Source organism: Ornithodoros turicata, chromosome 1, assembly GCF_037126465.1.
Source record: "Ornithodoros turicata isolate Travis chromosome 1, ASM3712646v1, whole genome shotgun sequence".
NCBI lineage: Eukaryota > Metazoa > Arthropoda > Arachnida > Ixodida > Argasidae > Ornithodoros > Ornithodoros turicata.
The window spans coordinates 108,971,628-109,043,191 of record NC_088201.1 but is presented as its reverse complement, the minus strand read 5'-3'; the positions used below and the strand labels follow the sequence as shown (position 1 = coordinate 109,043,191).

Below are 71,564 nucleotides of genomic sequence, written 5' to 3'. Positions count from 1 at the left end.
GACGTCTGCTTCCAACCTAAAAGTTGTCGGGCCCAGCTTGCAAAAAAAGCTTGGGCCAAGGTTGGGGATTGACAATGGCCTCACTCGGGCCAACTTAGCCGGCACAAACCAGCGGCATGGCCGAGTGGGCTAAGGCGTCCGCTCGTTGGTGGTAACCAAGGTCGTGCTCTAGACTGGGAGGTGGTGGGTTCGAATCCTACCGCCGGCTGTGCTGTCTGAGGTTTTCCCTGGGTTTTCCGAAGACTTTCCAGACGAATGTCGGCACAGTTCCCCCTGAAGTCGGCCCAGGACGCATACTAACCCCCCTTTCCCCCACTCCTTCCTGCTATCCTCTCTCCGTCTGTCCACATCTGTACGTCGCTCATAGCCACAGTTGCTTCGCGGCGCTAACACGCAATAAAAAAAAAAAAAAAATTAGCCGGCACAAGCTCGGACCAATGTAGAGGGCCGACCTGGCAGATGTAGGGCTGATGCCTGGCCAATAAGGAACCAAGCTTGGGTACTGATGGGTAAACGTGGGCCCTAGAATGGCCCATGGAACAACACCTGTTCATGGGCCAACCACGGCCCGTTGCAAAAAAATGCATGACCCAACTATTAAACAGCGCGCTGCAACATGCTTTGGGAACCCACCAAGGAGAAAAACAACGTCGGCAAAATGTCGGGCCGACGTGTGCTTCCCACCTAAAAGTCGTTGGGCCGTCCTTGCAAAAAAGGTTGGGCAAAGCTTGGCATTAGCAAGGCTGGCCTACTCGGCCTTGGTTGGTGCATGATCGGCCAACAAGCTTGTTTCTTGATACGGATCTATACCCTGGCCAATAACTTGCTAAGCATTGGCCAGCCTGCATTGTGCCAAGTTAGGCCACAACAGTCCTCTGGCGTCGCTCGTATTCATACTCAATTGTCTTGCGGCGTAGGGTAACGGCATAGGGGGAGAATCATAAAAGCTCGCAATATGCCCGAGATCACTAGAATCAAACAGCTCACAATAAAGAAAAGAAATTGCATTTCTTTCCTGAGGAAGAACAGCAGATACTATACATAGGTTTGTCACGCGAGCTTCCACAAATTCGAGAGTCCGCGTGTGAGTCAAAATGAAGGGTGAGGTGTCTAAGTCTAATTTGACGCGTACACAAACAACACTGAAATGAGGAATTGCTTGTCATATCAGCTCACCATGAAGATAATGTCTGTGTTTCTTACTGCTTTTGGTGTGAGACAATCACTTGGCCAATCGAAAGTTGAACTTATGCAGTGCTACACCATTCCGGGTTTTCCCTCCCTCCGAGGCAACATACCGATATTGAACCAAGCTTGGCAAGAGCTTGGCTGGCCAACCGAGCCGTGCTTTTTCAAGTGCCTGGCCAACAGCTCGTTTCTTGGTACAGATCTGCCCCCTGGCCGACGGCTTGCCAAACCACGCTCTGTCTATCACTATGCAACATTGCGCCAACGTTGCTGGCCGAAAGAGTCGTTGGCCAACTGTCATCCGACTTTTTGCCAACCGTCAAATCGTCTTTTCTTTCTCTTTGTTTCGAGTAGGAGCTGCATTGTTTTCGGGTTTCTTTGCAGCGTAGGGCCGACATTGGCCTGTCTTTATTACGCCGAACTCTCAATAGCATGCCCGCAACACGTCGCACAACGTTCTCGGCCTAACGTCGTTCACGGACCACCACAGTGAGCGACATCAGACCGACGTTGGTCCAAGCTGCAGTGGCCGACTTAGTTGCTTGCCGACCAAAAACCGACCAGTGGCCGATGGTTGGCAGTCGGCAATTTCCACTTGGGAGGCTTCACTATCAGCTGTGAGGCGGAGTGGTCCGGGGTGCGGAGTGGAACTACATTTTGCGCCTCGTGGTTCCGAAATTCAGCGTCATGACATTTCCAACCTCTCCGGCTGGACTAAGCAATACTGAACGACTAATTCTGATGCGAACGTCAGCAATTGTGCTGCTATCACATGGCGCGATTCGAACCTGGGTACCTCCCAATCATCCCGTGACATGGGCAGCACGCTATCCACTGAGCCACGCAAGCTGGTGACACAAGTTGCGCTTACATGAAGGTTGTAGAAGGCGACTTAGCCACAGAAGGCGACATACTGCTTGCATGTAAGGTTGCAAGACGGCTTAAATAAGCAGTCGATTGAACGCCGCTCAATCGACAACGTAGCGTAGTTTAGGCGACAGCTGTCGACTGCCATTTGCCATGTAAACCGGCAAAGACTACTTTGCAAGTCGTATCCGCTACCTCACTTCCTCTCCGCCAGTCATGTCCCCTCTCGCAAGAAGCAACATGGCGGAAACGGGAGCTCCTCGCAACCAGCAAAGACGCATTTGGAATGAAGAAAGCACGAACTTCATGCTGTGTATCATCCTGGAAATGAATATTGCATCACAGCTTGACTCCAAACGCCAGAGAAACAAAGAAGTATTCCAAAATGTCGAACAACGAATAAAAGAAATAGGGCACGATTCGTTCACCTGGACGCAGATCAGAGCCCACCGAAAGAACCTTAAGCAGCAATATAACGAGGTAAGCGTTGTCATGTTGGGACAATATTATCGTGATGGTTTAGCATGTGACAGGACAAAAAACTTGTACGGTACCGTGTAATGAATGTGTCGAGTTCCTTTGTGAACATAGTGTATTCGTATTGCTTACCATGTCCAGATTCCTGGCATCGATATGTTGATCGTAGGTTTTAAGTGCGTATATGTTTGCTTGTTATCAAAAGAAGTAACATGTAATGTGATTTCAAAATTCAGAATGGGTTGTGTTCTGATGCAGTCCATTCCTGTTTTCTAAAAACTCACTGGAGCTTGCTGCAAATCACTTCCAAAAATGACACGGCCTGCGGATTGATAATCCCGGCCTGCATCTGTGTGACATGGTGGGTAAGTTTAGTTCGTGGTGTCGATTAGTACGAACCGTATCATGCTAACGTTTCGATCATGTTAAACGCTCCAGAAGAATTCAACCATGCACGAAAAAAAAAAGCACGCTATTTTGTGTGTAGATGTGCTTGTTTTTTGGCATGTACGCACTCATGCATGTATTTTATATTATCGTCTGCCCTTCTTACTGACATTTGTGGTTATTGCGTGGTCAACAGCACACTGTATACGTTGTAACAGTCCTTAATTCCTCCTGAAGAAAAACTGAAATAGAGCAGAAGTGGGCAGGCTCCTTCAACATAGAAGTGGTTTCCGAATATGGATGCAATTCTGCATGGGAGACCAAGTTCCACGGCATTCGAGTGCGGTGTTGACAGTGCCATGATTTCTACAAGTGATGATGAAAATGGAGGTGTGTGCATTCAGTTCGGAGGTACTTGATCTCCACCTATATCAAATGCTTCATAAGCTGTGTTCCATTGACTGCAGTATTTGACACAGTACATAGAGTTTTCGAGATGGTTTTTATCCAAACACGTTACAGCTCTGCAGGTTTAGTGAAACAAAATACACAAAAGAAAAAAATATGCCTGCCTATTTACACAGCTGGAAAGGAAAAAGCGAGGCGAATATAATCCGTGAACATAGATCTCGCTCGCATTGGCAATCCAGCTATCGAGAACAATAATAATGGCGTTACAGAACAAATAGTACGAGTATAAAAGCAAGTACGAAATAGTGCATAGGTTGTTATATTTTAAACATTTTCAAACAATCAGTTTTGTCCAACATGAAACATGTTCTTAGTAAGGAAGTGAGTTCCTTGTTCGTAGCTTACACAGGCTTTTGCTGAAGCTGATGATTCAAAATTTCCTTGTATCTCCCGCTGCCAGTGAGGTTGAACTTGACAGCCAAAGCAATAGCCGCGAAGATGGCCTCCCTTCGCGTGATCCTGAGGGTAAGGCGCCTGTTTAGCAAGAAATAATGGGAGAACGGTGAAGCGGAATTGTCGTTCTAATTTTTCACAGAACATGAGCCAATGCACCACCGAAGGAAGCGAAAGAGACGAGATGCTCGCCTTGAGGGCCTGGAGAAACTACTAGAGCAATCAGTAGAAAGGGGAGAGAAAGCAGCTGCACAAAGGGCTGAAATGGCTCACGAACGACAAGTCGTACTCCTCCAAGAGGAACGTGATCACTTTAGGCAGGTCATGGCATACCTCAGTGGAGAGTTTATTCAAAACTGCCAGTAGATGATGATGCAGCTTTGATGCTGATGAACAGCATTTCATCATCAACAGTTATCGTTACTACAAATGTATATGAACTCGTCACAAGACATACAGCAAGGTCCAAGTGTTGCTGCACTATTACCACGATCACCTCTATTCGCACTGCTCCCACCAAATGCACAGTTCGCACCACCATAATCATATGCTCCACAAGCAGAGCGGCAGCCAAGAGGATTCCCATGACTGGGCTTCTGTTTTTAGAATTGTGTTACTAAAGTGATTGTGCTGGTTGTGATTGTGCTGGCAGCCTTGCTCACCTTGGGTTAATTCTTCCGTTGTTTTCCTCACAGAAGTTGTGCAACATGCACGGCTGTAGCAACAAGAGTTGGGACAAACTTGTACTACACATCAGTGCGTTTGAGGGGGATGCGCCAGCGGCTCTTTAGCCGACTAAATGCATGTTCGACGACAACCCTCCCGGGGCTGAGGCATTCACTGAAGTAAACCTGTCCAGATAAGGACAAAAATTAGTGCCCAACAAACAGAGGAAATACTCCAAAATGGGCAAATTTCAATCGGTGTACATACTCGTACCTGCTCTTGTGTAATTCTACTGTTATGTATGAATGGTTTTATAAGCCATGGCAGTAGAGGATACGCAGGGTCTCCAAGTATTAGAAAAGGTACCGGCGTCCCATTAATCACAATATTGCCCTATGAAATGAAGGGGTACGGCTTCAGTGATTATAGATTTGTAGAGGAGATGGTGTTCCTCTACATGAGTCCTGACCGGCGACGATGGAATGTCCCAGCGGGCAGATGTGCGTGGCCTCACGCTAGGACGATGCCGGTAGAAGTGGCTGCCAGGCTCAATGGCGCGCAGCAGCAGAGACACGTCGTCGTCGTCGTCCACGGGCCGCCACATCACTCCCCTCTCAGACGCGAAATGGTGTTCCTCTGCAGATTTATGCATAACTGGCTGAGTACCTGAGGTATCAGTTCATGGGCACTGTTGTATAACTTTGAAGCCTTAAGTGCTGAAGCGTCATGAGAGGAACCAGACAGGATGCAGCTGATGTTGCGAAATCTGGTGACAGGACAATTACATTTTTGTTAATATAACATCCCGTAACAACAATACTATTTGATGGCTATGAATGAGGTTCCACATCAGCTTCACATTTTCTAGCAAGGAATATAAAATGAGTACGGAATACCTTAAAATTATGACCATACACACCGCATTGCGTCATCTACAACAGTTTGTAGTACTATCGATGCCCATCCCTTTCGATTCACATAATCCCTGTATCCGGCAGATGGTGGGAGAATAGGAATATATGCTAATATATGCCAGCAGTGCTGCCTATAACCTGAGGTATTCCACACTTTTCCAAGAAACGTTGCGCTATGAGTTTTGCTTCATCACATTTTGGTATAGTGACCAACTGGCTTACAAATGCTGTGCCATCGTGTTACAGAACCGATAGAGGCAGTTGTAGACTGTTGATTTGTGCACTCCAAAGAGAGAAGCAGGGCACCGTTTTTCCCCACAACTTGCGATCATGTATACAGCAATTGCTACTCGTTTGTCTACAGGTACTGGGGTTCGGACACAGTTATCTGCTGGGGACATGTGTGGACTAGTTTTGCAACTGTCCGGCGTGACATCCTGAAGTTCTCTGTCCAGTCCGAAGGGTCGCTATTCAATACCATGTTCTCTCACCAGGAGTCGGACCTTTCAAGCATCCATATCCGACACTCTGCGTGACCTGTAACCTGCAAGCCTGTGAAAGAGGCAGACAGTTAGTAAACGCGTAAGAGCGACTCTAAGCATTTAGTTAATGTAGTGTAAGTTAGTAATTTTTCTACATTCACATATTCGGATCCACTGAGCTAGCGTGCTTACTAAGCCGTGCGTTCATGTGTCCCTCCTTGCTGCATGTACAATACAATTGGATCTTCCACTACATCAGGAACGGAACGCAACACATGTATGCAAAAGAGCTACCTTTGTACACTACATTTCTTACAGTTTTCTCAAAAGGAAATATGCTCCACGATCCCGTTCCGTTCATGTCCGATTTTTTTTCAAGTTCCCTACACTCGAATATGCCTCTGAAAATAGATTACAAACGCGCACAAAAGTTGTCAGATGCATTCAAGTGAGAAAGGTTTACATTCGTACCGTGCATTAGCGCCCACTCCGTAAGTGTCCACCCAGATGTTGCCAATAGCAGCTCCTCTTCACATACCATGATACGAAGCTGAGCTTCAGTGTGATGCTGAAGCGCGACCATCACCGTGGCAGCATACCTTGTGAGCAGTAGAAGCATAAGCGCAAAAAAAAAACCTCTCTTGGTTCATCAGGAGCATGACAAAAACGCACCACTCCATGGTGAACACGTGAACGCCGGCGCGGTGGTTTCAGTTTACGATTCTCTAGTTCCTTGTTGCCAGACTCTCCAGAGTTATCAACGCAACGCGCTTCGGTTGTGCGTAATAATACAACACATGTTATGAGTGGGGAATTCGAAAGTCGAAAATAATTTGCACAGAAGTAGCACATGATGAAAGCACATATTTCACTGTTCTATAACTTTTTAACATTTAACCGTCGAATGTTTTGTTGTCGGACTTGAAGAGGGCGCTTCGATCGGATAAGTCGCTCGTAAGACGCTTGGCGTGTGGGATTTTTCCAGTCGCCCTAGCTTCCCACATGTAAACGAGTACAGGTCGACTGCGCGAGAAAAGCCTACTAACACGTTTAGTCGACCTATGTGTCCATGTAAACGCGGCTACAATGCCGCGTTACTCAAACCAAAGTACGGCAGCCTCGCACTCCATTCGAAGATGACGAAGAACGCGCACCTGAGATTCCAGAACTGTAGCGCCGGATATTCATTCGCGCTCTTTTTATTTATTTATTTTCTTGACCGCAAGTGAAATAACCAGATCATTAGGGAAAATAATACATAATTCGCATTTCAGCGTGATTCTGCTTAGAGCAGGTGGACATCACTCATTCACGCAAGAACCACACAAGAGTCCCACCGTTCTATGAGAGGTGTCTCCGTATAGTATTCGCTTGTCGCATGAGCATCTGTGAACCCATGTCAGGGACACCAAGCACTTATTCCGAGCTTGAGGAACGTGACGTACGGCATTCCTGTACGTTCGGACCTCAGAAGTGCATAACAGACCAGGAAAGACCATTCCTCAATTTTTTTTACCTTCAGGAAGACGAACAGTTCATTACACCATAAAGATCATGACTCTAGGTGAAAACTATCACCAGCATATGCAATTACCATTATGACCTGTATTTTCGCAAGTACCCTCATTCTGTGGCGTCAAGAAATTGTGCTGACCACTTTTCTTCCCGCCTGACGAACGTAAAGGGAACAAAGTACGTCTCTGTCACCTTGGCCCGAAGACTGGCGTCGCGGGGCACTGTGCCTGGTGACAGGGGTGAATTTAAGGGTCTGTCATGGGGGGGGGGGGGTGCAGTCTGGCGCAGCATCATCCAGGCGATAGGGTTTTTACGTAGGAAAGACGGACGTATGGGGGGGGCGGTCGCCCCCCCCCCCACTCAAATCCGCTCCTGCCTGGTGATCGCTTGTATCCAACGTGCTACAAGAAGTGCTTGCACTTGAAAGATGAGGGGTCTACTGCGAATGTCCAAATCGAAAGTTCTTTGACTACGGGTCTTCGGCCAGCCCTGATGATGGTGGGAGTCTTTCCAATTTAAACGCTTCACTTGAGGTACTGGGCGAGACACCAGTTAAAAATAAGAGGTCAATGGCGCAACGCAAAACATAAAAAAAAAGAAACGGAAATCGGCAACATGCTCATTTTCGTATGAGAGGGTTAGTGCTCCGCAGCTTTGGATGGGGTTAGCCGCCAAAGCCCCCGTTATGAGGGCCGCAAATGGGTGTTGGGGAAACCTTGCGTGCTTTATTATTTGCAAGAAGCATACGTAGCAAGAAGCATTCACAGAAATAGTTCTTTAACAAAAATCTATAGTAGAGAGAGACCTTATGAAATAACACACAAAGTGTACATACAGTAAGCACATTTATTCTTTAAAGAAATCAGATGTGGAAACAGACAGTTGATGTCATCCAGAAGAACAAAACAGTCCATTACACCAGAGTACTGCTATACAGATTATATGACAAAAGTCAGTTCCTTGGATATGCCCACTGGTGTCTAATGACACGCCAGTGAAAGGCAGTCCGTTACAATCATTAAGAAGTTCGCTTGCCTGTCACCGAATGGGCTCGTCGTCGCTTGCCTGCAGTACGCTGGAATCCATGTGTGAGATGGCAAAACACATCCAGATCTACAGATTTCCCCACCACAAAGCTTGATGAGATCTACACGCCTACACCACATACACCATTGAAATCAGACACATCTTTGACCAACGCCGCCGTAATCGCGAGCCGTCGACCGTCGATGTAAAGAATGCATCTGATTGGCTGGAAAGACGAGCGCCAGAGCAACCAAATTTTTGGATACGGGAGCGCCAGAGAATTTCTGCCGCTCTGCGGCTGCCGCCAAAAGCTATGGGACCTCTCCTGCAGCTGGCGCTGTGGCGCTGCAGCTCAAACTGGAGCTACGGGACCCATCCCTAAGTTTGCTTTTAATGCTGGCGGATATTTTAGAACAAAATCTAGGATTCAGATGGCTGGTTATCCACATGGCACGAGGAAGTTACAATGCGCGCCCAAGAAAAACAGCCGGTGACCCACACAGGACTATCGGTGACGTCACGCAGGGTACAGGAGGTGGGAGAGGGCTTCCCAGCTCCTTTCGCAAATGACGAGTCCCCGGACTTCCAAACAAACTTTATTGCACATTTCGGAAGAATGCACCGAACACACACAGCCATTATAGCAGGTTCGTATTGTCCAGGAGGGAATTCTGGTTTTCCCCTGCCATACGGAGGAACCCCAGAGCTTTATTTTTCCTTTTCCTTTTTTTTCTGCCAATAACCCCCATTAAACCCATAGAGAGCTCCGAAGAATGAAGACAAAAAAGTAGCAGAGAAGGCAAACTCAACCCGCGCTCTGAATCGCGTGCCATACGTTGCGCTGTTCGGCAGATAGTTGACCAGCTGGCCTTGCGATCTTCTGACCTCCATTGGAAGCTCCCATACATTTTTTTTTTATGAAGGCGGGTAAGTCTATCGTTGCTTCTTGCCTACCGTAGTGTGTGACAAACACGTATGAATGATTCTAGATGAAAACCCCACCCTTAGGGTCAGCCTCCTGAACTGAAGGGTCCAGTAGAACAATAGAGGCGTCTCCGGACCTGCAGCTGTCGCTTTCATCTGTCGTCACCGTATATAGCTGGGTTTTACGTTTTCAGATGAAAATTGCGCCTCGTTCAATGCTACCAGTTGAAATTCCCTAGTAGCGTCGATAGTGCTCCGCGAACGCGCTACCGTCCTCAACGCTGCTCGTGCATAGAGTACCGCAGGGATTCCCTCCGGTCCGCGCAAGACAGAGCAGAAAATGCCCAGTTTTCTTCCTGATCCAGTACACAATAGTAAATTTAGCTGCATTCGTTTGAAGTGGCGGACGTTCTCTTAGTGATCTTTGATGTGACAGCTTCCTAAATCTTGTGAGAGATAGTAAGCCCTCCTTGTAAAGGATACGGTAAAGAAAGCTGTTTAATCAAGTAATCGAATAAATACCGAACCATTAATATGAACAACTTCCGACCCACGACAACCAGTGACAAGAGGGTGGCATCGCAATCCCGGACTGCACACGATCATTCGTACTTGCCACAAGGTCGTAGCAGACACAAAGGACGATGATACATGGGTCCCGAGCTGTTGCTTTATCTTTCGTTGGCCTGATGTACTTGCATTAGGTATTATATTTGTCAGGCTTCGTATAGATCCTCAGGTCGGGTATGAACCAATGGTTCAGCTATGTACATAGGCGGGGCAACACGGCGAGTCGAAGGATTGTGACTAAAATTGTGCTTTATTTACTAGTTGGCGATTTTGAACTTGAACATCAGTGTCATTCACTAGAACCGAACCGAGCGTCGGAACCACCGCACTTTACCCCTCGCGACCAGCACTTCACGCGTCAACCTTCCTTTGACGGTTGGCCGAGCCATCGTTTCCATTGTAGAGAACGTTACGCTGAATCCGGGAGATACGTATAAATGGGCCGGAGTCCCCGCGCGACGGGCAATAGTGGAAACAATAACCGAAATGCTGCTGAATAATATCCGAAAGACAGCTGTCCGACGAGACCCCCGAATCAAACACAACGAGTGGATGATTGTGTTGTGGATGACTGTGAAAGTGCATGTTGTGTGTCCGATATTCCAAATTCCTTTCTTTCTTTCAGCGTCGGAAATGTCTTTTGCGTCAGACATGTCGTCCATGTCAGGTGAGCACCATACTACCCACAGTTTCTGGATTTTACTGGTTTCTTCCGTCTTTCAGGAGTAGGCTCCGAGGTGGGAACCCAGCCGACAAACCCGGACAGTAAGTGTTTGCTTTGTCTGACGCCCGTTCTTGTAAGACCTTAAGGCCTACCTGTTGTCGCACTTCGCGTTATAAACGCTATTGCGTTCACTGACTTCACAGTGAATGCATACCCTTCAAATTCTTCACTGTAAATTCAAAAGGACCCTTATGAGTGTAAATGGCTTGTCCTATAACTCGCACCACTTTTTACACCCTATGGTCCGGAACAGTCTTTTTAGAGTGTGTATTCTGTGTAAAACACACTTTGAAAGGGTGCTTTTCGTAGAAAAATGTCACCCTTTTAGGAGGGTGTTTAACAAACTTACACGCTTTCCAACGGTTGTAATAAAAGGCAGGAAGCATTCCCGTGCTCAGCAGTCCGTGGGTTGTATGCGCTGGCAGCTGGCATGCAACCCACGGACTGCTGGGTGCGGGAATGCTTTCAAGGGTGTAAGTTTGTTAAACACCCTCCTAAACTGGTGTTTAAAGGGTTGAAAAAAAGACATTTTCAAGGACACGCACCCTTTCAGAGGGTGCCTGCCCTTACGAGTTGCCAGTTGCCAGTTTTACACAGAATACACCCTCTAAAAATAGTGTTCCGTACCATACGGTCTAAAAAGTGGTGTGAGTTATAGGACAAGCCATTTACACCCATAAGGGTGCTTTTCAGTTTACAATGTTGTCCCTATCCATCTGAAAGTGTGGCAACATGGCATGCACAACATGGCCCGTGCAAGGTCACGTGAGTTTCACGAACATGATACCCAGAACCTAGTGGTTTTAGTGTCTTGGACCATACTAGTGGCATCGCGAACTCTCGTGTTCCGGTTCCGTTGTCGCCTAGCCCATGCTAGCTTCGTGTGCGGTCACGCGCAGCGCGGATGTGGAGAAACAGGACAGTTGGGCATCCAGCTTCCAGGCTGTATCGGGGTTCCCTGCGAAAAAAAGTTCGAGGACAGGTGCGATGGTTTTGATGAAGAGGACGAAATTGGTAAGAATATGGTAAAAAAAGGCAGGATTCATCAATAGACGAGGCGGTGTTGCTAGGCCAACACCACAGAGTTAATACCTGATCGCTTGAGAGACTTGACGTAACAATGAAGGCCCGTCAATCACGAGCGTGCTTTCTGCGGCCGTAGCTACGGAGGGGCCGCCATGAGCCGCATGGGCCGTAGACTACCACAGTCGTCGTTTCAAAGTCGTCTACAGCGATTGGTTCACATCTTGGCTGGCTGCGGCGATGGGCACTTGCAATGTCTACGTGCGAAAGAGAGAGGAGGCGTTAAACAGGCTGCCTGTATCGGGATGGCGTTGGCTGGGCCCACGGCTACTTCGGCCAGCCATCCGATTGGTCAAGAGGGACACGCGTCCCTTCCTTCATTTGGAGCGGTGATCTTCTAACCGTAAACCTCGACGAGATCAGTCTGGGTGTGTTATCATTTTTCATGTGGAGGACCCTGGCCATTTTTCCACCCGTCGAGCGAACGTGGTATGGGGTTACCGAATTATGCAACAACGCGGATTCTGAAACTTGAACTCACGCAGAGTAGTCGCCAAGACCCCATAGATGCTAATCTCCGAATTATATGCCCTAGTGTTACAGTGCGTACTGTCTCCTGCTTTCGGGCCTTCATGTGTGCATGATTTGTGCATTTCAGGCTCACGGTAAGGACCTGTGGTATCATGCATCGCGGCTAAGGTAAGGTAGGATCGCAAGCCACACATGAATCCGTAGCTTGAATCCGTGGCTTCCAAGACAGGAAGGAAGGGTCCTTCAACTGGGGAAACAAGGGCGTGCGGTTCTACAGGTTGTGCTACAAAAGAAGTAACACTAAGGCTGATTTCGTTTCTCTTCCTGCAATGACGTTTACCCAAACGTACGAAGTTCATGAATAGGTTACCAGGAGTGTGAAATTTCTGTGGATATCGGTCTTGCATTTGGAACTGCGCGGAGGATTTCGTGTGTCCCCCCCCCCCCCGCTCTTATACTCGCTTATAGCAAGTGTTCGCCTTCTGTTTTAGGGATAACAAGAAGTTCCTTCTTGTCCTCGTTCCGTGCGTAAAGTTCCTTCTAATCGGAGACTCATTTGGAGCCATCTGTAAGTATCCAAGCTTTCTGTGTATGTGCTATATCAGGGCTGGGCATGTACTACAATAATTTGTATTATAATAGTACTACTGTAATACATTTTCTATTTCTCTTCCGAATTATAATACAAGTTTCGTCTGTATTACGTATCATAATACGCAAAAACGGCTATTACAAGTATTATAATACTCCAGTAATACTTCTCGGATTTTGACGTGTTCGTTCACTCTGTATGCGCTACCAGTACGGTGATAATCCGGTCAGGCGGGTCAGCGCACCCCACGTTTTAGCTCATCCGCTCTTTGAACGCCTTCTCCTCGTGGGTTAGTGAGTGTACCCTCTCGGGTCATAAAATTCCCAGGAAGAAAGCAACAATCAAAAGTATTACGAGCTCTGTGCCCAAGAGTAATGTACGCACCAGTGATGGCCACTAACTACTTCTACAGTAGTTTAACTATAACTACTTTGCGATTGAGTAGTTTCACTACTAGTTCAACTAGTTTTCAGGGGAGCAGTTAAAACTACTTATTAACTACTGGAATGTAGTTTAAGTACATCTATAACTACTTAACGTTGACCATCAACACAAATCCCTTGTAGTGTTCTTGGACACCTAAATATGAATCGCAAGCAATGATAAACTTTGGCGCAAGCCATTGCTACGATCGTCAAATACAAAGCTTGCGGAGGGATTCTTTCTGTGCCTACGCGATAAACTGAGTTGCAGAATTATTTCGCAGCAAATGAGGCTTCACTAGACAAGCATTAAAAGTGAAGATTTAATACACATGCACGACACAATTGCTCTGCACCTCCGTTTTCATCAAACAAGTAACTCAAGGTAAAAGTCGGAAGCACAATCGTGTCATAGACCTTGCGGCAAAATCGGAAGTAGTTGGCGCCTTCAGTAACCTAACTACTGTAGTTAACTACTTAAAATAGTAGTTTAACTAGTAGTTGCCACTACATGCCTGTAAGTAGTTAACTACTTTTTAACTACAATCAGGTAGTTTACTTAGTAGTTAACTACTGGCCATCACTGGTACGCACTAGGGCCGGCTTCACTTCTGGTACGCGGGAAATTTTCGCCCTCAACCACGCTGGCAGGAGGTGTCAGCCCAGGCTCAGGAGGGACAGTTGCCCTCAACCCTGGCTAGCCTTAAAAGGGACAGGTCTTAGATGTCTTGTATTCAATATGCCACAAGACGTCCTTTGCTTGTACCATACAGAAGAGCATTCGAAGCTCGGGCAGATCCAGACCCTCGGTTTGGGGGTAGTGGGGGAGCGGAGGTGAGGGAAATCAAATCTATAAACTGCGGCGGCGATCGCAAAATAATCGGTAATGCATCTGTTTCACACAAGACACTAAATTGTGAGACAAATGCTGTGTACGCCCTGGGCTTTTCAAAAATTTATGGATTCCTTTATTACCATGCTGTATTATAATACAGTATTATGTATTATAATACACATTTTCAAAAAGTATTTGTATTAGTATTATAGTACAAAAAATAGTATTACTGCCCACCCCTGTGCTATGTACAGGTGTTTCACCTAGAGTCATAAAAAATTCTAACTGGCGTCGTACTCGCCGGAGGGATGTGGGACTTTCGGACCTTCTGGGGGCTTTTGCCAGCATTGGGTAATTTTTAGTTGAGGGACATTAATTTAACTTTGAAAATTGCCAAGCGAATCAAATCGCTTCGTATTTACACAAATACGAAGTCCTCCGCAGATAACCACAGGCCCAACAAAAACAGTATGCGCAGTATCGCAACGGAAATTGTCTAAACAATAGTAAAACTCTCCTTTGCAAAAATCAGGCAGGCGGGGCTAAAGCGTAATTTTTACTATTTTCCTCGACTATTTCTGTTGCGATACTGTGCATAGTTCTTGTTTGGGTCTGTGGTTATCCGTGTAGGACTGCATATTTCTGTAAAAAAAAGTGAGGTTCGCTTGGCAATTTCCAAAGTTCGATTGAATAAATAAATTACCCTCAATTAAACATTATCCAAAGACTTCTTCAATCGTGGCAAAGGTTTCCAAAAGGTAATTGCCGAAAGTCTCACAATCCTCCGGCGAGTACGTCGCCAGGTGCAACACCCTGTACTAGCTATGTTCGCACGTGCGTTTATATCCACTTATGTGCAGGGATATTTGCGCGATATCCCCTTTGCGGATAGAAATAAAACGTTGCGAAATTCAGCAGGTGAAACGATCAGCTGTGCGCGCATTTCATCCGCGAATAAGTATCGCCACGGTTCGTGGTGTCGCATAGGGGGAGCCACAAATGACAACACGTAGTCAAATGGTGTGTCGTCCCTCGCATTTGTGTGCCTCTGACCGACAATGTGCAGCATACTGTGCTGCTTCTAGGCAGAAAAGTTCAGAACGTTTTCCCAGAAATGTTTTCCAACCGATGATCGAGATTTGAGGACACAGACCGGATTTGACCATTTACAACCGGGCCGGACCATGACAAACCGGATTTACTTACCATTTCTTTTTGTCGCGCAGTACACACTAAAGCAGATGTCTTTCGTGTTCCGCCTCTGTTTCATCGCGCAAATAGGCATTGCGTGTAAGAATCCGAGCTTCGAAAACCATTCCGCGGAAGTTCTGCAGTCTTAGTTCCATTTCCGGATTTATGATCATCTGGAAAATCCGGATTGAAAATGAGAACCTATTTGGCGTGATGAAATAAATGAACGCTCGAATAAATGATTTAATTATAATAATGGGGGTTTGATTTAGCGTATTCAGAATGCATATTTCATGGAAATCTCGTCCTCAAATCCCCAACATCTGAAAAGTGTCGTCGAGAGATCGCCCTGGCCAATTGACCTCAATTTGGAAATGTGCACACTAAATTGCGCAACAGGATTGCGGGGGAAATTGCGGGCGAAAACGTCGGAAAGACCTTAGCGAGGAAAATGTTTTCCCGCTGCGACTGGTAGCCACTCAATGACATGGTGCCTCTAGTGGGGCTGACTGCGAGATTCTTCTTCGTTCTGCAGGATTTTTGCAATCTTGCTGCATCTTTCCCCAATGAGTGAGAGTGCAGTGTTTAAGCACAGCTGTTGCTCTTTGCACCTACAGCCATGCTCAGTGGCGGCGGCGGAGACGAAGGAGGAGGCTCAGAGTCTGGTACAGACGAGGGGTATAACAGTGTGGTTTACGACCAATCTGGGACCACAAACTCTATTTCATCACTCCGAGTACGACTACTACCACGTCTACTACGGGTACCACCACGTCGACTACGACTACCACCACAACGACCCTTAAACCAAGTAAGTATTACGTACCTCTTCATATGTCAGAAAGAATAAGGATGGCTACATGTGATCTAAAGATATGTACATGAATGTAATCTGCAGTTTCGAGTATTACCCCCTGAAGGATTCGATAGCGAAAGTGGGGCTGTTTTATAGGCCCCTTGTGGCGACCTTGCAGTATTAAAAGGATTGTCTAACTATACAAGGAAGACAGGCAAAACAACGCAAAAATGTGACCATATGTGGTGATTTTAAGCTTGATGGTGTGGACTGGAATAGTACGACTTACATTCATACCAAGAAAGCACTAGCACTGAAGTCCTTAGTGATATGAAGGCACCCAAGCAGCACCCCGATGTCGGGCCGACATCGGCCCTATGTGCTCCTGCCGACACCCTCGATATCGGCCCAACATACACTTTGCAACACCGCCCAGAGTTGAGCCGATGCCTGGTCAGGATACCGGCCCGATATCATTTGGACATGCTGCCGATGTAATTGACATGCTACCGATTTGTGACCGATGTTGCGTCAACATAATTGTATGTTTGTATTCGTGTGTTGGCAATAGTAGCTACAAAAACAACGTTAGACTGGTTATTTGCTAGGAAACAACGTTTTAATTCTGCCATTGTTTCTTACTCGTTTCATTTTCTGATGGTTTCTTTTGTTCCTCGTATTTCCCATGACGGGCAATGAACGCGGCGTTACAAAACGTAAGACGAAAAAAGTTTAGAAGCTCCTAGGACCACGAAGTGCAAGAAGCTTTCAAAAAGGTACCGGCATTCCTTTCGAAGCGAAAACAGATACTACATATTTAATCACTTAGGAGCTTCCGCAAATTCGAGAGCCCTGCTCGTCTCGGAATCAAAATGGTGGAGGTAACGTGTCTCAGTTTAATTTGCTCAAGCATACAAACAAGGCTGAAGCGAGGAATTGCTCCGAATATTAACTCGACATCAACGTAACGAATGTGTTTCCTACTTGCTTTTGGCGCGGGACATCAAGTAAGTCGATGTAAAGCCAGTGTCAGCGTCATGTCGTTGGCTTCGGTCAACACTTCCATAACTGCAACGCTTTTATAGCTGGTGTTCGTGAGCCAGACTCCTCGTAGTAACATCGTTCATCACCCTTTTTAGGCACTGGTACAATTTTAGCTATTCTCGAGGCATTAGGCAGCACCCAAGCAGCACACTGTACTGAATGTCGACTGCAATAGGGGTGGACGGGTAGGTGGAAGGCCTTGAGCAGGCTCGCGAAACTAAAGAACATTGATAAGACACATACCGTCCACTCCCATTGCACTCGGCGTTCAGTACATTCTGCTGCTTGGGTGGTGCCTGAGGCCTGGAGAATGTACCAGTGCCTAAAAAGGGTGATCGCTTTTATCCAAAACCAGACCTATTTTGAGCACATTCATCGACGTCATACGTCTGTCTTTTAGGGGAACGCCACATACTCAACAATTGTCAATATGGTTTCAGGAGAGGTCATTTCACTACTTACCAGCTAATTGAGTTTGTCCAACAAACGTCAGCCGACTTATGTCGTTTTTCTGGATTTAGAAAAAGGCATTCGACAAGGTGTCACATACAAAACTGTTACATGAATCGCACTTCATATTTAAAAATGTAAAGCTCTTAAGTTGGCTAGAGTCAAGGAACCGTCTTGAGTTCGCTGAATTTAACAAGACATCTTCGAATCAGTTACCAGTACATTCTGGAATCCCTCAAGGATCAGTTTTAGGACCGCTGTTGTTCTTACTATACATAAATGATATTGTTGATGGCATAAATGTTAATATACAGCTATATGTATGTGTATCTTATAGAAGGAAGTAAGCTCAACGGAATATCAAGATAATTTGCAGAATTCCCTACATATGGTGAAAAATGGCAAATCAACGCAGTCAATGAGCAAATGAGTGTTACCATGACTTTCACCTGTAAAAAGGAAAAAAGTACTCACATGCAATTACATGATGGATGACGTAAGTCCTGTCCAGGTTAAGCAGTTCGAGTACTTCGGCTTGATGTTGTGGGATTTGCTCCTGCAAGCAGCCTTCCCCACTGGGGTTCGTCTAAGTAACCGTGGTACGTTCCCTCTCGCCAACCAAGAATGACTCTAAAACAGGTTTGGAAATTGGAATAACTCCCTTGCCGCCCTTATTCTTGCAACGGCCCAGCACGAGTGACCTCTTCCTCCCCAGGGTCCCCTCCAGTGACACATTCCATTGACCTACTTCGATGCGCCAAATCGGCCCGCGCGGCAAAACTGGCCCTATGTCGAGAGATTGCCTGGGGTGGGGATGGGTGGGTAGGGGGTTTGAGATCACGGGACAATTCGCCATGTGTCCCCGAAACTGGCTCACCACAATGTTCTGCGAATACCTCAGTTGGAACAAATATCAATGACGCACTCACCAAAGCTAATACGAAGCTGTATTTTACGCTCCGTGTTCGACTATGGTTCTGTCGTTTAGTTTCCGGCATCAAACACAAATTTTCGCGCTAGGATTCACCATCACAACTGCTGCGATCAGCAGAAGTTCCTACTATCTCATGCGTGCTGGTTCAACTAAACTCACTAAAAACTCTAAGTATGAATAATCAAAATGCATGACTCCATCGTTATATATAAATTTGGCAAATAGAGGTAGCTCTCCAAATAGCACACGAAACATGGACGAGTATTGTTTCCACTCTGCTTAAGGGATTCTCTTTCCGACGGCAATCGAACAACAAGCTGCTGTATGCGACACGCTGTCTGCATTGTGCTTGCCCCTCGTTCTACGGCGTCGTAAGAGGTATTCTACGGATACGAGTGAAGCGGCATCTCCGGTTCGGCATGCCGTAATCCGTACTCTTGTTTCGAGTAACTCCGCGGGATCGTGTCGTCCATATGCTCGGGTGACCCTTTCGACTGCGAACTCCGTGTATTATTTTTCGTCCGCCCGCGTTTATTTGTTGAGCTCGCTATACGAACGTGTATAGCCAAAGGGATAAATCTATGGCGCCACCGCGCTAGAAATAAAATAAATCGAGTTGACATCGGTTTACTGATTTGCAAGGGATCTTTTTCTTTTTTGCTCAGGATTACGGTGAGCCCAGTGCGAATCCTGTGTAATAGACCTCTCCCTGTTTGTAGACAAATGACGTCATAGTGCTCGGCAGCGCCACCAATTTGGTAGACTTTGAGAACGCTCGGAGCCAGGGGCGAGCAATGTCGCTCCCGAACGCCACGGTCATGAGGGGATTACGATGATTTCTGAAAGGGACGCGACCTTCAGTCATACTTTTCTTTCAATAGGGGACTGCAAACAAATGCCCATTCGTGGAACCTAGCCCTCCCTTTCCGATTTGTTTCGGTTTCGATCTGTCTGCCAACGTTATGATCACGTTTCTCGGGTAGAGATCTATTGCGGTGTACTGACAGTGGTGGGTATAAGGGTGCGGGCGAGCTAACACGTTGCTAAACGACAGTAAAACTCTGTACAGGGAGCAAGGAACACAACACGCCCTGTGCGTGTTTCGATAATATCAAATAATCGAAAACATGCAGCGGCGCATGTCAATCCACTCTTGATGTTTAGTTCTCATTCCATTACGGTGCTGGAGCTACTGTTGACCCCCGTCGCTTGCGTGGTTATAATCGAGATAAGACAGTAGACTGTGATTGTAAATGGAATGTTACGTATGTGACAGACAACTACAGATCGCAATCAATAGACTAGCAGAATGGTCATCCCACAACGGATTCAAATTTTCACCCGAGAAAACAGTCTGTGTCCCTTTTTCAACGATTAGGAGTTTTTCCAATGCCTACACTCACAATGAATGGGCAAAACATACCTGTAAAAGCTGATCACAAATTTCTGGGTGTGATCTTTGAAAAGCTCACTTTCCTGTCGCATATTTGTAATTTAAAAAGCAAATGCACAACATCTCTAAACATCTTGAAAATTCTATCACACAGGTCGTGGGGTGCAGAAAGAAAGACACTGCACAGGGTATACATCTCAATAATCAGGTCGAAGCTGGACTACGGGCGCGTCGTCTATGACTCAGCCCGTCAATCAGTCCTGAAGATTCTTGACCCTGTACATCACCAAGGCATTCGACCGGTGCTAGGAGCTTTCAGGACGTCACCTATTGAAAGCCTTTACATTGAATGCAATGAATGGTCCTTGGAAATGTGTTGTTCCTTTCCTCTTCATATTCACTAAGGGGTACGGAGTTACCCACACAACCGAGTCAATCTCTGTCTCGAAGACTCGATAACTTTTGATTAATAAACCCAGCATTATTCCCCCATTTAGTATGCGTGTGGATGGGATGTGATGGATCCCACATGAACTTCTAGGTTGTTGAAGTTGGTACACGAGTCCCTCCGTGCCAAATGGTTCCAGAATATAACACCTCATTAACTCGATATAATAAGCGGGATACTCCACAAATTGTTCTCCGACAGGAGTTTTACTCTCTAAAAGAACGTCTTTGAGAATATGTGGCGTTCTATACTGATGGATCGAAGACAGGCACAGGCGTCTCGTGTGCCATGGTGGCTGAGGCCTGTACACGGTCACATCGTTTAAAGAACGTCTTTTCTATTTTCAGTGCAGAAATGTACGGGATAATCCTTGCGCTTAAATAAATACTTCAACATCACACTGCATTATCACTGCATCATTTACACATTCCCTCAGCTCTAAACAAGCCACCTGCGAAACCCAAAAAACCTTGTCTTGAGGGCACAATGCCTGATCAGCAGAATAATGCACAAATGCCTTAGATTGCCTTTTTGTTGGATGCCCAGTCATGTCTGGATACTTGGCAACCAACTAGCAGACACTGCTGCTGCAGCTACACTTTCTAGTGATATAACACTGTTTGATGTTCCTACCCAGGACCTGAGATCGGTCTTGAGGAGGACAGTCAATCAGAAGCGGCAGCAGTTTTGGAACATGCTCATAGAAAACAAGCTTCGACTAGTCAAAAGTAGTATAGGTAATGTTATGCAAAATTCTAAGAATCGCATGCACGAAGTCATTCTATCGCGCCTGATTATTGGACATACACATCTTCACACAGTTTCTTACTTCGTGCAGAAAAGCCACCCCAATGTAGCCATTGTGAGGTGTGCCTCTCCGTGCAGCGCATCCTCATCACATGTCCTTCATATGAATCCCACCGGCGCCGTTACCTTTATGGATTTTACCGAATATATCTGTCGCTTCACCCAGCACTACTGCTGAGAGACAAACCCCTTTTACCCTTCAGTAGAGTTTTAGGCTTTTTCACTAATATTGGTTTTATAACTGATTTGCAGAAGTCCTTGTACATCTCTTTTATTGTATCATTCAGTTTGGTTTTACCTTTCACAATGTTTCGGTTTTAACCTACCAATTTTTGTTTGAACCACTTTGTACTTGGCGCATTATGGCCTAAGTTGCTGATTTTTCTACATGTCTGGGAACGTGTATGTACTTGTATGTACTCAAATATCTCATCCACAGCCAAGTCCCGCACTATCAAAACGTCTGTTCACTCACTCAACACTCAGTCAACAACTGTGTGCTAGAGGACTGCATGGAACCAAAGTGGTCGCCAAAAGTTGTCGCTACCACGCTAGGATCGCCATGATAGGACCCATGTCGCAAAGCAATATTGTTCTGAGGTGATTTCATTTCGTATCGGCGGAATGACACAGGACGAGATTTCAGACACGCTTCTGTGGTTATGAACTATTTGGAAAGTGCTTGGTAGGCTTTGAACTTCCCATGCCAATATTGGAGGCGGCAATAAAGCTTTTTGCTTAAACATGTTCTCAGCTTCAAAACCAAGGAGGGTATTTATCCATCTTGGGGACAGAAATAGGTAAGTTTCTTTCTATACCATCCATAATATCGACAAAACAGCTAAGGATGCAGGATTTCTGTGTAACTAAAGACTAGTCGCAGGTCTGAATATGACGTTATAGCTTCAAATAATACTGAAATTTAGGGAATCGGGGTCGATGCTTGACGTGATTCGCATCAACGGGCTGGCAAACTCAACGCTGACCAGATATTCGTTTGGAATCACTGGATCAAGTATATTCTTAGCTGTACTGGAAGTCGTGTTGTCTTGATAACGACAGTCGAAACATGAGAAATCTAGCAAACTTGCTTCCTTCACTGTGGAGGCGCTATCTCCAGTGTGGCATATGACTGACCAGGAAGACCTAAGGTAAGAAAACGAGACATGATGTAATGAGTATGTAATGATGTAATTTATGTATGTAATGATGCTACATGATGTATGTAATGATGTAATTTATGTAATGTAATGTAATTTATGTAATGTAATGATGTAATGATGCTACATGATGTATGTAATGATGTAATTTATGATCATGGTTAGCGGTGTTGTCCAGAGGCATAGAACGTGCTAAAAATATTTTGAGGTACACAGAGTTCGAAGACTACGCAAAAAAAAAAAAAGAATTGCGGAAATCTTGTTTTTTACCGCATATTCATCCGTTAACTGCACACTGATGTAGTTCTGATAAGTTTGATTTGATAGTATGCCCCCTTGAACATTTATTGAACAAAGGTTCATCTAAACAAAAAAAAAAAAACTGAACTTCACCACCCCCACACCTATGCGGCATTGCCCGGCGAGTCTGCTTCATCCCAAGACTGCTGCAAACACACATGGGAGCGGTCCAAACCGATTTATGTTGCCTGCAAGAGCATTTAGGCTTCAGGTACTCACAAGAATGGCCTTCCGCGGCGGAGCAGTACACAAGGAGCACTGGAGCACATAAGTCCGCTTGGTGTGTTTCTTTACGGGTAAATCGTAAAAGTTAAAAAAAAAAAAAACGCCGCTGCCTAATCGGCTATACCTGTGTTTCGGCTTATTTCCGTCAGATGGCGACACGGCCGAACGCGGCGTTGCAGAGGAAGAGTATGGCGGGCTAGAAGGAACCCATTCTAGCCCGCCATAGTAAGAGTCTGCATTCAGGCTGTGTTCCAATACCCCGGTTAGTCGACTGCCTAGCGGTCTAACCGGAAGTGCTGCCATGTTAAGTCTCGTTCCAAATCTCGCCAAATCCGCTATTCAGTCGGCTACCGCCTAGTGCGCATCGATGCAGTCTAGTTATACGCCTGACCATCTGACAGCCGGGATGGAGACGCGCTTTGACAGTACCAGCGTGCCCGCTGTTTCTGCTGGCTTTAAATGTAAAGTTGCACATAGTGGTGTGTTTTTTAAAACTGCGTAGAAAGTTGCAACACATGTTTAGTTGTGAAGGTGACAGTTTATGCACGATGTCCTACAAACTTAGCGCATTACAGTCCTGCTGCGCTTGCGCCGTACGCATTTCTTGCGTGAGCAACGAGATGGCGCCACAGGCGCCTCGGCTAGGCAAGCCTGTTCCAATAGTGACAAGCAAAGGTGTCTACTCAGCTGCCTAGTCAGGCGGCTGAGTAGACCCCTTGCTCAGTCTAAGCCCCACTACAGTGCTTCTAGTTGCAGTGGTGCATGTCTGTCCCCTACTCACAGCTGTAGCTGCTATTGCTAACGATGAATGAGGAAACTGGCATCGCACACTGGTTTTTAAAATGCTGTTGCGACACACTTGTCTGAAACCGCGAAATTCTGGTAAAGCCTCTATGTGTTCCACAATTGCAATAGGACAGGAGTCGATATAACACGGCGACAGTGCTGTGTTGTGCATTTCTGGACATGCACTTTTTTCAACAACAATTTCTTAGAAACAAGAGCAACTTGTTACTCCTATTTGAGTTGATCGGTAGAGCAACAAGAGCAAAAGAAAAAAAGCAAACAGTAGAGCAATTCTTTTCGAGAAAAAGAAAAGAAAACGTAAATTCTCTTATACAGTTGCTTTGCCATATACTATTTTTTATGTTACTGTCAAATGTCATTTACAATGTAATGATCCATTTCAGATCATGTATGCTGACACTTCAGATAGCTTGGAAAAAGCAATGAAGCTTGGAAGAGCTTCAAGCATTGCCCCGTGACTCCTACAGAGCACGTGTGCAAGCATTCTTGCAAAATGAACAGCAGTGGGTGTTGTTCTTTCGAAGAAGCATCATAACACCAGGCCCGACATGTACAAAATACTGCACGAAAATATTCTGCTAAATACACAGTGTAAAAAGTATTCAAAATGTAGTACAAAACACTCTAAACTAAAAGTAATTTGATACTACTAGAAAGATAAAGTACTAGATACTCAAGCATTTAAGATACTCTTTAAAGTACTTTAGTATTAGCAGTAAGTGAAACGCGTATTCTGAACGGAGCCGTACAAGTGAAAGGAATAAACTTCATCCGCCATACTTCCGCATATATTTTATTTGCAATTTCTTGGTGTCAAGCAATGTTTGGTGAACTTTGGTGAACTCAAGTAAACTTTGCTGATATGTTCTGACCCAAAACTTCTTAACCCCTCCTTTATGACACCTTGGGTCTTTCAACCTCTGGGGCGTGTTTATTGCTTTGGTGACCAAGGAAATAACTGCCAGTATTATCTTGTACCTAATCTCACCTTGGAATGTGAATAGTGTCACGAAGCGAAATGGGCCGGCGAGTCGTCGAATAAACAGCAAACGGTTTATTAAACTACTTGGTAGCAAAAACACAAGAGCGATAGCTCTCTGAACACAACTGAGTCCAAAGCAAGAATGCTGCAGCTTGGAGCGCACAAGCATTTAAGCGTCACGCCGAAAAGTCTACACAGCACGTGCGTTTGCCAGAGAGCAGGCGATGTGTCTGGAAGCTTCTTGCCTCTTCTTCAGCACGCGCCGGGATTTCGTGCCTGCCCTGGGGCGGGTTGCTCACGGCAGCCGCGCGTCGTCTTTGGTCTTCGTTGCCATGCCAACGGCGCGGTCACGTGGAGCCATTCGTCTCTTCCGCTACGAGGCAGCTTGCTCGCCACTCTGCCATGGTCATGGCGTGACTAATTTGTGGTCGCGAGGAGACGCAGCGCGTGAGACGCTAGAATTTGAGTCTTTGGTCGTCAGCGTCGTCACATCGAGGAAACATGGCGGAACTCTACGCCTTTCTTGCTGACGAAGGGGTCAGCGACAGCGAATCTTCGCGACATTTTCGTGAACACCGCGATGCCTTCGACAGCAGTGTGACAGAAGAGGAGTTCATCGGCCATTTTCGGTTATCGAAGGCTGCTGCCCGGGAGGTGTGCGATAGAGCCCTGCGCGGATGAGTTTTTTTGCATCCGCATCCGACCCGCATCCGCGCATACGTTATCCGTATCCGATCCGCATCCGCACCATACACAACAGTTTACATCCGCATCCGATCCGCTGAGCAAAACGCACCATCCGCATCCGATCCGCAAAAATCCGCACGTTTCGAAAGACGCGTAAAGACCGCCGGAAGCATGTTGGTATAATTTCGGATGCCTCCATGCTGTCACGGAAGGACTCAGTCATGACGACAAGCAAAGGTAAACCTTTCAACAAACGCGATATGGAGAGACTTCTGGAACGCGTGGAACGCTACCTCGTCGGCGCTCGCGCGGTTCGAGACGCCTGAATGCCTCCTCTCCCGTCTTGGCGCCGTGCATGGTCAAAGGTGAACCAGAGCATGCGCTCGCTGTCGGCTGTCGGCGCACAATACAAATAAATTGCGGGTGGAAAAATGACAGCACGCGGTATATCCGCATCCGATCCGCTACCGATCCGGTGCCTTCGTATCCGCATCCGATCCGCATCCGACCTCGAGCCATCCGCATCCGATCCGCACACCGCAGAAAGTGCTAAATTTTCATCCGAATCCGCAAGTATATTGCGGATATCCGCGGATATCCGCTTCCATCCGCGGATGGTGCACGGCTCTAGTGTGCGACGCCGTTGCTGATGACTTCCGCCGATGTGAGTTTCTTTTGTGTGTTTTAATATAGGACGTGTTTCACCAAGGTCGGCTACAATACAACCCGAGAGCAGTGCACGGTTTCATTAACGGGTTTCAAAGACAGTGAGGCTCTTTTGAAACGAATTGACAAGGACGCAAGGTGAATTCCAGTAACTTTAGTCAGTGTTGACGGAAAGGAGTCCAATCGTAACACGGAGTCTTTAAGCAAGTCGTAACAGGTCCTAAACTTCAAGTTATCCTTCAGTTCTGCATCATGAATGCTAGTATTCGCGAAGATTCCAGGAAAATGCCGTCAGCTGATATTACAGTGCGGACCACAGAACGACTAAGTCTGAGTGAACCTAATCTCTGTTTGAATGTGGCTAAACTGACGTTGGTGAAACTGAGCCTGTGCAGTGAAAACCGACAGCACTGCGATAAATGTAAGGGAAATATAACTTCGGAGCATTCATGAGGTTTGGTTGTACGTCAGCTATCGCAATAAAGCGGTAAAAATCTGCATTCATTAGCATTATTTCCCTGATGTTCTGGTTCCAGTTGACAGGAATAAGAAAACAATAAAACAACAGCCTACACTCGCGTAACAGCAGGTTTTGCTTTGATCATTGCGTTGCGATTCCAAGAGGAAGTGGTTGAAAAGCTAATAGATAAGTAATTATGAACAGCCAAGTTTTTGGGATCATTCTGAAATAAGTCTCCACTTATAGCCCAGCAGTGGCGCAGCACAACTCTGTCGGTGGATCAGAGGGTCCTGATGGCGCTCAGATTTTATGCAACAGGAGCATTCCTGGACAACATCGCCAGTGATGAATTCATCGCCACTACAAAGCGCCCGGTCTCCGAGGCTATCCATGCTGTCAGCCTAGCCATAATAAAAAATTTGGGACAGAGATATCTGAAGTTCCCGGCATCCACAGAAGAGAAGGTGGCCATCAAACGGGACTTCTATGCCATAGCAGGGATACCCGGATGACTTGGTAAATTTAAATGACAGTCCTTTTACATTAGTGTTCATATGGTGTTTCTTAAATAAATGACAGGTGCTGTTCTTATCATGCAGGTGCAATTGACGGTACTGCAATAGCCATCATCGCCCCGAGTCGCAGTGACCCCCGCTTTGTTGATGGGAATTATTATTCCCACAAGGGATACCATGCCCTCAACGTGCTAGGGGTGAGAGTGTGATTCTGATTTAGAGTTGCTATGACAGTGACAACGTGCTGAGCTTTTATTCAAATTTGGCTGCCTAAATTATGTTATTTGCAGATCTGTGATGCCAATCGCAGATTTCTTCACATTGACGCCACGTACCCAGGGAGCTGCCACGACTCCTCAGTGTGGAGCATGTGCGAAGTCCGTCTGCGAGCACCGACGACATTTGCTGAGGGCGAGTGGCTGTTAGGTATGTGGAACATTTGTCTCAACTGCTTCAGTAATGATCCTCAGAAATGCACTTATAGTAAGCAGGAAGAAGTGGGGGACAGGGGGGTTAGTATGCATCCTGGGCCGACATCGGGGGGGACTGTGTCTTCGGGAAATCCTAAGGAAAACTTCAGACATCACAGCCTGTGGTAGGATTCAAACCTCCCAGTCTTCAGCACAACCTCCGTTATTACCAATAAACGGGAGGCCTTAACCTGCTCGGCCATACCGCTGGTTTTACTAGAAGTAGAGGCCAATATGGAAACAGATATGCAGCTTGGTTTTGAATTTTTTAGTAGAGTAGCATGCTTTGTGTACACGTCAACATAAAAGTATTTGATGCTGTTGTTGTATACATCATTGCATACAGCAGATGTATTAACTGCAGAATTAGACGACTTCGGAATTGGTATATTCACAGAGTAAATAGGCACACCTTCCATGGGAAGGTGCAGGTCAGGTTTATTTTATAGAAACTACATAAATATTAAATATTTTTCAGAACAGTTTGTCTACTGATGTCATGAGCTCACAAGTTTAACATCCATCAAACAATTTCAGTAACTATAGCTTCCTCTCTTCTGTGCAGGAGATCTGGGGTACCCTCTTGAACCGTGGCTCTCGACTCCTGTTCGTTCTCCTGCAACACAGAAGGACCAGGCATACAACAAAGCCCACTGCAAGACCCGGGTTCGAATTGAACAGTGTTTTGGAGTTTTGAAGATGCGCTTCCGCTGTCTGCATCGCTACAGGACCTTGCACTTTGCACCTGACAGGGCATGCAATATTATCACTGCATGTGCAGTTTTGCATAATATGTGCATTGACTACAATTTGCAAGATCCTGAACACGAAGATGAAGGCTCCGATCCCGATCCTCCTGCTGCTCCCGAGGATGAATGGGATGATGTAGAGAGCAGTGCATCACTGACTGCTCAGGCAGTGCACCGTAGGCAACAAGTTGTTAACAGATATTTTTAAATGTGTATGGCATAAAAGTACAGGGACCACATGATTTCTAATTCGTACATTCTAATTTAAAGGACTTTGTGACATTTTATTTAGGATTGATTTCCACCAAAACCATGGTGCAACCAAGGTGTCTACCAAATTGCAGCCTTCAAATTGCCTGACATTTTCACGTTTTCACTTCCCCTTTCAAGGAAAATCCTGACCAAAACAAAAGGGAACTTATCCCGCTTTTACTATTCTTGCTGCAATGACATCTACATACCAGTATGTATCTGCCAAAGAAAATTTAGGATCGTATTGCAATTTATTGGCACGCTACAGGAGGGTAAGGAATGGGAAATGCATGTGCGTCAATGGGACAGACAATCAAATCAGGCCCGTTTTCTCTGTTTGAGATTTTCGACTTATCCCCTTATTGCATACAAAGGTTCAATTTCGCTTGGCTTCAACTGATTTTTGCCAATTTTCCTGAGTTTCCCAGTCACATGAAAATTCCCTGACAAGTCCTGCGTTTCCAGGTTGGTAGACACCCTCAAAACACCACAAAAGCGGATGTCAGAAATTAAGAGTATGCTGAGTTCCTCAGTTTGACCATGTCATTCCATTAAGTGTATTTGTTGTCATTGTGTCTTCTTTTCACAGGTGCTGTAACGTATTGCACTCACTATTCTGTTTACTATTAATTCTTTTTGGTCACTGTGAATGTTATTTCTCTTACTGATTTTGTGTTTTTCACGTTAACAAGAAATGTGCAAAGTTATGTAACTGTGTTATGTTTACAATTTGTATATGTTTTCCATATACTCCAAAACTTCATATTTTGCAAAATATTTTCATTGGCTCTTGTCGTTCCAAATGAAAAATATATTTCACATGAAAACAGTGTCTCTTGCAACATTTCCCACAAGTACATCACGGGGAGACTTTGAGTATTAAACTGCAATGAAGATGCATAAGTAGTAATACAAAGAATGACCCACCTTGGATATTATTGTTGGCGTTCCTTTCATTTTCAATCTTGTACCTGAAGTACTCTGTCACGGCTTGAGCCATTGGAGTGATGATCTGCACACAAGCGAAAGCAAACAATCTAACAGCCCTTCCCCATGTAATCTTTCTTTGTATATGTATGTGTTTTGGATGATGAGTTTGTGATGACCATGAAGCTTCACAGGTATGGAATTTAAAAAAGTGCATTTACTGTCGTTTGGGTTTATGTGTAAACTTTCACTTTTGATTATTCAATTGAAGTAAATATGTTCACTTAATTGACTCTAACTGATTAACTGATTCTAATTGATTTCACCAGCACTGCACCTGTGCTGCGTCAACTGTATCTGGCCACTTCCTTACCTCCCGGAGCTGCGTTATTTCCGCAGCAATCCGCTCCTGCACCTCCAGAATGCGATTTGCTATTGGTGCGGGGACCCGCCTCCTCCTCCTTCGGCATGGCCCTATTCTACCACGCTGTGTGCCTGATACGTCTGGCACTGCTGCTGCGGTAGCCTCAGTTTCCTGCTGGGGTGCAGCTGCAGAAGTTCTTGCTACTGCAGCATCGGTGTAGTGAAGCACCTGTGACAGTTTGCTCGTTAAGTTATATGGATAGGCAAAGAAGTTACGCAATTCCTCGCCGTAGGGCCTGTTGCTGCTGGGACACTGCCATTGTCTCTTTCGGTCTCTGGTTGGTCAGCTTGTTCTGACACTGGCTGTGTAGGTAAACGTAACGAATTCGTTGGAAGGCTAGCTTTATCTAGAGTAACTTTTTCTTACCACTTGTGGCACTTGTGTAACGTTGCCCGCCATACTTAGTCGTGCAGCTCCTGCTGCGCCCGATACAGTGTCCCAGCCTACAAGGGCCATGACACGGGCGTCGAAACCACGCAAGGACCCTGCGATATCGACGACGCGTGTTGTTGTCTCCTCGCCGGGCTCTGTGCCGGGGTTTACAATAGCGCCGCCGCCGCCACCCGTACCACAAATGGCAATTATGTTGGCGCGCACCGTTTTTCGCACACGGTATCTCCACTGCTTCCATAGTCCCTGCCACCCAACTGCGTCTTTCACCAGTCCCCCTAGAGAGTTTAGGGCTACAGCGATCTCTTCCCACTTTTTCTTCCTATCGTTCTTCGTTTCACCGGGCATGAAACTTCTATTGTATTGTATTGTATTGCATAGCTCCGGATTCTGCTCCATAAACGCGAGCAGCTGCAGCTTCTGCGCTTCAGACATTGACATGTCTGTAAATTGAAGGCCGATTCTTTGCTACCTCCGACTCCAACAACCTAGCTGCTTCCAGAAAGGTGAGGATAAATGCTGCAAGTGTTTCCACAGGAAACACTATAGGAATAAAACTTAAAATAGGCAGCGTAATGTATATAAAAAGAGCAAAAGATCCGAGCGCACGTCAGTCGATAGCAGACGACAGTGTTGAATTTGAAAAACGCGCGCCTCCCGAATGACCGTGTCTCTGCTAACAACGATTATTTCAAATTTACGATGAGGGTTGTAGCTCGTACTCGCTACAAGTTTATGCTAGTCTAGGAAAAAGACAGAGTAATATATCATAAACAGCTCCTTTTATTACGTGACTGTATAAAATGTGCCTTTCCACAAGGTGTCCGGCGGCGTCCGGTCCCGAGAGTAGCGTCTGTTAGTCTCGGTGCGAGGAGAACGAAGACGACCACGCGCAATCACACTTGTTGCTTGCGCTGCATGGTCTTTCGTCTCGCGGAAGAGACGGTGAGACGATGACCAAAGACGACACGAAAGACGATGCGGGAGAAACGTGAACAACGCGCCCCTGGATGTTTCTCGAAGATGATTCGTGGCATTGCCCCCTCCGTAGATGTGGCATCGTCTCGATGGCGTTTCTTTTTTTTTTTTTTTCGTCGTGTTTGTCTCCTTCCGGCCAGTCTACAGCGCTACCTGCTGTAGTACGGCTTGAGTCGAACGACGTGAACTATTTCAGTCCTCGGGGGGCGTCGCGAGGGAACGGTGCCCTCGGGTACCACTTCGTAATCCAGGTCTCCAATGCGTCGGAGTACTTTGTAGGGACCAAAGTAGCGCTTGAGTAGCTTCTCGCTAAGGCCTCGTCGTCGAATCGGCGTCCAAACCCATACCAAGTCGCCTGGACTGAAGCGTACATCTCGTCGGCGCAAATTGTATCTTCTTTCATCGATGCGTTGCTGTTGACCAATGCGTAGTCTGGCCAGCTGGCGGGCTTCTTCTGTGCGCTGTGTGAAGACCAGAACGTCGTTTTCCTCATCACTGGGTTCGTGGGGCGGCACCGCGTCCAGCATAGTCCATGCGTCAGGGCCGTGTGCAAGGCGGAACGGTGTGAATCCCGTTGTTTCCTGGACAGCCGTGTTATAGACGAACGTGATGTAAGGCAGTATCTCGTCCCATGAATTGTGCTCGACGTCGACGTACATTGAAATCACGTCGGCAAGGGTTTTGTTTAGTCGTTCGGTGAGCCCGTTCGTCTGCGGATGGTACGCCGTTGTCCTGCGGTGGGCGGTGTGGCGATGTCGTGCGAGTCGAAGGATTTCTTGTGTTAGCCTGCTTGTAAATGCCGTTCCCCTATCGGTGATTAAGGCCGTCGGGGCTCCGTGCCGTAGTACGATGTTCCCGATGAAGAACTTCGTCACTTCTGTTGCTGTCCCCTGTGGAAGTGCCTTAGTCTCGGCATAGCGTGTCAGGTAGTCGGTGGCGACTATTATCCAACGATTTCCGGAAGACGAACGTGGGAAGGGCCCCACTAGATCCATCCCAATATGCTCGAACTGCGCCGACGGCGGTGCGATACTTTTCCCTTATTCGGGCCAGTGTCCGGCTGTATCCCAAATGACCTGATGACGGTTCGTCATGGCAGGATTTAAGAATCTCGAGGCGCATCTCTCCAGGCACAACGAGAAGCCACGTAGCGCCTTGTGGTGCGTTGTTTGCTTTGTAGAGGACACCATTACGTAGGGAAAAACTTTGGAGTGATCTTCTGAAGATGGAAGGAACATTGTCGGCGCGGCCCTGCAGGTAGTCGACGAGTGTCTTCAATTCGGGGTCGTTGTACTGCTTGTACTGCGTTGCGCTCATTAGACCGAGGAAGGTGTCGTCGTCCTCGTGACCGTTGTCCAGTCGCTGGAGTGGTGCTCGGGACAGGCATTCGGCGTCGTTGTGTTTTCTTCCTGACTTGTACGTGATGGTTACGTCATACTCCTGTAGTCGGAGGCTCCATCTTGCTAGGCGTCCTGAGGGGTCCCCTAAACCAGCCAGCCAGCACAGAGAACGGTGGTCTGTTACCACCTTGAACGGCCGTCCGTACAGGTAGGGACGCAACTTTGTGAGGGCCCATACGAGTGCAAGGCACTCTTTTTCGGTCGTCAAATAGTTCTTCTCTGCCTTGCTTAGCGTTCTGCTTGCGTAAGCGATGACACGTTCGACGCCGTCGTGAAGTTGAACGAGCACCGCTCCTAGACCTTCGTTGCTTGCGTCGGTGTGTATTTCTGTTTCGGCGTTTGGATCGAAGTGGACAAGCACGGGCGCGGTCTGTAGACGTGTCTTCAATTCATCAAACGCCCGTTGCTGGGCTTAACTCCAGATAAACGTGGATCCGTCCTTCGTGAGGGCATTCAGGGGTGACGCAATTATTGAACAGTTGGGAATGAATCGTCGGTAGTAGGCGCAAAGGCCAAGAAAGCTTCGAACGTCTTTCACGTTAGAAGGAACAGGGTAATTTGCGATGGCCGCCGTCTTCTCGGGGTCGGGGCGTACGCCGTCGCTGCTCACGAGATGGCCGAGAAATCTGATTTCCTCGTAGCCGAATCGGCACTTCTGAGGCTTCAACGTCAACCCTGCAGTTCTGATAGCCTCGAGGACTTGCTTTAGCCGTTCAAGATGTTCTTCGAAAGTTCTTGCGAAGACGACAACATCGTCGAGGTACACCAGGCAGGTTTGCCACTTCAACCCGGCGAGAACTGTATCCATAACACGCTGGAACGTCGCTGGTGCTGTGCAAAGGCCGAAAGGCATAACCTTGAATTCGTAAAGTCCATCCGGAGTGACGAAGGCAGTCTTCTCACGATCCCGTTCGTCGACTTCAATTTGCCAGTACCCCGTCTTGAGGTCCATGGAAGAGAAAAATTTTGCGTTTGGAAGGCGATCGAGCGTGTCGTCGATGCGCGGTAACGGGTAGACGTCCTTCGTTATCTCATTGAGTTTCCGGTAATCGCCGCAGAACCCTGAGTGTTCCGTCCTTCTTCTTCACTAGTACCACCGGCGACGCCCACGGACTGGTCGACGGCTGGAGAATATCATCTCATAGCATCTCTTCTACTTGCGTTCGGATCGTTTCTCGCTCTTTGCAGGAGACCCGGTACGGCATGCGGTGAATTGGACGGGCCTTTTCGTCGACGATGATGCGGTGCTTCGCAATGGGCGTTTGTGTTACTTTCGACGATGCAGCGAAGCAGTCACTGAAATCGTTGAGTATCTGGAGAAGGGTTTGCTTTTGAGTTGTATTGAGTTCAGGGTTTACGTCGAAATGTCCGGCCTCGTGTTCCGTGGTGACCGCGATGCGAGCTGTGTCCATCAGGCAAACATCCGTGGTGGAGTATTGTTCTACGATGACGGCTATCTTCGTGCCGTTTGCGAGGTGTTGTGGCTCCGGGCGAAGATTTGTGACCAGGAGTTCGAATATTCCGTTTCCTGCGGGCACAATTCGTCTTGCTATCCCAATTCCTCGTTCGAGGAGAAGTTGCGTGTCGCCTTCAGCCAAAAAACAGCCAGTTGGTGCTCTGTCGCACGTAGCGGTCACAAGGACTGACGACAAGGGAGGCAGGTTGACGTGCTGAGTCGTCACGGCGGTTACGTCCGTGTTTGCGCGCTTCTTCGGGGTTATTCGTGCCCACCACTTGTCTTCTGTAGCTTCCGGCGTTTTAAAAGAGATAAGTCCATTCGTGAAGTCGATGACTGCTTCGTTTTCGACTAGAGAGTCCATTCCGAGTATTACATCTCGTGGGCAGTTCGGCAAGACGGCAAAGCTGACGACGTACTGGATGTCACGCACTTGTATGACTGCCGTGCCAGTCGGTGTTACGACGTGTCCAGCAGTAGTGCCGATGTCAGGCTCATCCCACTTCGTTTGCACCTTGTGAAGCTTCTTCGCCAACCTACCACTTCTAACAGAGTCGTCGGCTCCGGTATCGATTAATACAATCATCTCATGGCCGTCGGTGAGTATTTTCAGGTTATTGGTAATTTTTCGAGCGTCGTGTTGGTGCTGCGTTGCTGTTCGTCTAGTTGGAGGAATTGTAACTTGTCGTCGGTCCGCAGCTTCACCTCCCGGAGCTGCAGTCTTCAGTTTTCCCGGTTAGGGCTGCGCCACACAGGTCGCCTTGCCGGTGACGGTGAACGTGCTCTTCCTGGCGACCTGCTGCGGTGGGGGACGCTCGGGGACAGGTCGCGTCGCGAGCCAGTAAAAGCATTCTGCTGCCGTAGATAGTCTTCAATTGCGGCGGGGCGACTACCGCGCTGGGGGCGGGGGCGTCGGGTGAAAAACCGGGAAGGCCAAGGCGTCGGTAGGGACATCGGCGATAGACGTGGTTGGCCTCTCCGCAGTGGTAGCAGAGCTGTCTGAAGTCGGGAGTCCGCCAAACGTCCGTTTTGCGAAACGGCTGAGAGTGTGGCGGGACGCTCGGAGTAGGTTGGACAGGCCGAGGAGGCGTCCAACGGTTTCCGTAGTACCCCAGTAAACCAGAAATATCCCAGGTACGTCCCACAAAGGTCGCACACGTCGCATATGTACGCCACGTATTTGCGACGTTACCTGTACGTCCACAATGTGACTTTCAAAAATATCTTACTTTTTATATCCCTGGGACATCTCATAGATGTAAAAAGAAAGGAGCAAGGGCGCGTTATTTTTCGGAGACATCTAGGGCACGTGACCCCTAGTGGCATGACTTAAGCAAGAGGGAAAATTTTGGGGTTTATATACTACCTTATTTACCAAGCAATCACAGTATACACGGTAGCCGGAGTTAAAAACACGATATTTGCCAAGATGGGGTGTGAGGAACGTTCACAGGTATGCGCTGACGTCGTTTGCAGACTGACAAGCTAACTGCAAAGACGTTGTCACCGTTGCAAACATCATACGCCATGCTACACTTGATGAACGTACTCCAACAATTTGTATTTCAGTATATGCTCGTTCTGGTATCTCCTGAAATCCGCGTACGCGGTGGGGGGGGGGGCAAAAAGGGTGCCTGCGTCTTATATGATGAAAGGCGAAAGCAGATTTATTAACGCGCGGTCTGCATTCGTCTTGGATTAGGGCCGAAAGGCCTCTGGGCTGCTATTTACCATACTACAATACGCTTATGGTGCCAAAAACCTAGCCATAATGTAGCCTTGAAATAAAACATTGTTACATATCTTATGAGAATGTGTGGCACCCCACTGCATAGTATATTATAGCACATTTCAGAAAGAACACATTTATAGCGATATGTGCAGATTTGAGAACATCCTGTGAATATCCAAATATCCCGAAGTTGACGTCCGTGGAATGTGGAAAAAGTGGGACAAATCATAGTCGCCAGGACGTACATGCGACGTCTACGGGCTCTGCAATAATCCATGGGATATCCAAAGATCCAATTTGGGATATCAGGTGGACATCTCCCCCTATTGAAAATTCCATCAGGAATTCCTGGTGGTCCACCACAATTTGCTGGTGGCCCACCAGCCCTGGCTGGTGGACTCGGACCAGGCTTGGTGGCCCACCAGGCCGAGCTGGTGGGATTCTAGCCAAGCCTGGTGGCCCACCAGGCTGGGCTGGTGGGATTCTGGCTCGGTGTGGTGGCCCACCAGGCCAGGCTGGTGGGATTCTGGCTAGGCCTGGTGGCCCACCAGGCCACACTGGTGGGATTCTGGCCTGGGCTGGTGGCCCACCATGCTGGGCTGGTGGGTCACCAGCCTGGCTGTGGTGGTGTGGTGTGCACAAGCAGGAGGCATTTCCAGTTTGATAAATCTAACGTGCCCATGTTAATTAAACGTGTCAAATATCAACGACAAATCAGGTCTCGTTATAGGACTTTGAAGCTCATGATTACGTTATGGCTTGAAATTACTGTTGTAGCTGCTCAAGCTGCCATGGCGTGACAGGTCAACTAACCGAATTCCCAGCCTGCTTTAAGACACAGGCAAATTTGCAGCGGGTAACACACAGGAAGTTATTTGTATCACGCAATACGACACAAGCAGGAAGCTTTCCAGTTTGATAAATCTAACGTGCCCATGTTAATTAAACGTGTCAAATATCAACGACAAATCAGGTCTCGTTATAGGACTTTGACGCTCATGATTACGTTATGGCTTGAAATTACTGTTGTAGCTGCTCAAGCTGCCATGGCGTGACAGGTCAACTAACCGAATTCCCAGCCTGCTTTAAGACACAGGCAAATTTGCAGCGGGTAACACACAGGAAGTTATTTGTATCACGCAATACGACACAAGCAGGAGGCATTTCCAGTTCGATAAATCTAACGTGCCCATGTTAATTAAACGTGTCAAATATCAACGACAAATCAGGTCTCGTTATAGGACTTTGAAGCTCATGATTACGTTATGGCTTGAAATTACTGTTGTAGCTGCTCAAGCTGCCATGGCGTGACAGGTCAACTAACCGAATTCCCAGCCTGCTTTAAGACACAGGCAAATTTGCAGCGGGTAACACACAGGAAGTTATTTGTATCACGCAATACGACACAAGCAGGAAGCTTTCCAGTTTGATAAATCTAACGTGCCCATGTTAATTAAACGTGTCAAATATCAACGACAAATCAGGTCTCGTTATAGGACTTTGACGCTCATGATTACGTTATGGCTTGAAATTACTGTTGTAGCTGCTCAAGCTGCTTTGGAATACAGTACAGGGAGAGCAAGTAGGTGACGATGTTTATTGGATGGTGCTTGGGAGAAGAATGAAAAAGCGTGAGCAATCGCGTGGGCGTGCAGGCGCTGAGTCGTCGTCTTCAACATAGTATTCAACAGCCTGCCACCCACAGATGAGAACGACGTAGTGTTTCAAGATTTCGACTATTTTTCTTGTGACTCGAGCTTGTAGAGGTGCTGGACGGGTCTCCTGAGTATCGTTCTACCAGGAGTCCTAATCAGACATACCCTAACTCGTCCATCTGAACCTGTGAAAACTTTATCAACGAGGGCCATTTTCCATTGAAGCCTGGGACAGTTGGGCTCTTTGACGAGAACTAAATCTCCGGTTCGAACGTCGCAGTCGTTTGTCCCTTTGGAGTGGTATGCAGAACGTAGTTCCGAGAGGTATTCTTGCTGCCACCTATTCCATACTGCATTGAGGTAGTGCAGCTGTCTTTTCCATGTCTCCCTTATCTTCGTGGACGATGAGTCATGGATTGTGTTCCGCGATGTGGTGGATTCCGTCGATGGTGGTGCGAGTAGACGTCTTCCCATTATCATGGTTGCTGGAGTGAGTGGTGTCGGCTCGGAGTTTTCGTTGTAAACAAAGGTTATAGGTCTTGAGTTCATCATCGCCTCCACCTCAGCCAGCAGAGTTTGCATTTCGATGAAGTCTACGACGTTCCTGGACAGGGTTTTCCTCAATGCTGATTTTACGGATCTTATCAGTCTTTCATAAAAGCCACCCCACCATGGTGCGCGCTCCGGTATGAATTTCCAGCGGATTCCGTTACGTGAAGAATAGTCCTGCACCAGTGGGTCCGTTAAGATCCTCTGTATGTCCCGAATTTCTCTTGCGACCTTTTTGAACGTCAAGGCATTGTCCGAGTAGATGGTTTGGCAGATTCCCCTACGAGCTGTAAATCTTCGGAAGGCTTGCAAGAACTTGATCGCCGACATGTCCTCGCACAGCTCTAGGTGCACAGCCCTTGTGACGGCACAAGTGAAGAGGACAATGTAGCCCTTGTGGTAGTTCCTCCTTCGCTTCAACATTACTGGTCCCGCAAAATCGATGCCGGTGACCTCGAAGGGATGACTCATCGTCACTCTGTCAGGTGGAAGTTGGCCATCAGGTTGTGTCAGATGCCTTGCGTCGTTTCTTCTGCATGTCACGCAACCTCGTAGTATTCGCTTGACTTGTTGGCGTGCTCGGAGTATCCAGAACCTTTCGCGTAGCTGCACTAAAGTGTCACGCACTCCGCAGTGGAAAACTTGTCGATGGGACTGTAAAATTAAAAGGCGAGCATAATGCGAGTGAGTTGGCAGTATGATTGGATGACATTCCGAAAATGTTTGACGACTACCACCCATTCGTCCTCCAAGCCTGAGGATGCCGTCGTCGTCAATAAATGGCCTTAGATCTTTCAACTTCGATGTTCGCTTAAGTGCATTGTTGCTTCCGAGTGCGCTGATTTCGTCCGCGAATGCAGATTCTTGTTCTTGCCTTACCCAGTAGCGTTCGGCCTGTTGAATCTCACTAGCGCTTAAGGGACCGTTGATCCGACCTATTCCTCTGGAGTTCTTGGTGAATCGAATTATCCACGCTGTTACACGATGGAGGTTATTGACATTGCTGAATCGTCCCAGATCCATCACTGGATCCGAGCACGATGGTGCGATGGTTTGGAGCACAACCTGCTCTTTATGAACGTGAGTGCGTGTCATCTCATTGACTTCAGGAGATGGCCATTTGTCATCAGATTGCGCCAGCCATGATGGTCCTTTCCACCACAGCTTGGACTGAAGCAATTTCTTGGGACTTGTTCCTCGCGTCAACAAGTCGGCTGGATTTGCTTCTGTTCCCACGTATCTCCATCGATCTTTCTCTACCTTCTGTTGAATTTCTGTGACCCTGTTGCGCACAAACTGCGGCCAGCGGTTTGCGTCCCCTCGTATCCATTGCAAAGCAATCATTGAATCTGTCCAAAAGAAATCTGAGGTGGTGAGCTTGAAATTGTCCCGCAAGTAGCTGGCGAGACGAGCTGACATCAGCGCACCAAGTAGTTCCATACGAGCTAGAGTAACCTCCTTCACTGGTGCTATTCTTGATCTTGCTGCGATCAGTTGTGTTTTGTATCCGTCCGCGCAGCCGCCGAGACGTAGATAAACAACGGTACCGTACGCGCCGGGGCTAGCATCAGAGAAAAAGTGTAGCTGTGGCTGGATCTCAGTGCTCATGTCCGGTAAGTAACAACGTGGTATTTCAATGTCTTTGAGATCCTGGAGCTCGTTGTGCCAAGCGCCCCATTTACGAGCGATATCATCTGGTAGCGGAGCATCCCACTCCAACCCGTGCTTCCAGATTTCCTGTAGGAGCATCTTTCCGGTGACGGTGTACGGAAGGATGAAGCCCAATGGGTCATATATTTGTGCCACAGAGCGCAGCACCTGTCGTTTCGTGGTCATGCCGTTGTACTCTCCTGATGTGCGGTGGAAGTCAAGTGGGAGAGACAGCGTATCCTGCTCCTGGTTCCAAGGAATGCCAAGTACTTTCGTTGTGTTTCCAATCAAAACAGCATCCGGTTCTGACTTAAACTTCTCGCGCATCGCATAACTGTTCGAACCCCATTTTTGGAGCTTCATGGAAGCCTTTCCAAACAGCTGTAAGGTTTCGGTGTACATCTCCTCTGCCTCCTCCTCGTTCGCCGCACCAAAAATGACGTCGTCCACGTAAATGGAATTTTCAAGTATCCTTGCTAGTATCGGATGCTCACTGGCGTGCCGCTGGATATGGTGCTGTAACGTGGCTGCCAGGAGGAACGTGCTAGGGGCCGTGCCGAAAGTCACCCTAGTCATGCGCCACGTTTCAACGTTAGGCAGTAGCTGGCCGTCTACCGGCGTGGTGCTGTACCACAGCAACCTAAGCGCGTCTCTGTCATCCTCGTGTATGGCGATCTGTAGGAATGCCTTCTGTACATCCGATACCAAGGCTACTGGATAAAGGCGGAAGTTCATAAGTAGTGGCATGATATCCGGATTTAGGTTTGGGCCCGCGTTCAGATTATCATTGAGCGAGCTGGTGCCAGCTTCATGAGAGGATGCGTCGAAGACGATCCTCATCTTTGTAGTTATTCGATCCTCCCTGATGACTGCGTGATGCGGCATGTATTATATGTGTGCTGCATTTTGGGCCTGATCCATTTCCTGGGTAACCTTTTCTGCTACTCCAGAGACAAGATATTCACGTATGGCTGCGTCGTATCTCGCCATTAACCCTTGTGACTTGGTTAGACGCCTCGTGACTTGTGAAAGACGTTTCTCCGCAATGTGCTTGTTGTCTAGCATTGACACAACTGGTTTCCACGGCAGTAGTGGCCCGCACCAATCAGAATCTCTATTTGTTGACGTAGGGCACCGTCGCGACAGTCGGCTATTGCCAGCTTGTACTGCTGCATGTGCTCTTTGATGACATCAGGTGGAACGTCCAAGACTTGAGAGCATATCTGTTCCACCACCAGGGCTGTTATCTTTTGATGTTCACCTCTTCCATGCATAGTCCTTAAACTGAGCTCAACGGCTTCCAGTACTTCTGGACGATTGTGTTGAACTCCGAATGCCCCAATGGAGATGTGCTCTGTGCGAACGATCTGACATCCGAGTGCTTTCGACAAGTGACGAGTGATGAACGTGCGTTGACTGCCGCCGTCGAAGATTAGGCGCGTGAAGACTTCCTCCTTAGTTGCGTGTGCCCAGGCTGTGGCGGTCTGAAGTAGAATGCGTTGGGGGGAGCGATTGACTGTGGTCTTCAGAGTGACTGCCGCGGACGTTCCGGGAGCAGGGGCAGATGGCCGAGGCTTATATTCTGGGTCGCACATCGTCGTTGCGTGGTGACCGGCACATTTGTGGCATTTTGGGCGGGTTCTACAATGTCTTGCAGCGTGATTCGGCTTGCAACATCTGAAGCATCGGCGTTGCTCTGCTAATACGTGTTTCTTTTCGGCAAGAGACTTTGTGCTTGTACAATCTGCTATCGCATGGCTTGTCATGTTGCAAAAGAGGCAGCGTTCATTTCCCTTGCCTGCCTTGACCATGTTTTGCAATGTGACCACTGGACGACCATTCGCCGGTTTAAATTTGCGAAAGTGCGGCGTCTTTGTGGGGTCATGTTCGGGAGGAGATTGAAAGGTACGCTGGGTGATTTCTTCGCGGTGCCTTACTTCGTTTCCTAGGAAGGTCAGTAATGACTTCAACGCGTTGTTGTGAAACGATGTGCCTGTAGAGGCTGATGTCAAAGCGGTTGATGTCGAAGCGGTTGATACCGTTTTCTCGGTAAGTACACGGTTAAATTGCAATGCCATATCCATCGGAAGAGATCTCAGCAAGATCGGGTACAGCATAGAGCAGTAAGACTCTGTAGTAGTGCCAAGGCAGTTCAGTCCTCGAATGTGAGCCTGGACTGTGTCATATAGCCTCCGCAAGTCGTAGAGATGTCGGCTCGAACGTACGGGTTCGATATCCGCCAGGCTTTTGAGGTGTTCTTGAATTAGTAGATTATCGTTGCCGAAACGATTGCGGAGAATCTCGACGGCAGATTCGTAAGTGCCAGGAGTCAACTGTAGACCTTCCACGGCGTTCGCAGCTTCCCCTTGTAGTGCAGCCATTAGGTACTGCATCTTGCTACTCTCAGGGAGTGAGGCATTGGTGTGGATAGTCACATTGAATTGACTCCAAAATTGCTGCCAGTGACATCGTTTGCCGTCGAACTTCAGCATTTCTAGTTTGGGAAGGCGAACAGCGGCTTGCGTTTGTGGTGCTTGAACGGTGTGTACCCGCGCAGGGGAGGCATCTCCCTGTGGATGTGCGATGGCAGGGATATCAGAGGTGGTCACAGCACGTCTACGGGCGTCGACGTGTGCCTTTGCCATGAAGAGGGTCATTTCCAATCTGTTTTGATAATCCAGCTGCTTCGTGAACTCCTGGTCAAACTCATCTTCAGTAAGAAGAGGTTCGATCTGACTATCGACTTCTTTGAGAGAGGCGTTGAGGCTTTGTAGCCTGTCGATGCGTGCTGCCAATTCGGTAATGTCCTGAGGTTCTTCACCCGCCGTTCGTCGGTCAAGATCGTTCTGGATCGTCGTCACCTGGTTCCGCAGAATCTTGCGCTTTTTGTTCAGCTGAGTTCGGTCCATCGCTCAAGCTCCCTGTAGTCTTCCCGGTCAGTACTTGTTGCGTTCTGGATCCTGGTCACGGCACCACTTTGGAATACAGTACAGGGAGAGCAAGTAGGTGACGATGTTTATTGGATGGTGCTTGGGAGAAGAATGAAAAAGCGTGAGCAATCGCGTGGGCGTGCAGGCGCTGAGTCGTCGTCTTCAACATAGTATTCAACAGCTGCCATGGCGTGACAGGTCAACTAACCGAATTCCCAGCCTGCTGTAAGACACAGGCAAATTTGCAGCGGGTAACACACAGGAAGTTATTTGTATCACGCAATACGACACAAGCAGGAGGCTTTCCAGTTTGATAAATCTAATGTGCCCATGTTAATTAACGAGATATCAAGTCGAGTTAGGAGTTTACAGCACAACTTTCAAGGTCAACTAGCAGATTTCGTTGTGCTAAATGAGACACACCGAACACACATGATTTCTCCTGCACGTTGAGCAAGTCGTGCAATAAAGACAGGTAATACTACAACATACACCTTTAATAATTAATCAATATTTTAATGCACAATTTCCCTGTGGTGATCTATGCAAACATGTCATATGAAATAAACTGTAATGAAAGACAATAGCTACCACACTGCAATATATACACAGAACAAGAAAACGAAGTAGGTAATCAATGACAACTGCTAGGAGATTACAATATTTACACAAAAAGAAATGGCTACATGAGTGGTGCACGCTTGGAACGGGTGCGCCAAGTGCACTTAAACTGAAGAGGCATGTGATCTTTCTAGTCTGTCTCACACGTGTTTGGCTGCTCGCAAATGTAGTCTTCCTGTGCAATACGAACAAAGATGACCTGATTTTCGACTTCGTTATCAAGATACATGCACATCCGTTCAGATGCCGGGGGGCAATTGGACTTGTGAATGTGGGTAACATGGCCAAGACCCGAAGGAACTACAAGCAACTGCTTACAGAGCAAAGCTATCCTTATTTCAAACTGTTCTTGGAAGGAAAAGATTGCCCTGACTTCGCAAAACTCCCCATCACACATTTTTAAATAGCTGGAGCATGTCCTTTGAGCACGTGCATATTGAGATGTGTGAACGACAATGCGATTTATGATTGCCCTCTCAAAGTATTCAACTGACACATTTCTTCGAACCTTTTCAAAGAGCAGGTTTGCAGTTTCCGTAGTCATCTGTGTGTTACAGCTTGCAGCACCTAGCCCGTGACAGCTAACACTTGTTTCCTTAGCCTTTTGAAGTCTCTGTGCACAGGTCTCCAAGTGGTATGGAAGTGGTATGTGCCTATCCATTTCACGTACTGTTTCACTCATGAACACACGTTCAGCTATTTGAAGGGGGACGCTCTTCGCTGCAGTTACCAGATTCAATATTTTGCCATTTCCACTTTCGAAGGGAAACATTGATGTTGCCCACAATGGACCAAGCATGCGCACAGTTTTTGCAAGATGTAACAATTGATGTACATTGAATCTGGCTGCTTCCGCGCCATACAACCTTTCGGTATCATGCACAAATGTCTGCAAAAGATGGTCGGCTGTGTCTATGTCACTTTCCTTGATGCTATCTTGGAGAAGTAAAAAGAGGCTTTCTGTAAGCAATGAGGCATGGACCAGATATCTAACAGGAAGGACACCATTCAGTGTGGGCAACATGAAGTACAACACCCAGTTTCTCCACTCAGTTGCCTTCCAAAAGGCATGCTCAGAAAGAGAACGTGAGAGTCGTGTGAAGGATATAGGAGGGCGGATAGCACATAGCCTCCTATTGATAAGGCCCATTTTCCTCCCAACATAATATGGTTCACCAACTGATGACATCCATAGTTCGGTGAGGTACTTCACCACTCCAAGCAATACACAGTGCATGTAGTCAGGCGGTACGCCCCACACGACATCAAGTCCGACCAACTCGACGATAGGGCTCGGCCCCTTGATGCCGTCAACATCTTTCCCTCGAAGAACAGCCAGCTTCATTGCCTTCAGAACACTTGTGTGGGTCCTCTCGAGGCATGCTCCTGTGGGTTCTGCTGGATACTTCAGGGTGCCTGCAATTAATTTTTACAATGTTTGTTAATCTCCATAATAACTGATATTCATGAGTGCTGTGTAGTATTTATTTATTTATTCACGTTAGTTATGGTCCCCATAATGGGCACTACATAGGGAAGAGGGCATTCCAATCTTTAGCTGCATTGGGAAGAAATGTAGAGCTGCAACATACTAGCTGGGCTTTGTGAAGATGGGCATGACGAGATGATGTATAATTGGCAGGAAGGAGAAGTCGGTTTCAAAAAGAGTTGTTGAAACCAACCCATACATCACACAGTTATACATGTATTGGGTGGATCAAGTCAACAGAATGTTATATACCAGTAATGTATATGTAACAGTAATATCTAAACATTATGTGCACATGCAAAAAGCAAAACTGCAAAAGTTAAAACTACAAAAGCAATGGAATATTAATAATTGGTAACAACATTTCATGCCAGCTGACTAACGCTAAATATAATGCTTTGCTGAAAGCTTACCATTCACCAACACGCCTCTCTGGAGACACCAGGAGCAACCATAGAAGCCATTGAACTGCTTCCGGTTTAAAATAGAAGCTCTGGCTGGAGAATCAGCAACACAACAGATTGCATACACATTTGAAGTCACAACTCTGTTCAGTGCCTTCCACACAATCTGGCCAATGTTCTTGAAGTTCTGCACAAATGCGTTCAAGAAGAGGTGAACAGGTGGGTGGACCTTTGCGAACCACAGTCCACAAATGAGCGTGTTGCTCTGTCGCATTCTGATTGGCAGTTCATTAATGAGAATTTGAATGGGCCAGACTGATGATTTCGTGGACTCGAAAGCAGGGGAACCATCACTGTTAAAACTAACAGTGAAGTCGCACCAGTTCATCCCGATATTATTGCGAGCTCTCTTATACAACTGACCATCTGTGATGTCGGTATACACCCCTTGGGGACGGGTTTCTGAAGCAAGTGCATCGAGACGGTTTAGTAGAGCTGCTCCAACACCCTTCAGCAACATTTGCAGCCGCTTCTTGATGTCCATTATTACAAAGAAGCTTCCAGAGGAGAGTAACTTCTCTTGCTTATGGTCTACACGGCAGAAGGAGCAGGTAAACGTGCAGCCTTTTGTTGACCTTGCACGGGTCCCCAAATGGGCATAGCATGTGCTGCAGAAGTAGTGGATTGCAAGAGCACCTTCTTGACGCTTGCGCCAAAGCTTCCTCAACATGTACTTGGAGCGTGGCAGGACATCAGTCCCAAATAGTGCATTGATGAGCCTGAGAAGCCCATCAACTTGAGTCCATGAAAGCCCTGCTGACACCACATATATCAGGATTAGTAGCATTGCCTGTCCCTTTGTGGTCTCTTGATGTGGCAACGTTTCTCTACTGTACGCTCCAAGGAATGCATGAAATTCGTTGTCACTGTCATTACTGTCTTCATCCCCATTGGTGATAGCTTCTTCGTCTGTATCGCTGCTCACAGAAGCTCCACTGTCAAAATATACTTCTGGAGTGTCATCAGAATCATCACCGCCGTGCCACTGTGTTGAGGGAGCATCATTCTGGGAGTCATTTGTTGATGCAGCCGAATGAACTAGTGACACTGATGCCTGAAACAGGAGGGTAGCACTCAGCTGGTTGGCAAGACATATAGGCAAGTCAAAATATCAAAAGGAGAAAAACAGGGCAGTCTGTTCTAGACATCGCTAAAAACATTTGGCATGCATTGTGCAGCTGTCACAGCAAATATAGCGATAACGATGGTGCAGCGTTGCCATTTTCGTTGTCATGGGCACCGTTTATGAAATCTGTAAATAGCGAACGAAGGCTCAACAGGAAAGACAATGCACTGCTCCGTAAAGAACCCGTTGACCTCTTGGTTCACAATTTTGAGCTTGTACACTTTGTCCATGAGTACGGGGTGCCCGGGTTTGTTACTTATGCTCCAGTTTATTTCAGCTTTCGTCCTCAACTTTTCTATAATCATGACGAATTTCCCCATAACTGTTTTTGTACTCACACTCTCTTGTCGCCTCCTATCGTTGTGTATTGTCTGCCTTGGTGCATCTCTTCCAGTGTTCGGTTCCATCCACTGCCGATATGGTCCCCGACTTCTCTTCTCAGGTGGGACACTCATTTCTTGGCTCATCAACAGCTAATGGCGCTGTGCGGTTTCAGTGCATGAAGTTATCTTGTGCGGGGAACCGGATGAACTCTACAACCATCTCTAAAACACTGCTTAACAAGCAAGTAACGTCATGAGCGGATGATTTCAAAGCGAAGTTGTCTCAATCAATGGCTACGGTGGCTACGGCTATGGCTGCTAGTGCTTTTTTGATGAATATTTATTTCGTACCCACTGTGCCGAATGGCGCTGTGGGTTCGAAATAAATAAATAAAAACAAGCAAACATAAACAAAAAGACAATAACATGAGGCAAGGTCACACGAAAAACAAAACAATTGTTAGGATATACAATACAGAAGTCCGCCAAGAAGTCTACCATATTTAACCGGTATTTCAGCTAACTACCTAGCTAAGCATGGAAAAGGAAGACTCATTAAACAGTACTGTGACGATGCAAGACGGCAAACGATTTCAATCCCTAGTCTTTCTGTGGAAAAAAGACATTATAAAAGTGTCCGTGGAACAAGAATATTCACGCACCCTGTATGTGTGAACCAAACGTTTTATGTAATGTGCACTGATGCATGTGTCTCTAGCAGAAGGAATCTTGTTGTACATGTCACACCAATGCCATAAAATAGGAGCAGAAAACAGAAGTGTTCGAAAAATTATTCCTTTCTTTTTGGGAAGTTGCATGGCATCGCAATGCGTGGGCTTCGATGCTGGCTGAAGCAGACGATTTCCCCGCTATAGCGGAGCGCCGTCTGAGCAGTCGGCTACATTGGGCGTCTGTTGTCATTTTTTTTCTGTGTTGTGGTGCGGTTTTGTTGTGTCCCACGTGTTGGCGGAAAATGTATTTCGTTTACGCCCAATTTGAAATCGACGGTGAAAAACAAATCACCACATCTGAGTATGTGAAGAATTTCAGCCCGCAGGACGTCTATGACTTCGATCCCGATAGCCTATACTTGGTTTATTGGGCTGGAGACGACAAAACGGACGGGGACTTCTATTCAGCGAAATTGATTCACATGACTGGTAAGTACTGTCGTGTTTTCTTTCTCCGTAAGCGACATGAATAATAAGTATGTTCCGTCGCGCAATGATAAATATATGAGTGCATTCCGAGAATGTTGAAGACAAAGATTACCTTCATTTCACTTGGGGAAACAACGAATGCCACTCAGCAAACCAAAGAAACTCTGTCACCAGAAAACAAAGGAATGTATAGCGCTCCTACATAAGTGCGTACCTTCTTTTTTCTTGTCATTTACGTTTTTGCGCCATGAAACTAGGTCCCGTGGCCGTCGCAAAAGTTGTTTACCAGGACTAGTTAAAAAGCCGGCAAGCTTGCATGAGAAACGGCGAACGTAGACGTTACCAAGTACCTAAACACTTGCGTTGACTACGATTGTTACGCTCTGTACAATATTATTGTCCTACCAGCGCATAAAGCCTAGCTCGTGCTCCACGTGCATTGTTGTTCTCTGACGATTCTTACTATTGCAGAGTCCATGGAGGAGATGGAGATTTATGTGATGCGAAGATCAAAGCCCGCTGGAGGACAGTCCGCTGCTTCAAAGAAGCGTAAGGTAAATATCACGTCTTTGCTGTGTAGTGATGGGCCATTTGTTTTTAACCTTTCTTCATGTCTCTGTGTGCTAGATAATACGTAGCCGACAGGCCTTTTCGGTTAGCACACCGACTTGAAGAAGAGTTTACAGCACTTACGTCCATTTATCTCATTCTACTGCCAACTTACTGTCCTGGCCTCCCATTTCAGCTGGCCACAAAAAAGCAACCAACCGCGAAAAAGACAAAGAAGGTGGCTCAGCATGCAGAGGAGCTTCGCCTTTTGGACTCTATGAGTTCATCCAGTGACGAGCTCGTGTCAAAGAAAGAATTAGAGACCATAAAGGAGAAGTACGAAAAACTGTTGCACGAGAACGAGGCATTGAAAAAGGCCAACCTTGAACTGCAAAGAGTGCTATGCTCGAAGCTTTTTAAATTGGGTGAGTTGATAATGAAATCGAAAATGAAAATTAGGAATCGTTACAACTGACAAGAATATAGTTGGGACTTCCACGGCAGATAATCACTAGCTGTAGTATGAGTAATGCTGGGAAAGCACATATTCTGTATTAACTCAGTTTGTGTTGTTATAGTATAGTGTTCGATCCATGGGTCAGCTTCTCTAAAGTCCTGCATATTGTTGAACTGCATGTTTCTCCCTTGTTGTTTCTCCCTTAGAAAAAGTTGTGTTCACTGACCCCCTGACCAATGTCGTGGCAGAAAATGGTGGAGGTAAGTAAGTGTTTGATCTACTATTTTAATGGGTGTGACTTCATATGATATGTATACATGTACACACACTCATTATTATTTTGGTTTTGCTGCTTTTCTTATAGACGACCTTGGACCTGTACCATCAACACAGAATGTTGTGCAAGATTCCAGCGAACCTGTTCTTGGACAGGTCTCTCGGCAAAGTGAGTTGAACATAAGTAATGCAGGTGAGGCATGTGATGAGGATATTCCACAAAATTTGCACGCACAAAAACTGTGTTACAAATACAACGTTGGTTTACAAGAGATCTCTTATCTGTAGGTCGAGGTCATTCCTTTGCAGGCCACACAGAGGTTCCGCTACCTCAACCAGTCATTTCGGCTTGCCCCGATAACCACAGAATGGTGTCTTACGACGCCTCTCGGCAAAGTAAGTGGAACAGCATTTGCAAGTAGCAGAAATATGCAAATTGGTGTTGATTATTAGACAGAGTCGGAGACAGCATACTGAAACACACTATGTCTTTTCTTCACGCACGCATTCTCGTATAACTGTAAAAGGCATGTCACCATAACCAGCGTTCCCACATAACCCTGTGGTTCGATTTGGAAGCGTGCATGGTACACTCATTATGCAGTTTTGTCGACATCGTACGTCACATCTCAATGCCAAATTCAGAGGTCAATCAACAATATTTCTTAGCTGCATGCTGTCTCATACATGGCGCATGACGTAAACCCCGAGACTAAGGAACACGAAGAAACAGACACAACACGTGTCTGTCCCTTCGTATTCCCTAGTCTCGGGGTTTTATATTACGCATCATCTTCACCAGCTCGCTTGCTTCCTAGCCATTTTTTCATTGTCATACATGGTGCTCTGTGTGCTTTTTTGTGTAAAAAACAAAAGCATATTATCTTTTATTCTTGTAAAATATTTCTCTGTTGCCTACGCATGAAAGTTCAATACATTATCACATAATGGTTATACCGTTTCTTGTTTCTTCCACAGTTTCGGATGCTGGGACTTCCTTTGGTATTGACGCCTCTTTGTCGTGTCCTCCTGATGAAGGTAGGTGTGATGGTGCCTGATGCCCCTCAACCATGTGCTTTTTGTGTTTAGCAGTCACAAGTGGTTGCATTTCAGAGCCAGTAATATTGTTTTGTTGTTTAATGCAACTTTCCTCACACGGGCCTTTTCTGCTTATGTATGCACAGTACAAGACCCTGCTGAAGGTGGGGCCACACCATGTTTTAATGTTGAGTCTTCTACAACTGCTATTGGTGAAGAGGACAGCAATGGCCAGGTAAGAGCTAACACTGCCCAGCACATCTATAACGTGTCTCGTCTGTGGCCCACTGCTATGATGTTTTGCATGAATTTGGTTTCCTCAATTCTTAAAATGGGTGGCCAGAGTATCATAATAAATTTATTCTGCTGGTGACCTGGACGATGCCAGTTGCTAGCCTGTTTTAGTGGTAGTCCATTTTGGATTTCTGTATACGTTCTTCTGACTAGAATGTTGAAGAAAAAAATTGCATTCTGAGCTGCTCTGAAGAATATAGTTTCAGGAAAAGTAGACTCTTGTTTTCATTTGATTTCTGCCTTTCCTTGACTGACTTACTGGAAAACAATTCTCGTAGAACTCATCCTTAGCGCTATAATACTTCCATTTTGCTCTCCTACGGAATTTCATGCTGACTTTCCTTATATTGGAACAGTTTCATTGAAAACTGGTCACCATTATTTTTATTTATGTATTTATTTCTTGGCTGATTATTTTTTACTTCCCATTTGGCAACAAGAGCGTCTTGGAAATTTCAGTTCAGTTTCAGTTCCACCAAAAGTGATGCTTTGGGTTTAGTTTCTCACACTGCTTCTGACAATTACTTGACCGCTGCGCTGTGCTATGTAGCTGCGTATTGGATGTCTATATAGTGTCAAAATGCATGACTTTGCTCTTTTTGTCGCACTTGTATAGGTGCATGCAGGTCGTGGCGTTTGGATGCCAAAGGTGGTCTGGGACAAAATACACAGTTACAAGGAGGACAGCATGTTTATCAAACAAGCTGCACTGGCAATTTGGTCTGCACCAGTGCTGGCGACAAAAAGTGTCACTGGCACACTTTCAAATCGGGCCAAAGCGGACGGCTGTGTTCAGGTTCAGCAGCCCTTGACACCACACAAACTAGAGGCCCTTTATGGTATGGCTTGTGCATTTTGTTTTCAATATGTGTGCACCATGGACTCGCTAAACCTCACATTTTTGTGCTTCGTTGCCAAGCTTTTGAGTGTTCCAAATATGTTAAAGCGAAATATTTGACACAGTACTTGCCATTGAGCTACTTGATGAAGCGAGACAGGCTTGAGCCAGTGTTTTATGCAGAGCCTGAAGTTTTCGGGAAATATTTTTTTCTAAATTCGGGTATGTATTAAAAGATCTAAAAGATATGTATTAAAAAAAAGACAGACACCCTGTATATTAACCACTCACCTGAGTGTCATGTTGTTGTACAGCTTGGGACAAAAGTTTATGGAACACCGGGGTGTCGCATTTCTCCATTGGAGCAACACCTTAGCAGCAAACAGAAGCACATACACATACTAAGGGAAGGGTAGAGCACCCGGTCACCCGTTTCTTATTCGTTATCTTCATGATCTCCAGCAGGGGGCCGCTTTGATGAAGGAATACCCCAGTGCCGTGTTCCGTAAATTTTGGTCCCAAGCTGTACTCCTGTCCTGTACGCAATCTTAATGCGGTGACTTTACGTACATTGTGCACACATGTGCGCATGCTATGCATGCCACTTCTCTTTCAGGAATGATTGCTTTTTCAGATAATTCAAAAAGCAATTTGTCCATGCTTTGAACCTTCTGGTATTCGAGTCATGTAAATTTCTCAAACTGACACTGCAGGATATACATCTGCGATGCATGGAATTTGTTACAGTTATACTTAATTTGTATATATTTTTCAGGTATGTTTGAAAGGCGGCATGGCTGCACCACTGAGCAGGAACAGAAGATGAGACGACGTACAGCAAGGTACTTCTTGTCCCAAAAAATGTCAGATTTACGGAGGAAAAAATAAACGGTGAGAAACTGGAACATGTGCGATCATTTCAGTACAACAGACACACATCAATCGCTGTTCACATTCTTCTACTGCAAGCGAATGAATGCTTGGCACACCAAACCCCATGACACCACTATTTAAAGCAGTTCTCCAAGCTACTGATATTGCTGGTCACCCCACCAGACCACCAGAATTCGTGGTCACCCCACCAGACCACCAGAATTCCTGATTGCCCACCAGACCACCACGATTCGGGTCACCCACCAGACCACCAGAATCTCCGGTCCTCCACCAGGGCATCCAACCACCAGGATCTCTGGTGGACTGTCCCAAATTACGTGGTGGTGGTCCACCAGGCCAATGGGCTGGTGGAATTTTCGATAGGGCTAGACGTCTATGGTTTACTGGGAAGGCGGACGAGAAGGTGGCACCTGTCTCAGAGCGGCGGCGTAGGTTGGTCTCGGTACTTCGGCGTCGGGGTTGGCGGTTGACGATGTCTGGATTGCCTGCTGTACCTCGTCCTCGATGATCGCACCGACTGAAGACAAAGGGTCTTGAGCCTTCTCAGGACAGAGGAGAGCTCGTACTTCTTCGCGTACCACCTCTCGAATCAGCTGTCTGAGCGATCCGACGTCGAGGCCAGCGGTCGTGGAGAAAGCCTCGTAGCCCTGGTGTCGTTGGTCGACGGTAGCGCGAGAGAGCAGGGTCCTCTCAATGCGGACGGCTTCGTCCAGAAAAGCGTCGGTCTTGGCCGGTGGATCCCGGGACAGGGCGCGAAAAATTTCTTCTTTTACGCCCCTCATGAGTCGCTGAACATTCTTCTCCTCGGATGCTTTGGGGCCAGCTCGCCGGAAGAGCCGCAACACATCCTCGACGAAGCCCGTAACGCTTTCGTTTGGCAGCTGGGTCCGTCTCTGGAGCAGATGTTCAGCGCGTTCAGCTCGTTGTTGAAAAGCGAACGCCTCGCGGAGTTTGCTTTTGAAGACGTCCCAGGACGTGAGCGAAGTCTCCCGGTTCTCGAACCATGTCTTCGCGGTGCCTTCCAGGGAGAAATAGACGTTGACGAGCTTCTGGTCGTCACTGCAGTTGTTGAACTTGGCGATCCGCTCGTAGTGGTCGACCCAATCGTCCACGTCGTCGTAATACTCCCCGCTGAATGTCTTCGGCGACAGTGCAGGGGCTATGGGCGTGGCAACAGGTTGCGCCACTTGGGTACTGGTCTCCCGCAGTCATCTTCTTGCGTTTAGGGGGTTCTAATGGACCGAATTCTGCGGGCAGACCAAGCTGTCTTCTGCTTTGTCGCACTTGGTCTTCCAGGCCGTTGGACAAGGGATGCCCCGCACCTCCACCGGAAATGTCACGAAGCGAAATGGGCCGGCGAGTCGTCGAATAAACAGCAAACGGTTTATTAAACTACTTGATAGCAAAAACACGAGAGTGATAGCTCTCTGAACACAACTGAGTCCAAAGCAAGAATGCTGCAGCCTGGAGCGCACAAGCATTTAAGCGTCGCGCCGAAAAGTCTAGAAACAGCACGTGCGTTTGCCAGAGAGCAGGCGATGTGTCTGGAAGCTTCTTCCCAAGCAGCACAATGTACTGAAAGTCGAGTGCAATAGGGGTGGACGGGTAGGTGGAAGGCCTTGAACAGAATTCTGAAACTAAAGAACATTGATAAGACACATACCGGCCACCCCTATTGCACTTGACTTTCAGTACATTGTGCTGCTTGGGTTGCCTCTTCTTCAACACGCGCCGGGATGAGATGTGCCGTTTCGTGCCTGCCCTGGATGTTTCTCGAAGATGATTCGTGGCAATAGGAACAGTTTTCTGACGAATGGGTCGAGGTATTGAAAGGCAAGGCCAAGCGTGGGACCAGCTTATCGTACGGGAGGATAAATGACAGATGCGCGAATTCCCAAAAACAAAAAAGAATGAAAGAAAAGGGGGGAAGTTCCAGTGAGCAGAAAATGTGGACACTGCGGGAAGTGTGCGCGATACGGCATTGTGAGGAAGGAAAGTGTTTTGAGTTATGAGTAGCAAATAGTGTAGAATAGTGAATAGTGAAGTATTTTAAATGCTTTAAAAATACTTGCCATCAAAAGTATTCAGTAGCGTATCAAAACACAGAAAAAGTATAGTGTATTTTGAGTTTATTATACAAGTCTGCGCGAGGACATAACACAAGCCTTCCCTCATGATTCCTACAGAGAACATGTGTAAGCATTCTTGCAAAATGAACGCGTCGCGAGAAAAAGAAGAGAAAAAAACCACGTGCTCTAGCCTGATGACTGCGTTTGTGCCAGGTAGTACCTGGCACAAACTGGTGCCAGGTAGTGTGCCAGGTACCTGACGAGTTTTGAGGGATACCCGTCCTACCTATGCGTCTCGTTGTAAATGAAAAAAAGGCGATCAAACAGGCGACTCTCACCTGAACACCCAAAATCACGCACCAAAGACGTTTGGACACATAAACATCAATTTTGCTACTTGTAAAAGATAAACACACGTCTTGTTCGGATTTGTACGTAGGATGTTAGCAATTCACCAATCTGCAATCGCACTGATCGCAATCGACGTCTTGCAACAGCGTACGATCATCATAGGACTCAACCCGGTGGTGGAAGTAGGCATGGGTAGCAGATAAACCTGGAAGGATGAACATCATCGAGTTGCATACATCGATTTAATAATTGCGGCATTTAATAATAAAACGGCATTTATCCTGCTCTTATAGATTTTTTTATAAACATTCTGTAAAGGGTTGAAGGAAAGGTTCCCTCCTCCCACAGAACCAGTAACCGCCCACCAACATCCAGCGAACGTCGGGTTGTGAATGCTGGGTACGTCTCCCGAACGTACACATTTGCTCCCGGCTACGTTTTAACTACGCCCGTACTACCGCGCTAATCAAGAGAAAATTATGCTAAATGGACGTCGCAGGACCGCCGATGCGGATCTTCGAGGGACCTGTGGAGGATCTCTATTCCGGCCCCATAGGTATCGCGCGCCTATGGAAATATCGTAATTTTAATCATGTGATAAACACAAGGACGCAAGTGTACACCGAAAATACTTTATTTCTATGTGGACTTTATTTACATGTGCATTCGTACATGCCTGCCGGCACATAAGCAGTATAAATAATGAAAGAACGTGACAAGGCGCCATATCCAGATCATTCCCGTTCATACAGATCGTGATTACAATTATCGCCACGTTATGTAAACAAGAAAAAAAAACATCCATGTTGCTCGCCCTATCGTTAGTTGGAATCTTGCATGGAATCGACGCAACTGTATCCTCACGCCCCTTCATGGCTTATGAATGGCTACCGGTCTCTTTATATTGTTCCTTTCTGCGTCTTCCGGCCTCTGGAGCTCACTGGCCAAGTTCTGTAGCTGAGGCACACTGGTAAAAACGACAGAAATAATACAGGCATCATCGGTCTCTGCCTTTGGTACGTACGCATTCGAGCGTTTACCTAGCATTCTTACCTGTAATGCATAAGACAGTAAACAATTCCAAGACCGCTCACAGAAAAAACATCCCACACTCTCTGGGAGACGCTGAGACGCACACAGCAATTAACGGCCGATGCTGAGCGGTATAGCCAGCCGTTTAAGCCTGAAAGAACACCAAGAACACAGTGAGTGGATCACAAAATAAAACTAGCACACACGCACTAATATTCCTATATTACAAGCTCAGCTAGGATCGATTGATTTTTTTTTTTTTTCACTAGACAGTGGGGTAAAGCGACTTGGAAAAACAAAGGAGTCTAAAACGCGAGCGCGAAGAAAAAAAGGCACCACGGCCGTTTACCTGTTTCGGTGATAGATAGTGGCCCCCGATGGAGAATCCGTTACCTACAAGGCATATTCACCAAACTCTTCACAAAATTCAAGCTGTACTGGTGCCGTTCGCGTTGAAAATTACCGTATTACTCCAAGCCATTGCAGAGCCGCCATGTTTCTCCAGCCCCTCCAGCTGCGTTTCAAATCATCCGCACAACGGGCTATGGCATCACGTGACTCTCTTCTGCACGTTGCGAAAAAAAAAAGCCTTCTGCGCAGATTTCTCCTTTGGCGGCGACGCAGTCAGACGGCAGAGGCGGAGGTTGAAGAGCGAAAAGGGGTGCTCAAACGGCTCTTTGTAGACACAGTGCGGATGGGGTGCGCATGGTGTCCACAGGGTGATATATGTGGGACGTCTGCAGCGTATAGTCGTTGGAGCATCCCAACTAACGCGTCCAGGAGCCGTTCAATGGATGTTTACGTCAGGCTGCGGATGCTCGGACCCATGTCGGATGTCCAGGGGCGGTTACTGGTTCTGTGGGCTTTCGTCGTCGACGTCATCAGGGCCCGGTCTTCCAGCAATGCTGGAGGCCATACACGGTCCTGCCTTGGCCAGCTCGTAGCCCTGACCTAATCCTGTTTTTTTTAAAAATATCTCTTGGGTATCGTTGTGCGCAAAATTTACGCGAATGGCTTCCAGTATTGTACGTGTCAAAAGCTCGAAGTCCTCCGATACCGACACCACACACAAATAGATTGAGAGTATTCTTCAGCGTGTCCTCGACGTTATCGCTGACGACAAGGCACTACGACGAAGTGGTATAATATTGTATATTGTATTTTTGTTTGTGTGCTACAAAACACATTTATATAAAACTCCAAGTGTCCCTGTATTTCTTGCACCAGAAAAAAGTATGCAAATGTGCGAATAAATTATAGCACACAAGCAGTATAAAGGAAATATATTTTTTCTCTGCTTTCAACAATGCTGACACCTTTGACAACATGCAAGTGGGACTGGGACACTATACCGCCCTTTTCATATGTGTTCCTGAATTAGTGCACCGCACTGTAGTTTAGGAATCGATAGGGAAGATCGCGACCGCCCTCTAAATGACACCCAACACACACTATTCTCTCTCGGCGAAGAAAGCGGAGGTATAACGAATTACGTAAAATCAGTTAGATGGAGCGTTCCAAGAAATATATGTTACATCAACACAGCAACGGGTGCTTGCTGTATTATCGAAAATTCTCTCCTTGTTCTACCAAATGACGGCATGATACATTCGCTTTAAATATAGCAGCAGATATTTAATGGATAGATGACAATAAACGTGGGGATCGACCCAAACTTTTTTGTTTCTCAATAGATTATGATGAAAATTTGCACCATCGTTGATAATGCCATCAAAATGAATTTACCAGAAAAAATATTATAATATCTCTAAAACTTTTTTTTACAAATTTTTACAAATTACAAATTCTTTGCATTTTGTGAAAGGCCTGCAGAGTTTGAAAAATATTATAGAAGACAGCTTGAACTTGGAGTGCATTCCCAAATGTACGGTTGAGGTCATGACATTCTTAGTTTTTTCAATTTCCACGATGACAATTTTTGGTTTTCATTTTTCTGCATGCGGTCGCAACTGACACATCTAGCACAGATAGCATAAATTATAAATTGATTTACCTGAAAAAATAAGAATGTCACGACCTCTAGGAATGTTCAGTGATTGTAAGAAAACAGACCGCACCAATATAGACGGAGTCGTTACGGAGATATCATGTTGAATTCCAATGGCAGAGTCGGAGCAAGTGGCACACTCCGCAGTGGAGCGGCTTGATCTGGCCTTGAGCAAGTGATCCGAATCTGCGACTGGAACACTTGCGCCCAACTTGGAGTTTAGCCCTTGGTAATCTTCCTTGGTGGATGGCGGCCAGAGACGGAGAAAGAAGAAGAAGATTGTACTCATGTTCCAATTCAACGCCATGTTTTGAAACATCAAGATCCTCCTAATCTCCTAACGTTGCCCTGGTGATATCTGTCTTATTGCTTTCTTCAAGAAACAAAATTGCTAACGTACGACGCTAAATACTAGTCACGGCGATGATGCGTCGGGAAGCGGCCATGTTGCCGAAGCAGAGACAGAAAATATGAAGCACGAGCGACAAGTGACACGTCACGTAGAGTTCCAGTTGAATCTGCCTATTTTGGCGGAGCAGTCTGGGTTGCTCCCTGGAGCGGCCTTGGCTCGAATGCCGCTCCGAAGCTCCCATTGGAAGACTCCAGAACTGTTCCCAAACTGGCAATCGAACAGACTTGCTCTCGGCGGAGCAACAAAACTTGCTCTGGAAACGCTCCGAATCTGCCATTGGAATTCAACATCAGTTTCACAAGCGGGGCAGGTAGAGCGAATTGTTGTTTTGAGAAAATGAAGCGCAAAGTTTCACGCTCTTTTTACTACCAATTAGAAGGCTCCAGAAGTGTAGTCTTTTGTGTCCTTTTGTACACAGGTTCCGTTGACCTAACAACGTTTGTTTGTGGGTGCCCTGCCTAAGGCAACTGGCTCGTCGAAGGGAATTGACGTTTCACGTGCCGATTGAGTGCGTCACCGTTCATAGTGCCGTTGGAATTCTTTTCACTCGCCAGTCCCCCAACTCTCTTTCTGCCAAGTGCCAACACAGAACACACACTCGATTCTTTTGTAAAAAGTAAGGAGTAATGTCACTAAAATTACAGCCCAAATGTAATTAAATTACATTACAAATTACCTAATATCAAAAGTAATGCATTACATTACAAATTACCAGAAAAAGTAATTTATTACTGTAATTTCATTACAGTAATGCTATTACTACCCAGGTATGATCAAGCATGCATGTCCTGTATTCATACGCGCATCGCCGTCATCACTTTTAAGCTGGATATTTCGAAATCCTAAGTTGTTATGTAATTGATAACAATACAAACATGAGTAAGAAATATCCTAATAGCATGTTTCGCCGAAAAGATCATCGTGTCGCCCATACGGCTATCACTACTTTGATACGGAGCGTTACCTTCCTAAGCCCAACCATGATTTATTTTAACAGCGTTTATTTTGAGGACGTGTATTTTTAAACCGTTTATTTCCGAAAATGGATTTCGAAGGGTGGAATTTTAAGCGTGGATTTTCGAATGTTTTATTTTAAAAGATTTATTTCGGCGTACAGCCCCTTATCGCACCTTTGCTGTTGAAAAAAAAAGAAAGAAAAAAAAGGATGAACTTCCAGGGTGATTTTCGTGTACAGTTCCAGATAGTATGCGTCTGCGAGCACAGCAATTTTTTCAGCAAAGTACAGTGAGCTAAACAGCTAACGCAACACAATATACCAAAGCTAGTGAAAACAACAAACCTGTGACGCTTGACCAGGAGGAATCCAAATACCATGGTGAATCGCGCCAAAGCTTGACGTCCTCTTCACGTGGAGCCCGCGGCAGAATGGAAAATCCCGGGCGGGGTGAAACGAAAGTTTTCTAGGTCACCGCGGAGGATAGAGGCTAGAGAATTTGCTAGCCAATGGTCGCACTTCTGTCCGTCATTGTTCACGTTCTGCCAGGACTGAGGATTCTTTTTGGAAAAGCTGTTCTTCTTGAGCAAATGGTTCCAAATGCAATTTCATATGACTTAGGATTGTCGATGTCTGATGCGACATAACGGTGTGACACGTTGTTTTATTATTATTATTGCTGAGCCGAGGAATGTAGGAATGTTTCCGAAGTCGGAACGTCAAGGAGGCATTTACGTGAATCGCACGCGAATTTGGCGGAATCACCGGAAATACTCAAACGTAGCAGTGCGTGAATATTAATTGATTAACAAAGATGTATGAATTAACAAAATGTTCCTGTTGCAGGCTAGCACACGCGCTGCCGGAAACACAAGAAAGGGGTAGAGTGCAGAAACAGTACGGCGTACAAATTCTAAAATGCGTACTGAAATATATGCAGCTTCGAGAAAAGTGAGAGCGCGCACAACATAAAGGGTATTTAATTTCGTGCCTCTGATTTTCGACAAATCGGGCACAAGGCATGGTGTTCAGATTTCACAGTATATGCTGAGTGCACCGTGCAGTTGGAAAAAGGCAAAATTTCAAAGCAAAGTGCTTCTATAGTGCAATGTTTTCATTTACTCAAATCTGGTTTTCAAAACTCCATTCAAAACAGGGAGCACATACAATGGGTTCCAAAACAGGATGCCATTAAGTTCCCAAAAAAATAGTTCTTACTTAAGAAAATTATCCGGCTACTTGGAATGCACTCATACAAACTTTTGCCACTGATTGGGGCCGTTTGCATTCGTGTTACAGATTAATTAGGCTAATTTTGTTAATTGAACTAGCCCAGCAAACGAAGCATTTTTCTGCATTAATCTGGAAGCGCATCCCACTAGCACAAAAATGCATTCAAAATCGCGCGATTTTTCACAAGGTTTCTACAGAAATTTGGCAGCCGCAAATTCGCTATTAGATGAAGGCCGATCGCTGGTATTTACGTTTGCCGAATTGTTGGCTCTGGCTCCGTTCAAATACCCTTCCTCCTGTGCGAAAAAAAAAAAAAAGAAACCACTCCATAATCGCACGTATACCCTTGTCAATGTGTCTGTCCTCAGCCACTACCCAGGCAGCACAATGTACCGAAAGTCGAGTGCAATAGGGGTGGACGGTATGTGTCTTATCAGTGTTCTTTAGTTTCACGAGTCTGTTCAAGGCCTTCCACCTACCCGTCCACCCCTATTGCACTCGACTTTCAGTACATTGTGCTGCTTGGGTAGCCACTAACAATGACGGTGACGAGACCCTCGATCGGAATGAAACTTGTCGCTCTTTCCACTTTGTCGCGATAAAGGGGGAGCCGAGAGTTCCGCAACCACAAATTTCACCGACCATACTTCGCAAAGCAACGTATCTTTGACTGGCAAATTTCTGTACGAATCTTGTGAAAAGCCCATTGAGTTTGACTAGGATAGTGTGCTGTGGCGACAGGCTTCCAAATCCATGCAGGAAAATGCTAGCTTTCCCAGACTAATTCGCGAGTTCAATTATCAAAGTTAGATTAGTTAACGCATGACACGAATTCAAAGAACCTCATTCTGACGCAAAAGTCTGTATGAATGCATTTCAAGTCCTATTTTTGCTTTTATTTTTTTGATCGGCGCAACCGAAAAACCGAACGGTTAAATGCAGTTAATTCCCAGTGTTGCGTAACAACCACAGAAACCAATAGTGGCGGGTTACGAATTTCGAGTTCACGCAAACATTATAGACCCAACATTAGAAAATTTCGGTCTGTCGGTAGAGAACTCCTTTAATAGGTTTTAAACAGAAAAAAAAAAAAACTGCCCAAACCCAAGCCACAACCCGGGTCCGGTAGGCCTGGTGTTAACCCGACCCACATCGATCAATGCCAGCTTCGCTTTTGGTCCGCGAACTAAACCTGACTAGCTTGTACTGTCCTGATCAAAACCTGGGTGTTCCGGAATCCGGGACATTCCGGTTTTCTTCAGGCAGGATAAAGGCAGATCCAGCCCGGAACCAACTGGAAGAGACCTGAACGACTCCGGATTTCTCTTGATCCGGCCTGATTAAAACCAGATCCGGGCTGATCAAGTTTGATCCGGAATTTTCGTACGGGATCTCTCAAAATGTATCTATCAAAATCCATCAAAATAAGCACAATTTCAGACAACGAAAAAAAAAGGAAAATATCGTTTCTGCGTTCCTGTCTTTTATTTTCCATACTTAATACAGCTAACGCCGTACTGGATCACATCTATCCCTATTGCAGCCTAATGCCTCGTGTTTTTCGACAGCCGTACTCTTGGCTTTTCTTTTCGTCTGTGGAGAGGGTGCTAGCAGGTGTGCTGTCTTATCAGCGTTCTTCTGAAGATTTACAATCTTGATCCAGCCGTACGAGCTCGCGCTTTCAGCAGTACTGCTTGGGACTGTGTTGTTCGCTATCGCGTCTTTTTTCATTCGTACATCTTTGTTTCTGTAGGTGTGAAGAAAAGTTTATTGACAGGTTGATGATGGCGCAAAAGTCAGTTGCGTAGCATCGATTGCTAGTACGTATGAGTCGAATAAATACGAATGAAGCATGATGAACATTTGATTTACACATCAGAGTTAGTGACGTCTTCATGTTGGGAAAAACTTCGCATGGCTGCATATGCGATCACAATGTCCTCCTTTTAACGTTGAAGCCAAAATAAACGGGGGCACTTCAAACCACCTTACTCAAACTGTGACGCAACATTTGCGTCAGCTGGATCGGGTCGTCTGGATCTTTGGACGTCGTTCCCGATTTCCGTTCTTAGCTCACCTCGCGTCATAGAGTCCACATCTAACATGCGTGACACGCGCTGTTCGAGTTCGACACTTATACGGGGCTCTTTGCTCTTGTCTCTTGGATGCCGCCTTCTTCGGAGTACGTGACGTCACGTTTCTGATATCTCCTAGCCTGTAGCGCAGATTAATTTTCTTCTATCCATTAACATATTTTAGCCCATCCCATGCTGCGTCCCTTTTGTTTGTTCGCCGATGATGTAAGGCGCAATTTTTCTTTTCTAGTCCTTGGCTAGAAAGCCATCCTAGTCAGCGCTGCTGCATGTGGCTCATCGCGGCGTGATGCGAAAAAACATGTATATGCGGGGTCAGGCTCTCCTGTCCGTACCCCTTGCATTTGGTTCCCAGATCTAGAAACATAGTTAGGACGTTTAACGTCTCCTGACTCACATCTTTCCCTGCGGTATCTTGCTCGAATTTTTTTACCACACTACTGAAAAGATCCCATAACAACTGTGCTCGTTCATCCCTGGTGTCCGAGAAGAGGACTAGGGTCACAAGGCGTGGTAGATTCTCAAGAAGTAAATCGACATTCTTTCCTGTTAATGATGTGAATTTAGCAACTTTCGTTTTGCTGTCAGTGGGCAGTCTGACATTTGCACCAGATCCCTTTATAATGTCCACCAGCTTTCTCACGGACGTGTCTTTTCCTTTCGGGTGGCGCACTTATTAGCAGTGTATAAATCCTGCATTTCCAAGAGCAGGTTTTCAAGAAGCCGCACGACTATTCGTACCTTCATGTGCAAAACATCAGGGACAATGAAGCGGGGTTCTATGGAGAACAATGGAGGATGCCGCACTGAGTTTCTCATGTTACCATACATAACCTCAATCTGCGTCTGCTTTCCGCTCGCCGAATAATAACTTGTGAGTGTTTGTTTCACAAAATTGATTATCATAATAATTCCTAAGAGGATCGTTAATCCAAGAGCTTATATGCATTCCATTACCGATGCCAAACAATTTAAGAAATGTCTATGCGACCGCTATGAAATGGAAATTCGAGCGATCTGCCTGCCTACACTGGCGGCACTTTGCTCGGTGAAGGGACGAAGAGGGCGAGATGAAGAGGAAGGCTCACGCGTCTGGGTGACAATAACCGTTGCGCTGCATAGTCATTTTTCAATTTCCACGTCGTACGTGTTGTCATTGTTTGCTCCAGTTGACCAAAATGTTTCATGTACTTGTCTATTTACCTCCACGTATCTGCGCAATTTTTTCATGTGGTTGTAAATCTTGTATGCTGCTATGTTAACATTATTCTACCAAATCTTAACTTCCCGTTTGTATTGCCTCATGGCCGCGAGGGTAAATAAATAACTTAGTCTGTAGGTCTCACAGCACAACAACCGTCCACCTTCCGCGTACAAATTCTTTGAGAGCGATGAATCAGCTTCTTTTGCGGGACTCGCCGATGCCACGGAACTACCGAAGTTTCTCTCTCTCTCTCTCTGTTTCCCTTTTTTCTCTTCTTACAGCGGCCGCAGACCAGCCACTGCTGCACGGCTCATGATGTACTCGTACTGGGGCATCAAGCGCGGAATTATTATTTTATCTGTATCTTGTAGAGTTGCCCGCTTCATCACGGCTTCCGCATTAACCACATGACAGACAGAAAGGCGAGGGCGATTACAGTCAGCTATCAACGAAACCCGTGCACAAAGGAACGACTGACTTATTGTTTCGGTTGATTTTAGTGACTTTTTTTTTTCCCCTCTATACTTCATCCAATGAAATCATTCCCTGTTCATCAAGATATCTACTGGAGCTGATAGCACTGCGGTCTTGTCTTGAGTAGGAAGTATGCTAGGACGTTGCCAAAGCTTATTCGCTCTGCGCGCGTTCTTGCTATTGTTCATGTATGCAAGAGCTTTTGTGCTGAGAATTCTGGGAGTCTGCGACGGGAGTACGAACAGATGGGCTTTCCTATATGTCTTCAGACTGCCTGTATGCCGTAGAACGAATAATTGCTAGAACGGTAATCGATAATCTGTATGAGAATATGCAAGGAATATATTACACATCCGTGAGAAAGCTGGTGGACATTATAAAGGGATCTGGTGCGAACGTCAGACTGCTCACTGACAGCAAAACGGAAGTTGCTAAATTCACATCATTAACAGGAAAGAATGTCGATTTACTTTTTGAGAATCTACCACGCCTTGTGACCCTAGTCCTCTCCTCGGACACCAGAGATGAACGAGCACAGTTATGGGATCTTTTCAGTAGTGTGGTAAAAGAATTTCAGCAAGATACTGCAGGGAAAGATGTGAGTCAGGAGACGTTAAACGTCCTAACTATGTTTCTAGATCTGGGAACCAAATGCAAGGGGTACGGACAGGAGAGCGTGACCCCGTATATACATGTTGTTTCGCATCACGCCGCGATGAGCCACATGCAGCAGCGCTGACTAGGATGGCTTTCTAGCCAAGGACTAGAAAAGAAAAATTGCGCCTCACATCATCGGCGAACAAACAAAAGGGACGCAGCATGGGATGGGCTAAAATATGTTAATGGATAGAAGAAAATTAATCTGCGCTACAGGCTAGGAGATATCAGAAACGTGACGTCACGTACTCCGAAGAAGGCGGCATCCAAGAGACAAGAGGAAAGAGGCCCCGTCTAAGTGTCGAACTAGAACTCGAACAGCGCGTGTCACGCATGTTAGATGCGGACTCTGTGACGCGAGGTGAGCTAAGAACGGAAATCGGGAACGACGTCCAAAGATCCAGACGACCCGATCCAGCTGACGCAAATGTTGCGTCACAGTTTGAGTAAGGTGGTTTGAAGTGCCCCCGTTTATTTTGGCTTCAACGTTAAAAGGAGGACATTGTGATCGCATATGCAGCCATGCGAAGTTTTTCCCAACATGAAGATGTCACTAACTCTGATGTGTAAATCAAATCTTCATCATGCTTCATTCGTATATATTCGACTCATACGTACTAGCAATCGATGCTACACAACTGACTTTTGCGCGTCATCAACCTGTCAATAAACTTTTCTTCACACCTACAGAAACAAAGATGTACGAATGAAAAAAGACGCGATAGCGAACAACACAGTCCCAAGCAGTTCTGCTGAAAGCGCGAGCATGTACGGCTGGATCAAGATTGTAAGTCTTCAGAAGACGCTGATAAGACAGCACACCTGCTAGCACTCTCTCCACAGACGAAAAGAAAAGCCAAGAGTACGGCTGTCGAAAAACACGCGGCATTAGGCTGCAATAGGGATAGATGTGATCCAGTACGGCGTTAGCTGTATTAAGTATGGAAAATAAAAGACAGGAACGCAGAAACGATATTTTCCTTTTTTTCGTTGTCTGAAATTGTGCTTATTTTGATGGATTTTGATAGATACATTTTGAGAGATGACAGCAACAGAAAGTCGCCAGAAAATCGCAAATCAAACTCAAACTCAAACAGACAGTTGTGATTTTTAATATTTTTTGTTGTTGTTGTTGTTGTAGTTTCGAGGTGAACGACAAATCTACAGTATCTAAAAATGCAGATGACATTGACAAGGCAACGAGCATTATTGTGATCAAAAGAGAGCAGAGTAATGCGTTATAATAGAAATGGGCCAAGTGACCGCCTTTTACAATTGCGTATCAGTGTTCGATGGCTAACTACAATGGTATACTTAATTAGCTTCACTAATTTTCAAAGATAAGAGGTTGACCCAATGACAGCATCGAAGCCCTTGGAGTCATTGTACATTCTCTATGACCGACACATTGGTGTCTATAATTATGATCCTATCCTCGATAAACTTGGTTTGACAACCTTCCCAAGCAGCACAATGTACTGAAAGTCGAGTGCAATAGGGGTGGACGGGTAGGTGGAAGACCTTGAACGAACTGGTGAAACTAAATAACATTGATAAGACACATACCGTCCACCCCTATTGCACTCGACTTTCGGTACATTGTGCTGCTTGGGTTAGCACATCGTAGAACCTCAGATATCACATTTTCCTGTGCGAAGTAGTACATGTCTTCTTAAGCTGTCGTTGGTCTATTTTCTGCCGTTCATTTTAGTTATTTCTTGTATTTGCATCCTTCCTTCATCATCTTCACATAACGTTCCACGTGCAGTGGTGTAGGGTACGCACCGCCGCGGTGAAACACCCCATCTCATCGTCATCATTTATTGTTGTTGTTGCGCCGTTCACTCCGACCACACCTTTATTTTGTGTTTTGTTTGATTGCTCACAGTTTAGCAGATGGCAACAGATTTCGTAACAGCCATAATGTACACACGTTTGCTCTTTACAACAACCTCAACGATGTTAGTTCTCCTAACAGCTGTCAAGTTTTCAGTTATTTATATCTTATACCCTTACCACGTGATGTTACACACAAATTTTTGTTCCCCGTATTGTTATTTCTTGTTTGTCTTCTCTTGTAGTCTCTACTGCGCTGAGCCATCTCGAAAACCTGTGGTTGCGCGTGGCCTTGAATGTAGGCTTCGCCGCAACGTGCTCGTGCGGCGATGGAAGGCTCCTTTACAGGTTCAAAATTTGGAACCCGAATGGAACCTTGAAGATGCCACTCTTCATGCCCAAAAAATGAAATGAGCATAGATATGCTTTTAATGAAGTGTAGACGTGCACTTGAAAACAGAAGAGACATTTGCTCTACATTGAAAGATGGACATATTTTGTACTCGCTGCCATAAATCATGGGAAGACGTGATAAAAAACTGCTTCGAAAAGGAAGAGCCGCGAAACGATTCCATTATCGCTGCCTTTCAATACGTCCTAGACATGGTCGTATTCGGAGATATGGTACACATTACAGAACTGAAGGTGCAAGAATTTATATGCCGAATCTACAATACTTATAAAAATATCTGCACGTCAACGTCGGAAGGGCCACTGGGATTGACGGCGGAGTTTTTGAGGTTTGCTAACGAAGAATTGAAATACACTAGACCAGATGTAATTGTAATCATTGCAATGGGCATTGCATTCATCAAGAAAGCAGTCAGATCAAATTATCATAAACAAGCGGTCTATATCGCACGATTCATTACGGATTTGTTGAAATTACGCATATCTGAGATGGAAAGTACATAAAATCTTATCATGTCATATGTTCCACTACCACGGCAAACGCAATTATTTTATTCTACCAGTCAGTGATGTCGAATGAACAGAAGTTCAATATTGTTGTGCACGGTCTGATGTATCATCATTTATTGAAACTCAACAAACATATCAATTGCTGTGGACCACCGGACGATTTTCATCTAATACTCTCTTGTACACCATTCAAGAATCTTCATACAAAGAAAGGAAACATCAATAAGAGACTGTGCAAGTACATCGCGACAAAGTGCAAGTTGTTGAAGCAATACAAACACGGCGACAACATATCACCCGCGTTAATCAACGCTGGATTCAAGCGCCCAATAATCAGAATAGACTACTTGATGTCTTCGGAATTCATGAATCAAGACAACAAACGAAAACTTCAGAGTTTGGAATAGAATTGTAATTTATCCGATTAAACAAGCATAAAATTGAAATAATAATTCTGTTCTTTGTCATCATTGTAATGTATTCTACACATCGCAACGAAAACAGCTTATGATTAGATTGAAGGTTGCTAAGGAGACGAATATTCCACAATTTGTGTAAGAATTCTCATATGGAATGAGACCTGACCACCAAATAGGTTTTACTCGACTACACTCTGTACAAGTTGAACACCAGAAGGATAGAATTGCCGGAGAAGGATCGGTCATTGAAATTTAGAGACATGATACATCAGTCTATGATTACAAAAAGGATCACTAATCTCCTGTGAAAACTTATCATATTTCATGAATTAAATTCCACAGTGCATGTATATTTCTCAATCAGTTGCAATAGCCCAGACGTAGTAAAAGAAGAAGAAAAGGCGTCTTTGACAAGCAACCCGATTGGAGTGCGGAACAAATAAATAAATATTTTTGTCAACACAGTTGTCCGTTAGTATGACTGCATAGGAAAAATGAGCCGTCCAAGACAGAGCAAAACGGGAAATAATGCAAGATAACTGATTGCGGCGGGATAAGTCAAAGCGTTCGCGACACAGTGTCATCGACTTTTACAATCGCATTCGGGTTCAGTGCATGGGAGATAACACGAAGCCTTCGCGAAAAGCGAATCTATTATCAGATGCCACAATGCAAACGAAAGATTTTACGAGCATGACGTGCAGGCCAAGTCTACATTTCTAATCACGTAGTCTTCGTAACACACGGCACACAAACATATGTGAAATAATTTCCAAGTGGCAGTCAGATTATGGGAGAAGTGGATCACACAACCGCCATCAGAAGTGTTTAACCAATATACAATGAAGATGAGCGTTATGCATAAACACAATGGAAGATATAATTATAATAACCAGATCAGCGCAGGTCACACATAAATGTAGATCCAATTCACAAAATATACTCGAGATTTCACGTAGCCATACAGAAAAACGATCACATTATTTTAATGTCATAGCATCCGAGCACTACAAATGGAAAGACCGTACTTTAATTTTATAAGTATTTAGCTCATAACGTTGTAAAACGCAAATTCCACACTGAAGATCATTTTCTTCTTTAAATTTTCAAAGTCAAAACTGCACGCTATTTCTTGCATTTCTCTAAAGATATAGATTAAAAAGTTGTGCATATACTCACAGATACTATACAAGATATTCGATTGCGGATTAAATGCTAAAATTTATCGATTCACATTCAGGAGAAGTGGTGACTACCACACATCAGTAAGAGTTTAATTAAAATTTGAACAGATGTTGCGATTTATGATCAGTGTTGTAGAATGTGTAATTTCACAATACGCAAGCTTTAGCTCGATCACTTTGACGAGCACTCTTTCACGATGTCAGAGAAGTTAATCGAATGGATTGATATTTTCTTTATACGCTATAACATAATGCAAATTCTTTATGTCGTGGATATTAAAAGTTACGAATATTTTCCGAACAAAATTTACTTAAGACTCTAAGAAAGGGTCACCCGCATCCTCGAAGCCATTTCGGCAACACGCCGGGCCGCGTTTCCCGAATGCCGTACCCGAAACCGAACGCGACTCTGCGCCCGACGCGTTAACGCGGTACCGCGTGCGAGCGTGTTGCTTTTTCCGGAAACGAATTCGTCGACGCGGGAGACCCTTTCTTAGAGTCTTAAGTAAATTTTGTTCGGAAAATATTCGTAACTTTTAATATCCACGACATAAAGAATTTGTATTATGTTATAGCGTATACAGAAAATATCAATCCATTCGATTAACTTCTCTGACATCGTGAAAGAGTGCTCGTCAAAGTGATCGAGCTAAAGCTTGCGTACTGTGAAATTACACATTCTACAACACTGATCATAAATCGCAACATCTGTTCAAATTTTAATTAAACTCTTACTGATGTGTGGTAGTCACCACTTCTCCTGAATGTGAATCGATAAATTTTAGCATTTAATCCGCAATCGAATATCTTGTATAGTATCTGTGAGTATATGCACAACTTTTTAATCTATATCTTTAGAGAAATGCAAGAAATAGCGTGCAGTTTTGACTTTGAAAATTTAAAGAAGAAAATGATCTTCAGTGTGGAATTTGCGTTTTACAACGTTATGAGCTAAAGACTTATAAAATTAAAGTACGGTCTTTCCATTCGTAGTGCTTGGATGCTATGACATTAAAATAATACGATCGTTTTTCTGTATGGCTACGTGAAATCCCGAGTATATTTTGTGAATTGGATCTACATTTATGTGTGACCTGCGCTGATCTCGTTATTATAATTAATATAACATATCTTCCATTGTGTTTATGCATAACGCTCATTTTCATTGTATATTGGTTAAACACTTCTGATGGCGGTTGTGTGATCCACTTCTCCCATAATCTGATTGCCACTTGGAAATTATTTCATATATGTTTGTGTGCCGTGTGTTACGAAGACTACGTGATTAGAAATGTAGACTTGGCCTGCACGTCATGCTCGTAAAACCTTTCGTTTGCATTGTGGCATCTGATAATAGATTCGCTTTTCGCGAAGGCTTCGTGTTATCTCCCAGGCACTGAACCCGAATGCGATTGTAAAAGTCGATGACACTGTGTCGCGAACGCTTTGACTTATCCCGCCGCAATCAGTTATCTTGCATTATTTCCCGTTTTGCTCTGTCTTGGACGGCTCATTTTTCCTATCCAGTCATACAAACGGAGAACTGTGTTGACAAAAATATTTATTTGTTCCGCACTCCAATCGGGTTGCTTGTCAAAGACGCCTTTTCTTCTTCTTTTACTACGTCTGGGCTATTGCAACTGATTGAGAAATATACATACACTGTGGAATTTAATTCATGAAATATGATAAGTTCTCACAGGAGATTAGTGATCCTTTTTGTAATAATAGACTGATGTATCATGTCTCTAAATTTCAATGACCGATCCTTCTCCGGCAATTCTATCCTTCTGGTGTTGAACTTGTACAGAGTGTAGTCGAGTAAAACCTATTTGGTGGTCAGGTCTCATTCCATATGAGAATTCTTACACAAATTGTGGAATATTCGTCTCCTTAGCAATCTTCAATCTAATCATCAGCTGTTTTCGTTGCGATGTGTAGAATACATTACAATGATGACAAAGAATACAATTATTATTTCAATTGTACGCTTGTTTAATCCGATAAATTACAATTCTATTCCAAACTCTGAAGTTTTCGTTTGTTGTCTTGATTCATGAATTCCGAAGACATCAAGTAGTCTACTCTGATTATTGGGCGCTTGAATCCAGCGTTGATTAACGCGGGTGATATGTTGTCGCCGTGTTTGTATTGCTTCAACAACTTGCACTTTGTCGCGATGAACTTGCACAGTCTCTTATTGAAGTTTCCTTTCCTTGTATGAAGATTCTTGAATGGTGTACAAGAGAGTATTAGATGAAAATCGTCAGGTGGTCCACCGCAATTGATATGTTTGTTGAGTTTCAAAAAATGATGATACATCAGACCTTGCACAACAATATTGAACTTCTGTTCATTCGACATCACTGACTGGTAGAATAAAATAATTGCGTTCGCCGTGGTAGTGGAACATATCACATGATAAGATTTTATGTACTTTCCATCTCAGATATGTGTAATTTCAACAAATCCGTAATGAATCGTGCGATATAGACCGCTTGTATATGATAATTTGATCTGACTGCTTGCTTGATGAATGCAATGCCCATTGCAATGATTACAATTACATCTCGTCTAGTGTATTTCAATTCTTCGTTAGCAAACCTCAAAAACTCCGCCGTCAATCCCAGTGGCCCTTCCGACGTTGACGTGCAGATATTTTTATAAGTATTGTAGATTCGGCATATAAATTCTTGCACCTTCAGTTCTGTAATTTGTACCATATCTCCGAATACGACCATGTCTAGGACGTA

General features: G+C 45.7%; 4 protein-coding genes and 2 long non-coding RNA genes across 6 annotated transcripts; 3 read left to right on the top strand and 3 right to left on the bottom strand.

Moving 5' to 3' along the window:
• Positions 1–10,627: 10,627 nt before the first annotated feature.
• On the top strand, positions 10,628–20,425 carry LOC135367626 (uncharacterized). The gene is made up of 4 exons (XR_010414501.1): positions 10,628–10,645; positions 12,286–12,726; positions 15,816–16,009; positions 19,970–20,425. It is a non-coding gene; the product is annotated as an uncharacterized LOC135367626 (long non-coding RNA).
• A 6,533-nt stretch (positions 20,426–26,958) lies between these two features.
• Positions 26,959–27,951, top strand: LOC135367616 (uncharacterized). The gene is made up of 3 exons (XR_010414499.1): positions 26,959–27,069; positions 27,163–27,298; positions 27,908–27,951. It is a non-coding gene; the product is annotated as an uncharacterized LOC135367616 (long non-coding RNA).
• A 9,435-nt stretch (positions 27,952–37,386) lies between these two features.
• LOC135382549 (uncharacterized) lies at positions 37,387–40,389 on the bottom strand. The gene has a single exon (XM_064612597.1). It carries the CDS (start codon positions 40,387–40,389, stop codon positions 37,387–37,389), a length of 3,003 nt encoding a protein of 1,000 aa, XP_064468667.1.
• Positions 40,390–40,562: 173 nt separating this feature from the next.
• LOC135382533 (uncharacterized) lies at positions 40,563–42,413 on the bottom strand. Its single transcript, XM_064612596.1, has one exon. The coding sequence runs from the start codon at positions 42,411–42,413 to the stop codon at positions 40,563–40,565; it is 1,851 nt and encodes a 616-aa protein (XP_064468666.1).
• Positions 42,414–42,935: 522 nt separating this feature from the next.
• On the bottom strand, positions 42,936–46,730 carry LOC135367607 (uncharacterized). The gene is made up of 3 exons (XM_064600899.1): positions 46,473–46,730; positions 44,958–46,062; positions 42,936–44,471 (listed from the first exon to the last, which is right to left on the bottom strand). Exons 1-3 carry the CDS (start codon positions 46,599–46,601, stop codon positions 43,186–43,188), a joined length of 2,520 nt encoding a protein of 839 aa, XP_064456969.1. The 5' UTR covers positions 46,602–46,730; the 3' UTR covers positions 42,936–43,185.
• A 700-nt stretch (positions 46,731–47,430) lies between these two features.
• On the top strand, positions 47,431–51,966 carry LOC135382517 (BEN domain-containing protein 5-like). The gene is made up of 10 exons (XM_064612595.1): positions 47,431–47,617; positions 48,089–48,171; positions 48,363–48,591; positions 48,830–48,883; positions 48,988–49,068; positions 49,188–49,295; positions 49,878–49,937; positions 50,084–50,172; positions 50,848–51,070; positions 51,845–51,966. The coding sequence occupies exons 1-10, from the start codon at positions 47,431–47,433 to the stop codon at positions 51,955–51,957; spliced, it is 1,227 nt and encodes a 408-aa protein (XP_064468665.1). The 3' UTR covers positions 51,958–51,966.
• Positions 51,967–71,564: the final 19,598 nt, after the last annotated feature.

Coding starts and splice junctions, on each gene's coding strand:
- LOC135382549 (XM_064612597.1), bottom strand. CDS start 40,389: ATGCCGCATCACGCAGTCATCAGGGAGGATCGAATAACTACAAAGATG.
- LOC135382533 (XM_064612596.1), bottom strand. CDS start 42,413: ATGGACCGAACTCAGCTGAACAAAAAGCGCAAGATTCTGCGGAACCAG.
- LOC135367607 (XM_064600899.1), bottom strand. CDS start 46,601: ATGAGCCAAGAAATGAGTGTCCCACCTGAGAAGAGAAGTCGGGGACCA. Junction 46,063..46,472: donor ATAGGAGGCGACAAGAGAGT/GTGAGTACAAAA, acceptor CTCCTGTTTCAG/GCATCAGTGTCACTAGTTCA. Junction 44,472..44,957: donor GAGAGGCGTGTTGGTGAATG/GTAAGCTTTCAG, acceptor AATTAATTGCAG/GCACCCTGAAGTATCCAGCA.
- LOC135382517 (XM_064612595.1), top strand. CDS start 47,431: ATGTATTTCGTTTACGCCCAATTTGAAATCGACGGTGAAAAACAAATC. Junction 47,618..48,088: donor GAAATTGATTCACATGACTG/GTAAGTACTGTC, acceptor TTACTATTGCAG/AGTCCATGGAGGAGATGGAG. Junction 49,938..50,083: donor GTCGTGTCCTCCTGATGAAG/GTAGGTGTGATG, acceptor ATGTATGCACAG/TACAAGACCCTGCTGAAGGT.